Source organism: Uloborus diversus, chromosome 1 (assembly GCF_026930045.1).
Source record: "Uloborus diversus isolate 005 chromosome 1, Udiv.v.3.1, whole genome shotgun sequence".
Taxonomy (NCBI): domain Eukaryota; kingdom Metazoa; phylum Arthropoda; class Arachnida; order Araneae; family Uloboridae; genus Uloborus; species Uloborus diversus.
The window spans coordinates 16,812,865-16,884,953 of NC_072731.1; the positions used below are offsets into that span (position 1 = coordinate 16,812,865).

The 72,089-nt window shown below is 33.9% G+C and overlaps 1 protein-coding gene across 1 annotated transcript; it reads left to right on the forward strand.

Moving 5' to 3' along the window:
• Positions 1–8,059: 8,059 nt before the first annotated feature.
• On the forward strand, positions 8,060–53,366 carry LOC129228258 (ataxin-10-like). Its single transcript, XM_054862930.1, has 11 exons — positions 8,060–8,261; positions 17,535–17,708; positions 23,726–23,793; positions 25,895–26,003; positions 31,181–31,345; positions 33,770–33,847; positions 39,713–39,866; positions 42,882–42,990; positions 45,529–45,716; positions 46,620–46,683; positions 51,801–53,366. The coding sequence occupies exons 1-11, from the start codon at positions 8,146–8,148 to the stop codon at positions 51,977–51,979; spliced, it is 1,404 nt and encodes a 467-aa protein (XP_054718905.1). The 5' UTR covers positions 8,060–8,145; the 3' UTR covers positions 51,980–53,366.
• The last annotated feature ends 18,723 nt before the right edge of the window (positions 53,367–72,089 follow it).

The following is a 72,089-nucleotide window of genomic DNA, read 5'->3' on the forward strand; positions in this document are numbered from 1 at the left end:
CCAATCGAGATTTTCTTTTTGAACAAGTACTTTTAGTGTAGTTGGTCACTTTACGCCAGAAAATGCTACATACAGCATGATATCCATCAAAAATGTTGATCCACATACCTATTCCATCAAATAATAACAACTGTCTTAACAAAACATAAACAGTCTCAAGACATACATTTCTTTGAAATAAAATTTAGATGCAAAATTTAAAAAACATGTTAAACTATTTGAAGTGTAAAAAGAAAATAAATAAAATAAAATAGTACGGTCAAGCAATAGTTTCACTTAAAAAAGAAAAAAGCCTTACATTAACTTACATAATGCTTTTGAATTTGTTTTCAGCCAAGTGTGTTTGAAATTAGCCAAAGTCAAAGTGGCCAATATCAGCCAAACCTGGCAACCCTAAACAAGTTTAAAATTTTAAAGCGAGAAGAGACAAATTTTCATTGTTATGGTTGCAAATTGTCTGTCTGATACATCAACTCACAGTTTACTTCAAGGCTTAACTTAATTAGACTTTATATTAAAAATCTGTTTTTCGTAAAAAAATCGCGTTTTTACAGAAAAAATACTGATGTAGATGAACTTAGAATGCAAAACTACAATTTAATCCAAAATTTCATCCAAATCGTTAGAGCCGTTTTCGAGATACGAAATATATACATACCCACAAGAATTGCTCATTTAAAGATATAAGATATAATTATTTTTGAATTCAAATGTGATATATATTGCTCCTTAAAAAGATAACTTGAAAATTTTAGCTTTGCAGAAAAGAATGAATCCCGATTGAGTATTATATAAATAGGACATGTTCATGTTACTTCATGTTCATTTATCTTTTATTTTTGGTTTAATGGGGCAATGCCTGTATGTTACTTTTCAATTCATATAAATTGCAAAAGATGTACACATTGGATTCCTTTGTAATGCATAAAGAGTTTTTGTTTTAATATTCTCATCGTAAGTTGTAAACAGTCTTGAATTGTGTTATTGTAGGCCATACATTTACAAAAGATGTATTCTCTTTCTTACTAAAATGAGAGAATTCATAATTGTTTGTAATGTGTATATACTAGTTTAAATTTTGAAGTGTTGATTTCAGTTTAATTTTTAAGTTTGCTAAGTTCTCCTTTTCTAAAGTTTTTTATTTGTTCCAAATTATACCAGTATCATAAATTAAAATTCATTTTTGCATTCCTCTTAATTTAGTATATTGTAGTGTTTCTTTTTATGTTTTCCTATCTGTTTATGCAGCAATTTTAGTTAAATTGGATGCAGTTAGTTATTTTACGATTTTCAGGAAATATTCAAAATTGTATTCATAAATCCATATTTCAGCCTGATATTTTAAGCGAGTAACATAAAGCCATTTACTTTTGAATGTCTTGTTTTTCCTCTGTAATGGTGCCATGTCTTATCACATGTAACTTAATTTTTCATTTTGATCCTTTTTTTTTTTTTTTTTTTGTTATTTTATTTTTAATTTCAGAAAAAAAGGATACAGATACAGCTTTTTATACAGTAGCTTTTGTGTGATCAGATTTGTGCTTCAACATTTTCATCTTATACTACTGGAAATGGTTCTTTGTATTTTATTAGTTTGAATGTGCTTTTAATAAAAAAAAAAAAAAAAATGCTCCAATTTGCATCATCTTATGTTAAAAGCTTTATTATATTAATTTTTTCAAAATATTTTGTAATGATAAATTATTTAATGCTTGTTCATTTATGGGTCGTTTTCTACTTTCACATTGAAGCTCATATATTGTAAAAGGGAGTGGAAGCTACATTTGATAATAGTAACTGCGATCACAGTGTAGGGAAGCTACTGTATTTTCAAAGGTGACTTTGTTGTATTTCTGATGTTGTAGTTGAGCTTCATCTATTTGAAACTTAAATATTTTTGTTTGATTGTTAATAAAAAATAAATTTTCAAAAGTTTTTGTGTCATTGATATTTGAAAAAAAAAAATGCTTCAGTTCTATTAATCAAAGTACCGTTTTCGTTAGTTTTAGGTAAATCAATGTTGTAATTTTTAGTAAAACCAGCCAATCGCTTGTCTTGTTAAGTAGGATGCTAATTGCCCCCTTCCTTCAATCCTTTGTGTTTTCTGAAAGACCATGCTTAAAAACAGGATTTAATGACTTTTTTAATGATGTAACTAAGTTGAATATTTTTTAGAAATTATTTTAATCAATGCTCAGATTAAATTTTTTACGCTTCTGTGCTTGACATTACAAGTGATAAAATGCCATTATATGCCAGTGGTTAGGGAGTGAAAAAAAGCTAGATATTGCTTTAATCTATGCTGTATGGGTCAGAAATGACCATACTAAATTTTCCCCCATTCTACTTAGTTTTAGCTATTGCGCCCAAATTAATAACAAAAAATGCCTGTTTTTTCATTAATGTACCAATATCTCAAGAGTAACTCTTGCAAGGGCCATACATATGACCAGATTACTTGTAGAGATTAAAATTCTGAACAAAATGAGTACCTACAATGTATGTATATCTTTGTATATACTCATTATAAATACCCAGTGCACAACATAATTTCAATTTTTGACCAAAATCACTATTCAAGCCTGGACGTACCTTTCACTCTCCCTGGCTCTCCTAGAGACCCCGTGGAATAGAAGGCCGTGTTTTTTTCCTACCTACGGAAGCAGCTACACAGATACGTGATCATAAAGTTGACATAAAAGATGCTGCTGAAAACAATATATTTCATTACAATGTAACAAAAATTTTTCAAAAATCCCATCTTTATACAGAACTCATTTTATTTCTTACTAGTAGAACCCGCACGGCTTTGCCCGTAATAGAAAAATTAAAAGGTCTTTTGGTTCGCCTGTATATTTACAAATAATGTATGGTGAATTTTCTCGCCAATTGGCTTGTACCCACGTTACAGTTCCACGTTATGATAATTTCGTATTTTATCATAGTTTTTTTCTTAAAATTGGAATAGAAAAAGAACCACATCCAATTTTCGAAAAATCGCTTCGAGGTGCATACCCCCATGATACAAACTAACTTTGTGCCAAATTTCATGAAAATCGGTCCAACGGTCTAGGCGCTATGCGCGTCACAGACATCGAGACATCCTCCGGACAGAGAGACTTTCAGCTTTATTATTAGTAAAGAAAAAGAAACGCGAAAGTACTGTGTTAATTTCAAGTAAATACATTGTGTGATAATAGATGTTTTACTGTGAGACAGGTGAGATGCGGTTTTAAAAAATCTTAAGCAAAAAATATCACAAATTCAATGTTTTAAAGTAATGCAGATTAAAAGCCATAGATCAGTATTAAATTAAAAAAAAAAAAATACTTTGTATTACAAAAATTCAGTCAATCATCTGGACTTCAAAAAATTATGTCCCTAGTAACAGAGTAAAATAGCAAAAATTAAAACAAAAAATTAATGCACGTAGTTTTTCCTTAAGTTGTTTTAGTTTTCGAAGCATAGCAATAAAACTTTAAAAATTCAGGCAAACCATAAACTAATGAATTCGCAAAAATACTATAAAAGAACTCGATCGTTTTAATTTTTTATCCGATTATGTTCCTTTGACTTGAAAAATTCTGTGTTGATCATTATTTTCAATTTTACTGTTTTCAGACTATGAGGACTTATAAGTTTGTCTTCTTGTCACGCCCACTCGGAAATATCAATCCAAATTGATTCAAGCGAAAGCAATCTGTAAGAATTAATGTTGTTCACCAGTTTTTACTTTCTTCTGTATCCAATATATAGAAGAAAGTATTGGATTCTTGCAAATTTTCGAATTTTGACGGGGGATTCGAACGTTTTGAGGTGTGCTGAGTTCATTTCGACCATTTTTGGAAAATATCTGTGTGTAACTAGTTTCTTGTGGCCGCTCTACAGCAAAAAATACCGCATGAAATCGAACGAAATTTGGTACACATATGTGCCTTTGGTTTTTTGGCGCGCGTTCCTCCAAGGGGGGTTGAGCAATGGGACGTTTTTTGAGTTATGCGTGCCTGCTATTCCCCAAGAAGTAACTGGCGGAATCAAATAAAATTCGGTCCATATGTTGCCCCTAACAGGTACAGGTGCTGATTCAATTTTAGTGTCAATAGTTCAAATGGTGGTTGAGCTATAGAACATTTTTTGTCGTCAATTGTGACTGCTGTATCTCAAGAAATAATGAACGAAACAAAAATGTATCGACCAGTAGCTCTTAGAGGGTATAAGACATGATTCTATTTTGGCATCAACAGCTGAAAGGGGGGTGGTGCAATCGAACGATTTTTTTTTTCCATTGTGACTGCCATACCTCAAGAAGTAATGCTACGCTCAGGATGAAATTTGGAATTAATGTCAATCCATATGTAAACAGGCGTTGGTTCAATTTTGGCGCCAATCGCTCTATGGGGGGGGGGGAGGCTGATTTTTTGCGCAATCACGATTGCTTATTGTCTTCACTTGACCGTCTTTGATGTCCGGTTCCTTTTTCAGCTTGTACCAGGGGCATCTGCAGCACCATCTTCCTCTGCAGGCGCGGCTCCTCCGGTCCTGAGCTATCCGCTTCTCCTGGTCGGAGACGTCCATGTCCTACACACACGCATGCTCACACGATTTCACACACATGCACTCACACGTGCATACATACAGGTCTACGCTCACACACACAACTATGCACCCGTAACCGCCCAGGAGTAGAGGCGGGCTTGGAGGGGGGGACAGGTGCCGTTTCTAGAAACAATAACTCCAATGAGTAGAATCCTGTCGCAGTTCGTGACTGAGAAAAGCATAATTTGAATTCAAAATTTCAGAATTCAAATTTTTATTTATTTTTTCTTTTTTTTTTTTTTTTCTTTTTTCTTTTTTTTTTTTTTTTTTTTTTTGTGTGTGTGTGTGTGTGTGAATTAAAATAGCTTTATAATTGTAATAATAAGAAAGATAAATCGTAATAGACTGTCGTCAGCATATTTCGCGTGATTTTAATTGGTGGAAAATGACCAGAAAATCGCAATGATTTAAACTTTTTAACTGTTGCTATCTTGTGGTTGTTAACAAATAAATGTTTGTATCTATTTTAAGCATGGGTGCAAGACCTTCTGTCTTAGGACGGATTTTCGTCTTGGACAAAATTTCTGAGACGGAAAGAAATTCGATGACTTTCATTCATTTTTTACTTAAAAAAGAAAAATTGAGTGTTTGAAAAATATGCTTTAATATTACTGAACCGTTCCATAACCGCGAATTTACATCGACATTCTCTCGAATTTCCGCCATGGGCTTGTTTTGTTTACGTGCTTTTGAAGGAGTGGTTTTTAGACTCGCGCCGTTTGACTTTTTATTTTAGGTTGCTCTGTTATTTCCAACTGCAGACCGCGCAGTTGCTCGCTATTCTCCCTGATTTTTCGAATTAATCTTCTCTTATTTGAAAATTTAATCTTTTCTCTTGCATTTTTGATCATCTTTTCGTTTTTTCTTCATTTGCGTTTTTTTTTTTTTTTTTTTGCAAACTTTATATGCATTTATAGTGCTTAGAAAGAGTAGTGTGCCGATCGACGGGGAAAAAGTGAGGTCAGATTTGAGGAAAATCCAGATGGCGCTGCGTTCGAGGAGTACGTTATGCTCCTTAATCAGACTCGTTAAATCAGCGATTGCATGCTGATTTCGCAGTTTAAAAGCCCAATTTTTCGGATTGAACTTATTTCTGCGCATAAGACAAATTCTGTAATAAGTGCTAATTGTTACATGGGTGTTCATTTATTTTTTGAAGCATATAAAATTACCTTATGGTAATTTATCTTCAATGAAAATAGTAGACTATAAGGGGGGCCATTCATTAAATACGTAAGGGTTCCGAGGGGGAGGGGTCCCTAAGTCCCATTTTTTACCTTAACGTCGGCAAATAGGCTTTAAGACTATCAGCCGTCTCGTCGTAAGTTTCGTCTCGGGCGGAAAGCGGGTCAGGAATAAGCGTTTTCGCCGGTCGTAAAAAGGGAGGACTTTCCGACCGAAGCGGGAACTGCTAGTTTCGTGTCATGGGTATTGAGCTCTATGTTCATAGCAGGCGAAAAGATTATGACCGGATGGATTGCATTTTTTGGTCGAAAAAGAGAAACGAAACTCGCAAACGGTCGGATGCTTACGTGACGTCATGATTCGGAACCGCTTTCGCTTTCCGCCCAGACGAAACTTCGGCCGTTTAATTTCTAAAAATTTTAGAAGGCCTCCCCGAACCTTTCCTCTCCTTATCACCAGAGAGTCTGAAACTGCATTCCTGGGACTAAAATTTCAAAAAAATTTCAGGGGGGGGGAGGGGAGGTGATTTTGGACTGCAACCTATTCACGACTCCAATAAACTATAGGAGGCGTTGCAGCCAGTCTAATGACGGACGAAAAAGGTAAAATAAACACACGCGGCAACTTATAACTTAGGGCCGTGGTAGCCTGATCGGTAAGGCATTGGACTCGGGGCCGGAGGGCCTCGGGTTCGATCCTTGCTGGTCGAAGACCCACCGTCGTCATTAAAGGGGACTGGGCGACGTTAAATATGCTCGTGGTCTCAATGTCCTCCAAGTGAAACGATACCTCTGGGGGTGCTAGTACCAGGTAGCTATTAGCTCTTGGACTAGTTCTAAATTCTCATTAACTGCTCGATCCGGTGATGGTGCTGCCATCTATCGGTATACAAAATAATGGAGGTAAGGCACTCAGTATGCAGACCTCGACATAAATGCAGTTGAAGTCAGTTGTGACTCTGAATCGAATCGAATCGAACTTATAACTTGCTTTGACGCTTAGTGAATGACAGTAATTTTTCATCGTGTTTGCGGGAAGCTTTCTTTTCCATTCTTCTGAAATTACATTACATCACAAACTGTCTGAAGCCTGTAATTTACCCCAAAGAAAACACACGTGGAATGGAATGTTTTACCTTTTTCTTTAGTATTGTTAATCACCGTAAGGTGTAGCGTATTCGAGCTCTGGAGCTGCCAGGGCCGGATTTGGAAGTGTGGAGGCCCCGGGGCAACGAAGGAGTGGAGGCCATAATCAGGGTTCGAAATGATCATCATATTTTCGAAAATATCCGATACTTTGATATATATATCCGAATATTTTGATATCTTTACTAATAATAAAGCTGAAAATCTTTCTGTCTGTCAGGATTTCTGTCCGAATCTCTGTCTGTCAGGATCTCTGTGACGCGCATAGCGCCTAGACCGTTCGGCTGATTTTCATGAAATTTGGCACAAAGTTAGTTTGTAGCATGGGGGTGTGCACCTCGAAGCGTTTTCGGAAATTCGATGTGGTTCTTTTTCTATTCCAATTTTAAGAACAAAATTATCATAAGTTGGACAAGTAAATTACGAAATTATCATAACGTGGAACCGTAACATGGGCACAAGCCAATTGGCGAGAAAACTCAGCATACATTATTTGCAAATGTACAGGCAAACCAAAAGACCTTTTAAGTTTCTATTACGGGCAAAGCCGTGCGAGTACTACCAGTATATATCCGATATTTTTGACCCGTGAAAGTTAGGATATTTTTTAAAAATTTTACTGTGGGGGCCCCTTTGTTGTGAAGGCATCGGGGCAGTAGCCCCGCCTGCCCTCCCCTAAATCCGGTCCTGGGAGCTGCGAATTGCATTGGAAAGACTTTTTTAAGAGTGCCCTCCTGAAACAATTTTTTGATTGCGCCACTGTCCCAGGCTCGCGATTCATGCTCCTATGCAGCACCACCACTAAACTAGAACCTAGTGTTGGTTTTATTAAATTTGTCGTCCTTCGCCACTGGTCGCAGAGTGTTTAAAAAGTAGTTTGCCACCATTTTGAAATATTTTGTCCCCACGTTAAATTGTGTAATGAAAAAGAAACACTTTAGTACAGAAATTCTAGTAACTTGAATGTGTGCCAATGCGTGTAATATAATATAAAACACTTCTCAACTAAACTCGGAGGAAGAAAAGATTATTCTGGAAATTTGGTTGCCAAGGTGATAAGCGGAAGTTCGTGGAGCGTCGCCCAGTGGTGTCGATGCAACGTTGGTTGTGAATTAAGTAGAGTAAATAAAACACTGATTTTTTTTATAGTGCTGACTGCTGCGTGGCTTTGGGTTTGTAGTTTATAAGCTTGATGCCTTGATGTTAAATAACCGCTAAAATGATAGAAAATCAGATTTGCCAACTAGATAAACTGTTTGATTGTGGCTTACAAATCGAATCTCTTATACCAATATTGAAATCGCTTACGGAATTGATGAAAATTGATCACTTTAGGTAAATTTTCACTTATTGCTTTTTGCGTTTATTTGCCATAATTTGTCTGCACACTAATATAAACTTATAGTAGTTTATGTCTTATAAATGAAACCGCCATGGTCTTTTTTTACCAATTTAATTTTTTTTTTCAAGTTTTTGATCGTTGTTAATCATTATTGAATCTAAAAACACATGGCAGCATGTGTAATCAGATAACTTAAGATGTCCTAACAGATTCAATAAAAGGAACAAGTGTTATTAATTTCTTACAGTGTTCTTACAAATTATCTGCAATGGACTCTTTCTATCTAAACACTCTTTAATGTGAACACCCTGATATTTTGAACATATTTTCATGGTCCTGGGGAATACACGTATGCATTATCCCATCTCCCTCTGTAATGAACACCCTTATTATTTGAACTTATATTTCGTCCGATGTATATTTAGAAAAAAGAGAGCCTACTTTTAATTGCAATTTTCTCTTTTTACTTTCTTCTATATCTAATATATAGAAGAAAGTATTGGATTCGTGCAAATTTTCGAATTTCGAATTTTGACGGATTCAAACGTTATGAGGTGTAAGATAAATAAATACCTTTGTGCTGAATAGTAAAGTCAGACCAAACAACGTAAGTAGAAGCACAAATTTGTAAATTACAGCAGACACGTGTTTCGGCGTTACAGGGAACGCCTTTTTCAATGCAAAAAATAATGAGCTTATGGATGAAAAGACTTGGTCTGACTTTGTTATGAGGTGTGCTGAGTTCATTTCGACCATTTTTGGAAAATGTCTGTCTGTCTGTGTGTGTGTCACGTCTGTGTGTAACCAGTTTTTTATGGCCGCTCTACAGTAAAAACTACCGCATGAAATCGAACGAAATGTGCCCCTATGTGAACTTGTGCCTATTGGTTTTTGGCGCGAATTCCTCCAAGGGGGGTGGAGCAATGGGACGTTTTTTGAGTTATGTGTGCTTACTATTCCTCAGGAAGTAACTGGCGGAATCAAACAAAATTTGGTCTATATGTTGCTATTAACAGGAACAGGTGCTGATTCAATTTTGATGTCAGTAACTCAAACGGGGTGTGAGCTATAGAATGTTTTTTGTCATCAATTGTGACTGCTGTATCTCAAGAAATAATGAACGGAATCGAAGAAAAATTTATCGACAACTAGCCCCTAGAGGGTATAAGTGCCGACTCTATTTTTGTGTCAACAGCTGAAAAGGGGGTGGCGCAATCGAACATTCTTTTTTTTTTTTTGATTGTGAGTGCCGTATCTCAAGAAGTAATGCTACCTTCTGGATGAAATTTGGAATAAATGTCAATCCATATGTAAACAGACGTTGGTTCAATTTTTACGCCAATCGCTCCAAGAGGTGTTGATTTTTTTTTTTGCGAACAAAAATAGCTTTATTAATGCAATAAGAAAGATAAATCATAATAGGTTGTTGTCTGCATATTTCTCGTGATTTTAATTATATGGAAATGATCGGAAACATTATCTCAATGATTTAAAATTTTTAACTGTTGCCATCTTATGTTTGTTAACAAATAAAATATTTGTAAATAATTCAAGCAAGGTTTTTAAAATAACTTTCAATTTTTGCTCTTTGCTTTGCTTTTGCAATAATTCAGACATTGGATTGTCGTCAAGTTTTTGTATGTGTAATTTTGTTTTTGTTGGGAATATTGCTTCCTCGTCAAGCATGAGGAGGGATCAGAAAAAAAAAAGAAAAATATAGAAGAAAGTTTCGTGATGGCCACAACATACTAGTTTATAGTTTGTATGCACATGATTTTATCCTACTTTCTAATTATTTATTTTCTCATCATTTCTATTGGAAAATGTTCTTATTATCGAAAATCTTGAATCGGATTATATTCGTAGTACTAGCTGCTGTTGGTGGCTGCATTCACCCCCTTGTGAGGTAAGTACGCTGTGGTCTGTCAGTCGCCGTGTGCCGTACTATATACCTATGATTGTAATTAACATATAAGATGAAATTAAATTATCTTCTAAACATTACCAAACATTAGTATACAAAGCAGCATATATGATCATAATTGCTTTTTCATCTCTTAAATAAATTTTTTATGCACACTGTTGTTGTTTTATCTATAAATTAAATGTTTGTGAATAACTCACGCAATTAGTTCGCTTCTCTGCTGCTATCCTAACACTCTATTCATTAGATAATTGAGAGTTTTCCGTACATTATTCGTAAATCAAAGCTTATTCAAGAAAAATTTAAATTTTGCGAAGTCAGAGTTTGCATTAATTTAGGGAGAAAAATTAGAGAGAAATTTATCTTACACTATGCTGAAAAGATTTTTACAGCTCCTGTCTTACTGTTATCCTTATTTTTTTCTCCTAAGTGACGTCAATATAATGTTTTCAAGAAAAAATTAGCTTATATTTTTGTATATACAGTGGAATCCGCTTAATGGGACCACCGGTTAATACAGGGGTGCTTGTGTTCTGGTATTTTACCGAATTGCCGGTATTTTCGGACGTATTTCCGGTATTTTTATGTCCGAAAGTACCGGAATTGTTTTTTTTTTGTTTTGCTTTTATCTCCCTACCGCCGCAATTTTTTAAAATTACATAATACTCATCAAATATACCAGCAAGAACCTTAAAATGGACACCTATCCCTTAAGTTGTACGAATGTCAAGATAATTTGTATAACACCAGCTCAAAAGTAATTTTGTAACCCATTAAAAATTTAATCACATGTACACACAATATTTTGACTCAGAACTATTTAATACTATGGCAAAGGTGCACTTAAGTAATAAGGGTCAAAGATTCCCCCCCCCCCCCCCCCCCCCGATCTCGCTTTGAAACTTTCAGGTATTTTTTGATGAACTCACAATCACCCCTGTTAATAGGAACAACCGCTTATTCGGACCAAATACTAAAGACCCAAATCATTTCCTATTACATAAGCCTAAAATAATTCAATTATTGGGACCAAAAATCCACTTAATCGGACCAAAAAAACATGAGAAGAAATGAGAGAAAAGACTACAAATTGTGCGTTTAGAGCGAATTTGGTCAGCAAACTTAGTAAATATTTCATTAAAATTAATAGTTCTTGTAAATTTCAATAGAGTCCAGCGATTTATCAAGTAGATTCGTTTTATCAAATTTCAGCCAGATAGCACGCTATTTCAGCGAAGGTCAAAGTTCAGTGAAATTTTTCAACATTAGCTGAGAAAATTGATTTCTTAGATCAGATTCAGAATAAATCCACCAAAATTTAGTCAGTCTCAGTTGGCAAAAATCACCGGCTGAGATAAGACAACAATTGTACGATTAATGAAACAAGAGAAAGAGCTGCGAGAAGAATGGGCACTACGTGAAGAACGACGAGGATCTTCTCAAAAACGGAAGCGTGAAGGCAAGGATCCAGAAGTCAAAGAAGTCCTTAATGAATGGTTTGCCAATGTTACCGGACGCAATAAGCGAGTAAGTGGCCCAATGTTAAAGTGCAAAGCAGAAGAACTCGCCAAAAAGCTGGGTCACAATGATTTCAAAGCTACGGACGGTTGGCTATCTCGATGGAAAGTTAGATGTGACACAAAATTCAAGAGAAAGTAAGTGCTGACAGTGTTGGAGCTGAAGAATGGAAATCTACAAAACTACCCTAGCTTGCAAATAACCTCTACAATGCCGACGAAACCAGGCTGTATTATCATGCATCACCGGATGGCTCCTTAATTTACAAATATGTAGCACTATTGGGGTCTAAAACAGCAATGGATCGCGTAACTGTCTTGTGCTGTTCAAACATGTCAGGAACGGACAAGAAGAAGCTGTTGATTAAAGGAAAAAGCTCCAATCCTCGTTGCGTTAAGGGAATCAGAATTGACAGTTTGCCCGTTGTATATCGGGCAAACAGAAATGGATGGATGACATCTGCCCTTTTTCAAGAATGGCTGAAAGATTGGGACAGAGATTTGCAATGCCAGGCAAGAAAAGTGTTACTCCTTCTTGACAACTGTTCAGCACATTCCCATTTGGATTGCTTGAAGAACATCGAACTAGAATTTCTTCCTCCTAGGACCACAGCTTTAGTTCAGCCTATGGGCATGGGAATCATCAAAAATTTGAAGATCTTCTATCGTGCAAAATTAGTTAATCACATCGTTGAAGCTATTGAAGACGGTTTGCTGAGCTCATCAGCCAGAGAAGTCTGTACTAAGGTCAACATTCTACAAGCTATCACATTTGTGGCTGATAGCTGGAAAAAAGTGAATCCTGAGACCATTCAAAACTTTTTCTCACTGTGGTTTCAAGAGTTTGAGGATGAGTGTTGACATTGAATGTGAAAACATTGCAGAAAATTTGGGACTTCAACATGACGAAAATTGTGAAGAGTTTTTAAACATAGACAGCAAACTTCAATGCTCCGATGAAAATGAAGATTACGAAACAGTAATTGTTGATCGAATAGTATCAAAACACGTAACAGAAACGGAAAACCAGGAAAGCAACCATGATGTGTCTTACACGCTGGAGAAAGTAACAACCCAAGATGCAAGGAGATGTGTTGAAACTTTGCGTCACTATTTCATGCAAGATGAAAATGAAGGCAGTCCCATGGATGCGTTAGGCATTTGTGCTGATTTTGTTCAAGTGCAGTCCGACAAAAGAATGAAACAAATTACATTGGATAAATTTTTACACCACTGATTGACACATTTGGTAGGATTTTGAAAAATGTATAATTCATGTATATTATGTATTGTTCATCCACTGAGGGATGTTTTGTTAACTTATTTTAATTTTTTTTCAATGAATAAATTTTATACACAGCGCTATTACTTGTTTGATGACTGTTTTAAAACAGTATGCATATTACAATTTTAAAATATAATATGTAGCATGTTTGGTTTCACTACTGAGGTAACTTTGCTTAATCGGACCAGCCGGTTATTAGGACCAAAATGGCCCCGTCCCGATGTGGTCCAATTATCTGGAATCGACTGTATAAGGAAAACGACTGGAAGCAGTGCCAGATCTAAATGGGAAAAGAGCCTTGCCTTGAACTGCAACTTAAAAAGGGCGACGTGTTCTCTCGATGTTGGATGTTTTGTTTCATTGAAACTCTCAATATAAAACCTTGAAAAAAGAATTAGTATAGGCAACTTTTCAATATTTACTCTGATTCGGAAAAATTGTTGATCTGCCACTGAAAGAAGATTAAATTATTGTCTGCATTCAGGCCCTAGGGACCCATATTAATTAGTGCCATTGCAAACTTGCAGCAGTTAATATTTTTAATGGCTTTAATTGTTTTTGGCCCCATTTGATTCCCCCCAACCCTCCATACCTCTTAGACTTGTCATACGAGAACAACAAGTTTTAAACTTTCAACCAAGCTTTGCCACACACACACACACACATTATTTTCATCTCTCACAGTTATAATGGTATTTTTGGCTGCCAGTTTAGCGGGGTGAGTGGGGGGGGAGGGGCAAATGGTACATACACGAAATGCATATTATAAGAAGAAAGCAGCAAAACACATAGAAAATGTTTTTTCACAATGTGTTTGAAGTTTAAAGAGGGAGGGGGTTCATTAATTCCTCCTGACATAGGTGGATTTAGAACTGAGTTCCTGAGGGGGGGGGCAGCTTTTTATTTATTTTTTTTATTATTAGCATTATCAGTTGTATTGATTACAACTGGTTGGATTTAGACATAGCGTGCTTCTAAGCTATTTCAGGGTTTGGGTCTCTTTAGTAGTCTGGTCAACTTCTCTATCGGCGTCAAAAAAGGCCATTTTTTAAAGCTCCCCCCCCCCAATGCATTATACATAAAGTCTAATAAGGTGGAAAATGGAGTCCCTTTTAAGTAGGGGATAGAATATCTCCAATTTTAGGGAGTCCGGGGGTTTCTCCCCCGGAGGAATTTTTGTAAAATAGATATAAAATTCTGCATTTTGAAGCCTTAGAAGGCAGGGGCGTAGCTAAGGGGGGGGGGTTTTGGGGACAACCCCCCCCCCCGAAAAGTTAGTCTCAAAAAAAAAAGAGAAAGAAGAGAGAAGAGAAAGAAAAAAAAAGGAAGAAAAGGAAAAAATTCCAAGCGATTATACATACATATATATATATATATATTATATATATATATATTATATATATATATATATATATATATATATATATATATATAAAAGAAGTAACCCCCCCCCCCCGAAAGTCGGGTCTAGCTACGCCACTGTTAGAAGGGGTAATTGGAACTACTAAAATCTCGGAGACAAATGGCAAAACTCTTATGCAGATTATGATAATACAGAGTAAAAATTGTTTTCAGGTTGACAAATCAATTACAACAGTTCTCAGAGAGAAAAAGCGAAAAAGAATAGAAGATTATGCATTGTTATTTGCTTACTTTGGCTGTTGGCTCAATTCAATCCGTTTTTGATCACACCTCCAACCCACTGACAAATACAACAGTGAATTAAATACAAAATGATCAATAGTAAAAAAATGCTTTGAAAGAAATGGTGTATAGATTTAGAAAAAAGGCCCATTTGGACAGTTCATAATTTATACACTTGATAAGAAATAAAGTTGAAGCACACTTTGCTTAGGAATTTCAAACACTCATCTAATCCATTTCAAGGACTTGAGAACAGTTAAAATTATCTAAGGCACTTAAATTGGCCTTTCCAGTCTCTGAAATTTAGTACTTGATTGTACTGTTTTACAGTATTGTTCTAACTTTGTAAGAAACAACTATTTTAAGCTTGGGGCTTCGGTGGCCAAGCGGTATTGCTCAGCAACTGCTTGCATGCATAGAGGCACAGGTTCGATTCCCCCCTACTACCCTGGGTGTTCTTCTGATTTCCTTGTATTGTAATAAATCTGAATTGTGCTATCTGTCAAATGTGTCTGAGTAAAAGTCGGATGTCCACCTAAAATGGGGCTCAGTCAAACGGAAGCCACTCATATTAGCCTCAAAAGTGGATTAACGCCTCTGTTATTCATTGCCTTAGGTGCTCCAAGGGCTATCAGAAACAACAACAACATTTTAAGTTTAAAAGAAAAAAAAATATTGATTTCTCATTACAACAACTTTTTATTTTCAATTATAAGTAGTGAAAAAAAATAGAGGTAGTGTTTTTTTTCCTTTCTGGGCTGAACAGATTAACAATATGCAGAAGAAGTAAGATAAACGCAAGTTATACAAAATAATTTCCAAAATTACTGCATTCGGGATTAAATAAACAGCAATATATGAAACATGTGAGTCACAAAAATTTATCTCAAGTAAAATGCTACAGAAACGTGAGAACCATGATTTTTATATTTTTGATGCAGGATGTGGCAAGGAGCTAAACTTGACACATTTCGGCATTTCTCTCCCCCCCTCCCATCATTTGTTATAAATTTTTAAATTTATGGTTTGTATCCACACCTTTCCAAATTTTCAAGGTTTACAAGCACCTTAAAATGGAAATAATTTTTTCAAGTACTTTTCTTCTTTTTTTTATAGAAGAAATCATGAAATTTTCCGGAGTTGGGGGCCTTCAACAAAGCGGGTGCCCTCAACTATAGCTTGTTTAGTTTATAGGTAAATCCAGTTTTTTTTTTTTTTGAAATCTTTGTTTTAGTTTCCAATTTGTTGAAATAGTCGATTATTTTAAGTATAGCGGCTGATTACTTATATTTTCTCTCATATATTTGCTCTAATGGTTTTCAATTGAAAGTAGTCCTTTTCAACACATTTCAACAACCCGGTAACAGCTTCACTCTTAGTAATACAGTGAGTGGTGCCCCCCCCCTCCCCCATCAGAAAAGGACAGTTGCTATTCTCTTCATTTTCACTTTTGAACTTTTCAAAAAAAGAAAAAAAATCATGATTTTTTTCTTTTCACATTTTGTTACCATGTATAAAGTTCTCCCAAGGCTGGGGGGGCATTGACCCCCTCGCCCCCCATAAATCCGCCCATGCCTCCTGATCCCCCCACGTGGTGACCCTGGATCCTGACCCCCCCTCGAGGCAAAGGTCTAACTCAGCCCATGATTAGGGCTGGAGACAAAGGGTGGGAGAGGCAAATGCATAAGGGTCTTGGACTCACAGAGGTCGACGAAATTAAAAACATCCCAGTGCTTAAAATGTACGTTCGCTTATAAAAATTTAAATGACAGATTAAGTTAAAATGCTTTACAGCTGCTCTTTCTTAATGTGCAGAGAATGATTCGTTTCATTCTAAACCAATTGTAAATGCTGAGTGTGTGGCGCGGCTCAAAGAAATTTTCATGAACCTTGCCGCTGCTCGCTGATGTTCTCACGAACCCCATGCGGCGCGGGAGCAGTGATTCACTACCTTCCCCTTCCTTACTGCAGGTTTCAACCTGACTGAACAGTAAACAACCTGATACTAAGTTTATGTTTCCTTCAAGCTCGCATTTCAGTGCTGTTTTATGTTCTTGTGTGATTAGTTTTGTACCATTCTGTGTTGTTTTTAGAAGAAGATTAATTTAACTGATAACTTCTATTTACTAATTTTTCTTGTTTTTGCATTGCTAATGGCCCATACTTCTTAATTGCACTGGGGCCGAGTATCTTGTCACCGGGTCTGCCCATGATGACTACACCACCGAAATACTGTCTTTTTTTCGTATTATTCGTGGCAGTGTGTGATCCCCAGGTGGTGAAACTGAACAATCTAAAGAAAAAAAAATCTTAGTATAATCCACAGATAATACAATGTAAAAAAAAGGAAGCTTTTTGATTTTACAATTTGAGCAACTTAATCAAAAGCATATGAAGGAGTAATAATTTTTAAGGTATAATCAAAATTATTCTAAAACCTAATCCAGAGAATAAGGATTTGTTCTTGTCAGTAGTGGATTTTCAATTTTTTAGGCCCCCTCCAAAAATTATTTCTGTTCCCACCCCTGGTTCTTGTTCTTGAAATGGTGATTGTAAAATAAACAACCTTGCAGGCTGTGAAACTACCTTTATTGGTGAAATTAAGGTTCAGTTCACTGGCATTGATAAAAGAAAAAGCACAGATAACCCGCTCCTTATTAATTTTACTTTTTTTACAGATGATATGCAGAAAAATTCGGTAAATATATCTATTTACAGTTGAGAAGTTATTCATCCTGCAAAACTTAACCTACTGTACATTTAAAAAAAAAAAAAAAATCGGTTTTCAAAATTCCTATTAATGATTAAAATGATGATTTTTCACTTTTTTTTTAAATTATTTTTTTGTCATCACATTTTTGTTCATCATAATTTTATGAAATTTCTTCTATTGTAGATATGAAATCAATGATGTTCATTGGAAAACCATCTCAAAAGTTGCCAATCATGGTCTGGAAATTTTAAGAAATGGAGATTTTAAAGACATTGAATTAGATTTTCTAGCAGACTTGTTTAGGTTTCTGAGGAATTCATGTGCTGGTTCTGCAAGAAATCAAATGTATATATTCAGGTAAAATGTTTTCCTTTTTTTTGAGCGATTATGATTGCTTATTTTTTTCACTTGGCTGTAGTTGATGTTCCTTTGATTTTATATTTCTTTGCTCATAATACAAACTCCTCTAGTCCTTGGGGCCCCTGTGAGTGTGCCCCTTTTGCTGCGTGGTGGCATTTATGTCCCATAGAATAAACTTTGCACAGTCCTCTTTTACATGCCGTATTTTCGGGAATGAGCTCTGGGGCGCATACAAGAAAAAAAAGGAAAAAAATTGCCGGTGCAGTGTGGCACATAAAACAGGTGCGGCGGATACAGTGTCTTTTTTTTTTCAAGTTAAAAAAAAAGTGGAAAACGCTGCTAATAGACGGCACCACATCCCACATCGTCACCACATCCCACATCGTTGCGAAATCCTTAGACATTGGGCAACAAATAAAGGAAAGAGGGGGGAGGGAAGGTGAGTCGGCAATTGCACGTGTTTCACTGAGGAGAGAAATGCTGATCCAATTGGGCTAGCAAGCCCTATCCCGTGGGAGCGAAGGAGTCCGGAAATCCTTTGAACTTGGGCGGCAAGTGAAGCAAAGAGGGGGGAGGGAAGGTGAGTCAGTGATTGCACAGTGAGTCAGCGTTTCACTCAGGAGAGAAACTGATCCATGTGGGCGAGCAAAGCGTATCTCGTCGGAGCGAAGGGGTCAGGGAGAGGAGGCAGCAAAAGTACTAGTAAGTGAGGGGGATGGATTTCCAGTTTTGTAAAGGGAATTTACTACTGCCCTCACAAAAGTGGGTTGCTCGCTCAAGCAATCTTATTGAAAACTTGTCTCCTAGCTCTAATTTTATTATTAACTCATATCTTCACATTGCTTCTTTTGCTGTCGTTCGTGCGTTCTTGGCTTTTCTTTTTTTACAGAATTCTTTCACAGGTAGCTTATGAAATGGCTCCTAAGCGATTGAAAAGTTATACTGCAGCCTTTAAGTTTAAGGAAAAAAGGCAGAAGCAATTGGAAATCGTCTTGCTGCCAGAGAGTTTGGCATTGATGAGAGATGCGTTTGCCGTTGAAAATCGGACCTATTAACCATCGAAAGTGATGCCGAGGCAAATGGGCCAAGGGATGCTGAAGGCAAAAAGTGCAAAATGGGGATTTAAAAAAATATTTCATAATTGTTAGTTAAAAATAATAATGAGAAAAAAAAATTGTTGGACTTGCCCGCTATGGTGGATAAAAGACCTAAAGTTCTAGGAACTAAAAATGGGTCGGTGCAAGTAAACCGAACGATTGTGAAATGGTATGTCAGGGGAAAAGAATTACAGATACTCATTTGTCTAAATAGATAACTATTTATTAATAAAACAGAGTAGAATGTGTAAACAGGAAAAATACATTTCACATGGGTAAAATAACAAATTTCATGCACCCAAAATAATTTAGACTGTAAGCCCCCCAAACATATTGATTTAAAAAGTTCGTTCCAATTCATAAAAGTTAACACGTCCACTCTCTTGAAAAATACCATAATAGAAAAAGTCCCGGTAAAAGAAACCAAAGTTCATCATACCAAGGTAAATGCATTTTTAGAAAAACTGGTGTCATACAAATTGGAGATTCATAAATTAGAAGAAAACTTTAAACATCGTCGACACTTTTAGTAGACGTAAAGAAAACATGCACCATCCATAGGCTGTCCTCCGAATCGCTCCGCTGATGAACCCATCTGCACAGGCATCCAGTCCGGCCAGCTCATAAGGAATAGGCTTGGTTGGGTCTAGACGAAGTCTCCATGCTTTGCATCAACCATGGGAAATCCAAGTCGGACATAGGAAACAGCAAAGTCGACCGAAGACACATCATCATAGACATAACACCTTCTTAAATTACATTGGAGATTTTTATGCTTTACTGAAGCACGTGGACAAAATCGTCTAACAATTAGGGTTGAAATATTTTATGAACATCCCTGCTCTTCTAGCAGGGTGAACAAAAGCACTCAACTCATAATAAATTCTATCCACTTCCTCTCAGTTTGAAAATAAATTAAGAGCCCATGACTGGCTCATCAGGTGCAAAATGTCAGCACCAAAACTAATACCAACCTACTGCAATGGCGGTCAAGACCAAAAAGAGAGAGAGAGCGAGTGAAAGAACACTTTTTTTATGGACAGTTAAACATATGTAACTACACAAAACACACCATATTTTGCATGATCTGATCTAAAATTACATCTTAACTTTCAGAGATTTTCCACCTTGAAAACTTTTAAAACTATTTTCCACATCAGCATAAGCAGCCTGTTACTCAACATTTACGCTGTGACGTCATACGGCTTCCGCCAGTAAACATGCGAGTTACGGTTTATTATTTGAGACTGAGGGGTAAACATTCGCATATGCCGGTTTAGGAGAGTGGGATAATTTACCAAGCTATGATACAAAAACAAGTTCTATAATTCAAAAACACTTCTTAGCTTTCTAGGAATTCCTCCAAGAACCAAGGGCGCCCATATAGGGGGGCAAGGGAGGGGCTTGAGCCCCCTTAGAAATTAGAACTTCCTTGCTTTTAGTACTTTTTTCTTTGTAAAAATGTAAAAACATTTCTAAACTACCCATTAATGAATAAGTTATTAAAAATGTCAAATTTTAATGACTCTAATCTGTCCTGAAATCTGCATCCATGGGGAAAATATCCTGTTAAGCCATGGTTAAAATATCTGAGCTCCCCCCCCCTGACAATTTTGCTTATGGGCACCCATGCCAAGAACTAAAATGGAGGCATTTTTCTAACAAAAATACTTTTTATTTACATTTAATCCAGCTTTCTTTACTACTGATTGTGCTTTTAAGTTGTTTAATGTTTAGTGCGTGTATGTAGAAAGTGCGGAGCTTACACCGGGTGCAGCGCATACATTAAAATTTTTTAAATTTAAGAATATATTACGTTGCAGCGCTTACACCGGGTGCGGCGCTTATTCCCGAAAATATGGTAATCATCCAGCATCCAGCCCCCGGCATTCATTTGAATTTTGTTGTCTTGAATCCAAAATATGTTTTTTGTAATAATAATTGTGATAGGACACTAGCGCAGTCAGAAATACCTTCTGGAGGGGGTTTTTGATCAAAAAAATCTTCTGAAGGTTTTTTTTTTGATCAAGAACACCTTCTGGAGGTTTTTTTTATTAAAAATACCTCCTAATGAAGGTTTAAAAAAAAAAAAAATCAAAACATCACTTTCGTATGCATGAACTACTGTATTGGAATTTGCATTTATGATAAAACCAATGCCTCTGGGGGGGGGGGGGTTCACTCCCCCCCTTTGCTGCGCCACTGTGATAGGAGCCTCATGCAGAAATAAGAAACGTAACTAGTAGGGTCCTATCCCAATTTGTAACTGCTTAAATTGTAATTTGAATTCAAATCATCAAAATTCAAATGAATGTCAGACTAGATGCTACCTTTTTTTCTATAAGATGCTCATGTATGGTCCTTCAAAGATTAAATTGTAGGTTGTTGAGAACTTGTCAAAATTTTGTGTATCAATATGATTGTTGCTCAACTTGAGGATGGATTACAGAAAGAAAAAAAATCCACCCCTCTCATTTTTTCTCACTTCTCCAGCTCCAAACTGATATACTTCCACTTAACTTTGAGACCACTGCAGTAGTAAATATAATGCATTTTCCATGAAGGTTTTCCCCCCTTTTTGTTTTAGTCAGGGAGCAAAACAAGATGTCTTCTATTCATCTGAATTTGTTGCAATTCGGGTTGCAAATTTAGATTTTTGTTTCACTTGGACAGGATCAAAAAGTTTTTTTATTTCTTTTTTAATCTTAGAAAGGTTAATTGGTGAGTTTATTTTTCTTTTGTTGATTTAAGTCCTTTTGCATCTTGTAAATATTTTAATGTTTTGGCCTATTAGCACTTATTTTAATACATACTGCTGAAAATTGGATAATTTTATTCCTTTTTTAAAAATAAATCAGGAAATATAATTTACTTTTGGAAACACATACCAAAGTCAACAATGAATGCTTACTTTTCACAAATTTGCTTCTTCTGTTTGAGATTTAAATCCTTTTGCATGCATTAATTATTATAGTATTTTGATAGTTGATAGTTATTTTAATGTGTGATACCTTAGATTAGCTCATTTTTTATTTTAATAATTAATTATTTTTACATATATATATGTACAATGGTCTGGCCAGAGGAAATTTGTGTCTGTTAATGGACCCTTCACAAAAATCCGATAAACTAAAACGGATCTTTCACCAAATCCCAATCAACCAAAACGGATCCTTCACAAAATTCTGACGAACAAAAACGGATCTTTCACAAATTGTATATTGAAAGAGCAAATCTCAAATCAAAATAACAGAGTATATTTTTGTACATAAAAGTGATAATGTTTGGAACCTTTTTTAAAGTTAAATTAGAGGGATCAACTTATATAAAATTTACTAATTTTGCAAAAGAAAAAAAAACAGCACTCTTGTGATGCTTCTGCAAGCGATGAATACCATACCATAATAAATAACTACCACTACCAAATAAATATAATGCTTGTTGTTGATTTCTTTGAAAGAAATTAACAGCTGAAAGTCAGTTTGGTTTATAATTTTGCTTGTTTGTTTTATGCAGTGGTGTTGTAAACTTCTCTGAAAACACAATCTTTTTACATCTGATATGAGAATCATATTTTATTCTTTTTCGCACTAACTTTGCTTTATTAGGATGCAGATAAATGAAAAGTCTCTTTATTTTTGTAACAACAAGTTTTTAAAGCAGAATTCCAATTTCTTTTATGAGTCGCAAATTAAAATGTGAATCAATGGTTTATTTTTTATTTTATTTATTTAATTATTTATTTTAATTCAACTGTGTCCAGATATTAATGATATATTTAACATGGGACTCTAAAATGCAATTCTGGCATAATTTTATCAAAAATATTTATTTTACAAGCCGTTTTTTTACTTTTGATGCCTTCACTTTGAGGATAGCGATCTCTTTGCATCCGCTATGGGAATCTGATTTTTCAATGTTTGGTACGCTTTCTTCAGAGATAAACAAAATATTTTTTTAAATATTTATTAATCACAGAGTTTATAAGTTTTAAATAAAATTCTGTGCACTTTGAGGGTCTTGGGTCGAAAAGTTAAATGCTGAACCCCTGCTTGAATTTCTTTGTTACAATTATTTTAAATACTATACATATGACATTTCTAGAAAATTTAACATAATGTAGAATGGTAAATAAGTATTGATACTTGAGGGGTACCCATCTCCCAGAGAGCAATGCCGCCCCCCTCCCCCCAGAATACTCGAAAAATACTTAAGAATGATATTCTCAACAGAAAAGAGGGAAAACACTCAACTTTAAGTGTCAATGATGCAGTTTGCGCCATCTCAAAGTTCTAAAATTTTGTTTTTATAAAAAAAATTTTTTTGCAGAATTATTTGGTTTTTTACGAAATTGTTTTTTTACAGAATTATTTGATTTTTCACAAAAGATCCCGTGAAAAATCCTGGACAGACCCCTGATGTATTATTTTGTTAATATACTTTTTGTGAATTTTCAGTTCTTTGCTTAGGTTTGAGCTTGATCTGTATTTTGAAAAAAGACTGTTGCAGACTGCAGAATAGTTAATTTTCTGTTACTAATTTTAAAAATAAATAAAATCTTAATTTCCTGCAATTGTTTTGTGTAGTATTTTTACTATCTTTAAACTACATACTTAAGGAATGTTATTTTAATTTATAGTTCTCCCTCCCTCCTCATGATAGTAGAGGTTTAAGATGGGAGGGGGGGGGGGTAGATAAACCTTGCTAAATAGAAAACTAACATAGATACTTGAAACTATACATCTTTTTTATTAATACTATCCATTACTGTCTGAAAAAGATTGACAACTCTGATAATATTTCCCCCTTCCCCACTTAGTTGCATGTACTTACTACATTCTGAATGTTGAATAAATAGTATGTAGTAATTTTACGTATCACTTTTATACCTAATATTTTTTTTTTTGCTTCCAATAGCTCAGATATCATTCTTAACTGTGCAAAGACAGCTTTAGATCATTTTAAAGAAAAAAACTCAGAAAAAGGTTAGTGGTGCTGTTATTTATTTATTCATTTTTCTTTTGTTTGGGAATGCACATCTATACATAGTATAAAATGAAGTCTCCAAAAAAGCGTCTGTTTATGTGAAAGCGCAAAACTCGAGAACTACCTGACAGATTTCGCTGAAATTTTCACAATATCTTTATTTTAGCCCCAGAAAAGTTTGCAGACCAGTTCGGAAAAAAATTTGACGCATAGTTATTTTTTATTTCAATATATTAGGCCCAATTTCCACATAAATTCTCGATAATGGGGATTAAAAAGTACTTGCACATATTAATATTGTGTATCGTGAGAAAGAGTAGAATTTTCTGCGTTCTACGCAATTTGTTTCAATACCATGACTTAATTACAGCAGGAGTTATTTGTAGGAGTTTTTAGCTCGAATTTTTTAGGCTTAACTGAAATTTAGGCACTACTTTCTTCATTAAATAAATCAATAAACACTGAAGGAATTGTCCCACACTTTTCTTTTTGACACCATTGGAAAAAGCGGCACCTTTTACTCCAGATCTATCTCAACCTATGGTCAAAAAACTAAGCTTCTATCTCCAAAGGAAAAAAGTTACAAGATTTTAAATAAAGTTCAAAAAATCTCATCTCCATTCAATTTGCAAGCCATTTTATTTTCGCGTTTCCATGATTTCGTTTTTTCAATCCATTGTTTATTTCCATCTTTCTCATTTTCACATCTTTAACTTATTTTATGATATGGTCAGTAGGGAACAGATTTTTGGACATCATCATAATGAAATTTTTGAACTTTTCCAAAGAAAATTTTTTCTATTTTTGAATTCTGCAATGAAAAATTGAGGATTTATGAAGTACATGAATGACTTTATATACTAATCTTTAAATAATAAAATTTTGATATGGTTTCGTAGAATTAAAAAAAAAAAAAAAAAATTTTGCCAGCGCAGGTGATAAAGTCGCCAAAATCGACGCTGTTGGCAAAAACCGGAATTCCTCACTGGCAACCCTTTGCTCATCGTACGCTGTGAGTTGTCGCCAATCGGGGTTTGCTTGGCGATTTTTGCTGCCTATTTGTTTACTTAAATGCGATCGTTATGATCAAAACTTGTGTTTCTACTGTTATTTATGTAATGTTCAATGCATAACGTATTAATTGTGCAAAATACCAATGGATTAAAGAAATTAACATCATACTAGGCTTTTTTCATTAAGGTTACAAGACAGAAGACAATTTATAATATTGAATAAATGGACACAATTATTGGTGTCTAGATTTTAATGCAATTTGGACATCTCACATATATGTTTAAGAAAAATGATTTTGCTTCAAAGATACTGCATAAAAACATATGAAACACTTTAAAAGAATTAAAAATTGATTTTGAGGACGAAAAATACCTTTAAAACATATAAATCATATATTTAGTTCTCAAATAATAGCATTGTCCAGATTGTAACTTTTGGACATTCATCAAACTTCTAACCTCTTTTTTTTTCTAAACTCTTTTACAAAACAAATAATATGCATTTCCTTTTGTAATTTGTGGAAAATATTATCAAAAAATTTATTTTGATGCTTTTTTTATGGTTCATTTGCTCAGTTAACGTTTTTAATGTCCAAAAGAGCATTTTTTCCATAATTTATGTCAATTCTTGTCTCCATACAGTATTATAATTTAAGTCAAAAATTTTTGAGCTAATTAAAATGAAAGTTATTTGATGTTCAAGCTTCAAAGTTGAGGTCTGTGTTTGCTCTCACCTTTTGAAAACTGCCCTATTATGATATTTAAAATATTGTAACGTAATTTTGCTGTCAAATAAACTTCGCCAGCAGAGTTTTCAACATGCCGAAATAAGCTTGTTGTGTGTGCTATCTGGTGGCCACAACTCAGTCTCCAAACACATTCCTTATTTTTTAATTAACAACCAATATATTCACTAGAAATAATTTATATAGCAGAACAAAGTTTGCTAGGTCCACACTTGTAAGTAAATTAAAAAAAAAAAAGAGGTCTGCTTATGTGTCAAAATGTTTATTTATTTATTTACTTATTTTTTGTCAGTGATGTATACTTATATGTTTTTTTTTATTTCAATCTTTTTCTTTTTCAGAAGTACTTGTGCTTAGGTGCTGTTTGCAGTTTTATGGAAACTTAGTTTGTTCTGGGACTGATTTTAAACTTCTAGTGTGGAATTTATATATCCAAAGAAAGATGTTTAGGTACTTTTTTTTTCTTGTATGTTTCTGGGTGATGTGTTTTTTTCCAAAAGAAAATGAACATTATATTGATGAAAACTATACAATTAAGGGAACACCATACATTAAAAATGGTTTTAGAAATTCAGACAAGATAAATGTTGTTCTAGTCAGGCTTGGCATCTGTTCTTGTTGAAACCAACCAAAAGAAATTCAACCAAAGCATAGGAAAAGCAGATAAAACTTCAATGTCAATGAGGGATGTAAAATTTTCGGAAATTTTGAAGCGGCTAGAAAAAAGCCATTGTTTTACTGAAAAAAATGGTTAAAATGTATATAATAGCTTTATTTTCTAAGAAAATATAAAAATGTTCAGTATTTCTAGATATATACAATCCATGTTTTTTTTCTTTGTAACAAAAATATGAAAGGGTCTGTCTATAAATGATGTCACACTTTTAAAAAACAATTGCCCCCCCCCCCCTGCAGGCTATATAGCTGCCAGTGCTAATATGTCAACTTTAAAATTCTTTTAATGGTCGCTGTGGCTGTATTTGCACTTTTTTAACCAACACACTACAAACGATTAAAGTTTAAGGAATTACAATATTTTCAAATCTTTACTGGTAATTAATCTGTATTACTTCAACTGGAATTTAAACTTTCGTAAGTTGCTGACTTAGCAGCTTTCAAAAGCTCTTTCAAACACTTCTTCAAAATTAAAGGGTTTCAAAATTAAAGTTTTTAGTAATTAAAATATTCTCCTGGTCTATCAGACAGTGAACAAACATACATAAAAGACACCGCCAACTCGGTCATTCCAGCCGAGGACTGCAGTTTTGTGCTTATTAGCACTCATCAGCCTGACTTAGGAATTGATTGAGCTGGAGATGGAAAACCTCAAAGGAAGCCAAGAGTGCCAAACAAACTGGTAGCACACATAGAATTAGCACTCTTGGCTTCCTTATGAGGTTTTCCAGCTCCAGCTCAGTCAATTCCTAAGCCAGGCTGATGAGTGCTAATAAGCACAAAACTGCTGTTCTCGGCTGGAGTGACTGAGTTGACAGTGTCTTTTATGTATTTCTGCCTTAACCCTGGCTATTGGGCGGTAACTTACTGAAAAATGAACCGACAGTATAATCAGACAGTGAACTGCACAACTCTGTTCTCGTCCTTCTGAGGCATTAAATATTCTGTCGCCCAATAATTTTCTATATGCGATCTCATAAGTGAAGACCTAAGAAGAATGTCTATTCTGTGTTTTGTAATTTGAACAGAAATAATAGAACCAAAATGTTTAAGTCTTTAGAATAGGTTCCCGGATAACTAATTCTGTCAATTAAGCAGCTTTGGATAAGCAGCTGATGACCACTTTCCCTTATTGTTCAGGGCCAGAGATAGAGTGAGGCGGGAAGCTTGTCAGTTTCTGAAAATGAATTCAGTTTCCACCATAGATATAAATGTACCATATCTAATCTGGTTCCCACGTTATGACACAAAATAGCATTCATAGTACAATACTTTGTTACAGCTCTTCACATATTGTATGCTTAATTTTATCTTTATGTCCACTTTTTTGATGTATTATCATCAACATACCACACTGTTAGAAAATGCTAAACTCAACTTCATCTTTTGAATTTGAGCATTGCTCTTGAAAAGCAGGGCTGCGGAGTCGGAAGGAAAATGGCCGACTCCGACCCCGACTCCGACTCCTGGATTTTGAAACGCCCGACTCCAACTCCGACTCCGGATTTTTTAAAATTTTTTTAATTGTATTTTTTAAACTCCCTCTCTCCATTCAAGGGAAGGGGGAAAACCTCTTAACAGAGATTGAAATATTAATTCCTTTTTATGAAAATTTAGCATTTTGTTTTTTATTGTAAACCCAAGACGTCATACAACGTTAGAAATTCAATTTAAAAATCAAACTTTCCAATAGTTACGAGTTAAAAAGTGAGATGACTTAAAAATCCCTTTTAAAAATTTTGAAAATGATTATGTGTAATTTGCCCCCCCTTTAATGTTTAACAAATATATATTGATCAAATCGTGTGCTTTCAATTTTTGAAAGCTGTAACTTGAGAGAAAAGAAACTTTTTTTCTAAATCCAAGTTCTTGAGAGGGAGTGGTTTGCCCCTGGTGACATCCATCTAGTAGATGACACCCAAAGTTAATTTCAGAGTTTATAAAAAATATAAATACTTTAATTCTAAAAATTTTCACGAATATATTTTAAATTATATTTCATCAATAAAATTTCAACGAAAATAGGGCACATATGCGTCAGGAGCTAATTTTACACAAAACGCGGCGGTATACAAATTTGTACGAATAGCTTTTACTATACCTATATTTCTTCTTCGCTAAATTTTTAATTTAAATTTTATTGGCTGCTTTAGAATTAACCTAAATATGAAGATTTTAAGATTAACTGCAATTCTTGAGTGTTGTAATTAAGAAATTTTTTACACTTATTTTGTTACATACTTTTTAGTGAGAACCAAGCTTACAGAAATAGTCTTAATAAAGAAAAAAACATTAGATTATTTCATCGAATCTTTTGGATTCGTGCTTTCAAGCCAGAACTTCTTTGAATTTGCCGATCACACTTAAACGTTTCAACCTTAGCTACAGGCGTCGACTTACTAATTTGTTACGTTTCTTTTACTATTTTAAACTGAGATAGAACAAAACACTATATTTCTATTTTTATTTGAAAGTGATTACTTGAAAATGTTATTCAACAAAACCGTTTGCTTAAAGTTGCTATTAGTTAAGTTAAAAAGCAAGCAAACTAGGGGACGGCTACAGAAAGTTCGGTAAGCATTCAAGCTAGCTGATTGCCATAATGGCAGTTATTTTCTCATTAGTATCTTTTTATACATGTAATTGAACCAATTGGTAATCAATTTTTAAAAAATGCAAGGAGAGTCAGTGAAAAGGAAAGAAAAAAAGAAGCCCGGAGTCGGAGTCGGAGTCAGCATGTTTTCCAACGACTCCGACTCCGACTCCTTTATTCTAAAATCAGTCCGACTCCGACTCTTCGACTCCGACTCCGACTCCACAGCCCTGTTGAAAAGATAATAAAAATGAATTGCTGTGACATTTTCATTAAATTTTCCAAAAACTGTTATGTTTTGTGACAGATGCTTATTAGGGTTGTTCCAAAAAAACTTTTTTTTTCAGTTAGATTCCAGAACCCCCCCCCTCCCCTTTTTTTACACTTACTAATAGTATTATGCTGTGCAACAGTTTTAGCCTCTGTCTCAAATTTTAAGAGGGTGCTCAATGGCCCCTTAATTTAACATTATCAGTAGCTTAGAAAATGCCACAAATTTAGAAACATTTAATTTCCCCAGCTGTTTTTTTTTTTTGCAAATAATTATTTTTTTGCAATGTATATGCATATTGCTAGTGTATATCAGCGGTTCCCAACCTTTTCCCTCTTACGAACCCCTTCCAAACTCCCAAAGAAGTTGGCGTACTCCTTGGGTACAAGCAAAAAAAAAAAAAAAGAGCGTACACACACACAGGCAATAAAAATTGTGAGATTTTTTTTAGTTTCATGCTGCTCCATAGTTTATAACAAGAACGAAAACGTAATTGCAGATTATAGAATTACAAATATTGCTACGAACTAAAATGGTCGCTAAAAATAAAAGAAAAATAAATTCACCAAACAGTAAACACAGTGATTATTCTGTGTTGAGCTTCAATCAACTTTGAAAAAATTTTGAGAATGAGATATATGTGGAACAAAGAGGTCAAAAAGATTGGCTGAAATTTTCTGACACAAGGGTATATTTATCAATATTATCACTAAATCAGAAGTCAATTAGAGGATGTAATTTAAAATACCTTTTCAGGAACTGTCTCAGATTAACTAAATGAACTTTTTTCTTACAGTAAAATGAGAAAGATCTCTAGATTTAAGTCTTCTTAAAAAGGACTATGAGCCTAGCTGTTTGATAAAGATATACTGCATACATTTATCGTTCGATTGTTGAAAAATTTTCTTGTAATTATGCTATGAGCAGGCATATATTGAAAATAATAGAAGCATCTATTTTCAGTATACACGTTTATTTTAATTTTTACATAAAAGGTAATTTTTAACGAAACAAATATTTTTAAGCTACTTATTACAAGAGAAATTTTCTACACAAATTTCATGAATTCCTTATTTACATATAGCGCTAATTAAATTGCATGGTTAAATTCCGTTAATTTTTTTTTACTGCGTAAACCTCGCACTGCCAAATTTCCACCCACGAAAATTTTCTATAGGAATTAATTTTTCATACTTCCTGTGGTATTTTTAGGTTGCTAGCCATTCTTTCCCTTTTTCAGCAATAAAGCTCGAAGTAAATTGTAATCTCACCTCTATGCATTTTTGACTCAACACAGAAGAAGAGGGATAGCTCTTTCTCGGACTCAAATGGTAAAGAAATACTTAACTTCAAAACAATTTTAGACACTCGCATATGGCCCATGCAATGTTTTCAAGTTTAATCAATCTTTCCAATACAACATTTCTGAAGAAATGAACGCTTTCAAATTCTTTCATCTGCGTACATTGTATTCATAAAGTAGAGCTTTTTCAGGATGGCTTCAAGGCTGTCATTCTCAATGGAAGCGATAAATCCCGTATTTCGCAATGACATACTAAATTACTTAAATGTAAAATATGTGAGGAAGTATGCAAATATTTTAATGCTAAGAGTATCAAATGTGCAATAGACAAATGAATAAAAAAGGAGCAGAATTTGCTTGAAACTGCTTGAGCATGAAACTTCATCAGAAACAGGCATGTTAAAACTCCGCCGTTACAATATTTTTTTCACAAACCCCCTGAAAACCTCTCGCGAACCCCCTGGTTGGGAACCTCTGGTGTATATCATAATGTGTAGCATTGTTTTTTCAGTTCAATGTATTTTGTTAACCACCCTCCGCATACTAATGAAGTTTGGGGGAGGGGGTTGATCACCCTCTTTCAGTTGAAATAGGAAGCTAAAATTCTTCCAGTATATTACTATCCGAATGTCGAAAAATATTTTAGTGTGTCCTGTTATCTAAGAGAAACTTTTTTTTTTACATGTATTTTTGAACCACACTAATGCTTATCTTCTCAAATGTTTTATTTCAGCTGTCAGAAACATATCTTATTGAGCGCTATGTTTTCTTTTTTACTGTTCTAGGGATCTTTTACAGCACAGAGATGCCAAAGTTCAAGAGTATAGCATGATGGTTTTACACAATTGCATGATTGATGAGCACATCAGTTACATCATCAGCACCAAAGATGGACATGACATTTTAGTTACTTTAATGAATATTTTGTGTGACAACTTAATTGATTGGGGGTAAGAAAATGTTTTGCTCATTTAAGTGGGTTACAGTAGTTTTATCTGTCTCATATTATTCTTCCTTTGTATGTAAGATGTATCAGAATAGAATAGAATGCTGTGCATATTCTTTTGCAGGTTGAAGTGTTGATGCAGAGCTCGTGTGAACATGTGATGATTTAGACTGATCTAAAAAAGTCATCTCTATGATAAAAAAATAATGAAATGAATACAATTACAACAACAGAAGTTGTGTTCCAAAAAAGGCCTTTTTTTGGTCCAAAAGCTACACCATCATTCACAAAAATTGTACTTTTGGAAGTATTTACTTGGTAACAATTCTGATTTGAACATTACTCCTGAATAATGTTGTGAGATTCCGGGCTGTTGTGCCGTGGTCTGAGTGTTATTTCCCCAAATGTTTCAACCGCATCTGAGGAGGTTATCTTCAGTGTTTACGTGGTCGAAGCTTTCAGGGAAGCAACTTCCTAGTAACTGATGCAGATTTCGAAGTGTTTATTTATGTGGAAAGAGCTAGCTCTCCCTTCGTTTTGGGCCATGGTTGGTTGAGGAACGTTCGTCCTAGTTTCTGGTTGGCTGAAACTTGAGCTGTCTTCATTTTGGTTGGGGATTAGCTGCTGGACGTCTGTCGCTGTTTCTGGTTGGCTAAAAGTATCTCTCAGGATAATCTAAGTACAGCATGCCAGAGTTTATCTTAATTCCTTCTTTCTTTTTGTTGAAATTGTTGGGATGTTTGAAAATTTCGATTGCTTCTCTGTTTAATCTGGCGTAATAGTGGGAAGTCCTTGAAAGTTTTTTGGTTTCTTTGAATTTAAGGTCATGGGTTTCTTTGGTGTTCTTTTATTCTTGTTTTAACACTTCTTTTTTGTTGTTCCAATGTAGACCAGTCTGCAGGAACAGGGGATCTTGTAAACTCCTGCAGCGGACAAAGGGTCTCTCGCATCTTTCACTGATCATAGTAAGTGCTAATTCAATGGGTAGGCTTGAAAACAGTCTTGATGTTGTGTTTGTGCAGAAGTCTGTCGGTGACGTCCTCAGCGTAAGAGAGGTAGGCTGTAGATTTAACCGGTTCTTCAGGTTAGTGCCTTATAACTTTGGGGTGGAACACTTTTTTAGTTTCTTGCTTCGAAAAGCCGTTGGCTTGGAAGACATTTGTGAGGTGGGAAAGTTCCCTCTCAATAACAGTTGGTTCGCAGATTCTGTTGGACTTGCGAAAGTTTTCAGGACACACCTCTTCTGTCGAGGATGGGGATTGGAGTCCTTGTGCAGTTAGCGATCGGTATGTGTAGGCTTGTGATAAATACAATGGCCTAGGATTCCGTCAACTCTGCGGTTGACCATGACATCCAGGAAAGGCAACTTCCCGTCATTTTCAGTTTCCATAGTAAATTGAATATTCCTATGTTGGCTGTTTATGCGAGTCAAAATCGATCTAGTTCGTATTTTCCGTGGTTCCATATCACAAAGGTGTCATTGACGTGTCAACTTTTATGTGGAGAAATTTGAAAAAGTGGCTCTCGGCACCTCAGAACAGCAACTGATATGCTGGCTCAGATAGGTCAATGACACCTTCGTGATGTGGACTAGTTTTCACCCTAGAAAATAGAGAATCAATGAAATAGAACATTGTACCTTGAGACTCTGTAGCACTAGACTTTGAAGCAATAGAAATATTTCTTGTTTTGAGTAGTGCAAAGTTTTTCCAAGTAAAATCCTACATGAGCATGAAAATCATACATATTCAAATATAATTTTGTTGATTAAATGTTATTTAATTTTTAATACAGAACCTAGCCCTGTAGTTATGGTGTTTATTTAAAAAACCTGTACCTCAGAACCAGACTGACATAAGCTAAAAAATTATGCAATTTTCTGTTTATTATTGCATTATGTGAAGGAGCCTATTCCACATTGAGCCTTGCAAATGTAATTCTCTTTAAAAAATTCTTTTCAATTTTTTGCCAGGCGTAAAAACCAGGCCAGGCGCACGTCCCATCCTTTCCATGCGCCAGAAAAAAGTTTTCCCCTCTCTTCCGTAAAATTACCATAATTTGACTTAAGTCCTTCTGGCTCTGAGGTACAGAAATTTATCTTTCATGGTGTATTCAGGTTTAGTATTTAAGAATGAATATTTTATCGAATTTAATGTTTTTTAAATATATGTTCATACTACTTATATGGCTCTGCTTTTCCCTTAGTGAGATTTGGAGATATGAATTTTATTGAAACTATATCGTGTTCTGAAATAATTTTTGTGGAATGTTACTTGAAGTTGTTTTGTGTTTAACAGTGCATCTTTTCTATAAGGAATGTCAAGTTCTATTTATTTGTCAGTCTCATTTTATTTTTAAAAATAATTTTTGTCAATTTATTTTTATAAGAGTTTTGTTAATAATTGCTTGCATTTGTTTTGATCAACAGAATATTGTTTTTGGAACTGTTGTTGAAGCAGGAAAGTTTTATGCAGAACTGCTATGAAGTTCTTCCTGGCAGAAACAAGTAAGATTAAGCTGTTTGCAAAATTCATTTTTTTAAATACAATTTAAAGTTACATTGAATACAATTTAAAATTAATTAATAAGAAACAACTCTCTAAAACTTGAACTTTGTGGTTCATATCAGGGGAGCTGGAACCCAAAACTTAAAATCTTGGGAGGGTGGAAATACTCAATTTACCGAATGAAATTTCAAACTTTGCTGAATGGTTAATTGTGAGCAAGAAGGTAAATCAACATGAAAAGAAGAGACAATATGTATCTTCAAAAAAATTCTGTGTTGCAATACTGTTTCCATATTTGCCAAATTGTGTGACAAAATGTGTTGAATAAGAAAAATTTTGGGATATCGAAGCAACCTCCCATTCAGACGCACTTTGTTCATATCGTTGCCTTAGAGCAACAGTAAGATATCTTAGTGTTATTTCTGGGATTAGATATCTTACTGTTGCTCTAAGGCAACGATGTATGTACATTAATAAAGGTTTGTTGTTTGTTGCATGTATTACTAAGGAATTCTTTGTATATGGGTCATTCTTCAAAAAGTAATTTTTCTGTCACATGCCTTTTACCATTGAAAACTTTTAGGAACAATTCATTTAACATTGATTTGTAATTTCATCAAAAATATATCCATTTCAACCTGCCACCAATGTTTGAATAATAATTTTTAATTTAGTACATTTTTGGTTCACAACATGTGAATTCTCTCTTCAACATGTGAAGACATGCACTTCCGTGGCATGTCACACACCTTGTGTGGCTGTTTATGTTGCTTAATAACTTGTTTAATTAAAAGTATATACTTATTTATTGATTATTCCTTTCACGAGTGTCTCAAATACTAATTGTTTAAGTATATTTAATTTTTTAATATTGTGTTTTAGTTTGTTTTAGTAAGACAAGAAGCCATATGTCACACAATAAATTCTCACCTCCATTACCTAAACACAAAATGCCATTCCTCCTTAACACATGGCAGTTACGGCATCAAATTTTATTTTCCATGGTACAAGGGAGCCCCCTTGTTTATTTTCAGCTATAGTTGAAGTTGTGAGATTTTTGTCAAAAAACAAAAAGATAGATTTTGCTTCAAAAACTCAGTATGGTTACTCTAACTTCTCACCTCCGTGAACTTGAATTTCAGAAAAGATAAAAATTAATTAATTCAGGAATAATAATTTCAGAATCGAGTAAATTCTTAATTTCCTGCTTGGCAAAATTCTTTGCAATGCTAGGAATCGGATATGGCTTAGATAGAATTGGAAAATTATGCAATAAATTAAATTTGGGAGTGACAGCATTAGTCGAACCAAGAGTTTGGTATGACTTTGAAAATACTCTACTGTTTTCCATAAGCATATTGAGTACTTTACTTCTATCGGGTTCATTAAGGTGTTTAACTTTGAAGTCGGATTCATTAAGCTCCTTTTTTCTTAATTCAATTACTTCTTTCATGGTTGGGCTATTTACTTGATAATCACCTTTCTTGGTAAAAGTAAAAATAATGCTATTGTCAACAACTTCAAGTTTCCCAATGTTTGTCTTTTTATTTACAACAATGGTTTTATCTGAATTATTTTCAAATGTTGTAATTATTTTCCCATCATTAACAGTATGAAGAGATTCTGACATTGTGTAATTCTATTTGTTTTTACAAGGATTTAAGATGAGATGAGTCTTCTGCGACAAAGATTTTGGATCAGAAAGAGATAAAATTTGAGATAAATTTGGTTCCAAAGTAATGTTTTCAAAATTTTTTGCAACAACTTCCTCAGTGGGAGTTTTTGAAATGTTATTGCAAGTCTTACTATTATTTGGAGATTCTTCGAGAAAGTCAAATTTGTCATTACCCATTATTAATTGTTTATTTGGAATGTCCAAAAGAACTTTGTTGGCTTTGATAAAATCATATCCAAGTATAATTTTGTATTTATATTTCCAATTATTTTGAGTGACAAAAAAAAAAAAAAAATTACTAAACCATTTGTTGTTGATTTGAATTTTGAGGAAATAGCAGATAAATATGGTACTGAAATATTGTCGATGGTGTGAATTTTGACAGATCTTGAAGTATAACTAACTTTTGCATGGTTCTTTATTAAAGTTAGTGTACTAGGTTCCACCATGGACAAGTTAGCACCTGTGTAGATAAGAGCAGGTACAACAAAATTTCCAAAATTAAGATTGATAATAGGCAATGAATCAGAGTTTGACCCCTCACATGACATTATGTGTTTCTCAATCACCTCATTTTGAGTTTGTGAGCAGTTTTGTGTCACAATGTTATCACCTATTTGGGAATGGTCATCGAATTCAGTTTGTTTACAAAAATCTTGGGTGGAAAAATTATCTGTTTGGGTCCTTGTAAAAGAATTTTCTCTATATAAATCACAAGAACCCCTGTCTAGTTTAAAGAACTAGAATTGCTTCTATGAAAATTACCCCTCGTATAACTAGAATTGTACCATCTTTTCCCCCTGTTGTTCCTATTTTTTGCTTTGAAAGAATTTTGATTTCTTTTGTTTGGTTTTGCTGGTTTATTTACATACAACAATCAGCAGTACTGTATTTTTTATCGCAGATCCCACAAGAAATTCTGTCCATATGCGATCTTTGTCTGCTTCCCTGCCTGAAATATTGGCGACCCCTTGAAAATGATCCCTGAGCATTATTTAAATTTCTGCTCTGAGATTCTTCCTATTTTTTTTGTTAACTCCTAAAATGCTTTGTTTACAATTTGATTTTTTAGAATTAAATCAATTTCATAATTTTTTGCAACATTGGTGCAAACTAAATCAGTGTTGTTAAGGGCAGTCTCAATGTTTTTTGCAGCCTTAGCAACATCATCAAATTTTTTTTTTGTCCTGATTTAATCATATCAAATTTGATATCAGGTCTGAAGGCATCGATTAATTTTTGCGACTTTAATTTTTCAGCCAAAATTATGATCTCAAGTGGAGAGTCTTCTTTCAAATCAAAATATTGTGTAATTGTTGATATCTCATCAACTAGGTAGAGACGAACTGGTTGGGCTTTTGATGCGAATTGGAAAATTTTGTTAAAATTTCAGAAAAGTTTGTTGTTTTTGAAAATTTGTTCTTCAGTGCCTTTGTGAGAATTTCAAAATTACCTAACTTTATGTTTTTTGAGGCATTACTAATGAATTAAAGTGCTTTTTCAGTTAAATTAAGCTTTAGGATGAGAAATTTTCTTTCTGACGACCAATTCTCGAGATGTGAAACTTGTTCGATAATTTCTAAAAAGAATTCTAAATTTTCTACCTTCTTCACTCGAAAAATTTTTAATGTTGCATGCTAGCTTTGTTACATTACTTCTATTCCCGCTTTTGTTTGCCATGATGGAAATACAGGGAACAAAACCAATCTAATAAGAAATCATACACGAAAAACATTAACAAATCCCCCAAAATATATTGCATAACACATACATACAATAAATGATTTTTTTTCACCAAATTTACCATCGATTAATATTGTGAAATATCACTCAATGCTTGAAAATTTTCAAAACAAATATTTGGAACACCCATATTTCCATGATATACCCCTACAGTTTGCATACATAAATGTAAGAAATTTTATTTTAACGCAGCATGGGAAAAAATTTTTTGTTCAGGATGATTGAAAAAACCTGAGTTTTGGATTTGACATTCTGTTACTAAATAAATTCAACCCTAAAAATTTACAACACTAAATGGCAATCCAAGACTGAAAAATTTGTTAAAATTAAACAATAATCCAGTACGAAACCAAACAGCACCAATGATAAGGTGGTGAGGGGGTACTAAAGATAAGCTGCAGAAGGGTTTTGAATAATGATAAAGAGAGGGTTAAGAAACATAAATGCTGGTTTATTTACATTATATAAACATTTGTATGCATGATTTAATAGTTTAGTGGTACAAGTACATAATATTCTATAATGGCCGTTTTTAAGAAATATTAATTAAAACACCTTACTGATCAGCAAATAGATTGAAGTGAGGTGATACATTTGTGTAATATAGTGTGTAATCAAAATTTCAATTTACAATTTCTGGACAAAATATTAATGCAATAGTGATGGAACATTACAGAGAAAAACATACGACCTTTTTATGCTCAGAAGCACGTTGATCAGCGAATCACAATTTTGAAGACACCTACATCATTATTTATAAAAATCATAAATTGCCCAGCACATAATTTATTAATTTGTTGGTGATGCGTTTTATCACTAGATTACAAATCACTTTTAGGATGCATCGGGATTTCACATCTTGGTAGTCATGCTCATCAGATGCACAAGGGTTTACCAAGAGCTGTAGATCTCCTTATTCTCAGTTTGGCGTCCCCATCTCTAGGACATCTGCATTCGTAGATTGAAGAAATTTGCCTTCCTACTTGTTTTAGCAGAAAGATCAAAACACAAAAAAAAAAAAATTTGAAGATCACATCAGCAGGTGATACGGCTAGCAGAAAAACTTGAAAGAGTCAACAATTTGTGTGCTTGATCCACGCACACTAAAAAGTGCTCGGGAGTCGAGGAAAATCTTGCAAACTACATTCTTGCACAAATTCCACAAACTCTTTTTGAATGAAAAATCAAGCAATGCCAGAATGTGTAGGTTAACTGTAAGGTTGCAGTTACGAGTGGTCGAAACAGTGAGAGGTAGAAAAAGCGGCCGCTGGATAGAGGTACCTTTTGAATTGAGGGTGAAACGCAGTAGAAGGCAGGTGTGGTAAATCATGATTGTCACACCCACCTGGGGGGGGGGGGTCATGGCGCAGGACTGTGGAGTTGACTTTTTTGGGAGGGGGGGTTTGATGCATATTTTCGACTTATTTTTGAGGGGGGTCTCTTGTTTCTAGGAGGGCCATTCTTTGTGTTATTTAAGGGGGGGGGTGCACCATTGTTCTTGGGGAGAGGCACCTCTGTAGGAAAGTGGTGCCTCTCCCCAAGAACAATGACTCTTCCCTTTTTCTTCCCTGGTGGTGAATGGATAGCAACTCACATGATCCATTGCCATTGCTTGCAAAGTTTTTTCAAAGACTTGAATGGATCTTCAATGAATGATTTTTATCACCCATAATGAATGAAATTCATGAAAACTGAATTATTGAGAAAACAATTCTGTCTCCGGTAAAAAATATCATCTACTTTTTTGCATGTAAAATTATTTATTTATTTTTCTTTTTATTTTTTGGCAAGTTATTTCAGAGTGGATATTCTTTGTTCTTGTTATCTTATGTATTCATGTATGTTTTTTGAACATTATTTAATTTTAAGCGCTTAAATACAATAGTTATGAATGATTATTCTTTGAATAGTATTTAACTTAAGAATTTCACTACACCATCAACATTTTCACAAATTCATCCCAAGTTTTTTTTTTTTTAATTTTTATTTTGTCTGCTTTGATATCAGTTTTTTTTTAATGCTACAATTTTTTTGCAATATCTTTTACTTGACATTATAACTGTACACATTTTTTACTGAATGATTTTTTTTCTGATGATAACTCCATCTATTATGATGTAACTTTTAAAATATTATTATTTAAAAGTGTTCTTGTGAATATAAAAATCAGAAAAGATAGAATAATATTAAAACAGTATCATAAACTTGTAGAAACACGAAGTAATCAACTAATGAAACACAGAAATTTGAAAAAAAAAAGAAAAAAAATCAAGTGTGGAGAGGGGGAAAAAAAGGTTCAAAACCTGACTGTAATTCCTTATTTTGCAAGAACTTCAATTTTTCGGAAACAAGACCTTTTTCCTTTTGAAATAAACTGATTGATAAATGCATGCATAAATTGGTTTCATAATTTTATAGCTGAAAATTGTTTTATAAAATTTTTCAGGTTGTTAATATTGGATCTAATCACTCATCAGCTGAATAATTCCAATGACGGCCAAACCTTAATTCCTCCTTCAGCTCTTAATTTCGTGACACAGCGCTACCTGAACCTAGTAATGAATATAATGAAAGTCTGTAACACAGAGTTCTCTGAAATCGTAAGTACTATCAATAAAACCATTTACATATAAAGAAAATCATTCCGAGGTGTGGGGTGGAGAGGGAATGAGAACTTGTATGTCAATTTTTCCTATATGAAGAGTTGTCTAATTCATGTTGATTTTGTAGGGTTTTTTACATTCCTTCAAAACTTCATGTAAGCCCCTCACTTAGCAAATTGTTTTAAAAAGCCGTTCAAACTTTTGCTAGCTGGTTCAAAACTCCCTTTTCAGTTTCAGAATTTACAACTTTTCTCTTTGATAGCCATTTATGACATATTGGTTTTCCTGCTCTTTCAATTAAACAAATACTATTTTCGACTTTCCGTACTGTCATCAAAGTTGGGACTTGCCACCAAAATTGTGCACTTAATTTTTGGAAAGAGATCTACATTTTCTGATCTGGGGTCCTATGCAAGATCTTTGAGTCTGAAGGGTGTAAATTCGGGAAGCTTAATTTTTGCTCATGCCCTGAGCTTTTGTGCATTTTGTCCAGCCAGTTTGTTTTGAACTGCCTGTCTGAACCTGTCAATAAATCTAACGACCAAAGGGCTGACCTTGAGGGTCGCATATTTCACATATTTGGACAAAATTCTAGATATAGGTCCATTCCCACTAAATATGAGCCAAGGTAAAGAGATTTGACTGCATAAGCCCTAGTTTGGCAGCAATGAGGGTCCAAAATTGCTAGTTTGGCCACAGAAATGCAATGGGGTTTCCATTGGAATTTCAGACTTCAGCACTATGTTCAATCTTCCAACACATTTGGCATAACGAGTGGAAGGGAGAACACCTATTTATTCATAGGCATTTTTTAAGTTTCTTGAAAAGTTGAAAATATCTTGTATTTTCGTTCTCTTATGTGCCATGTGCAATAAATTAAAGCTTTTTCCCCTCCCCCATTTTTTGCTCATTGTTATGGAACATCTTTGATAGCAGACGATAAATATCCAGTAAATGTTTTATTTAGCAAACTATAAATACGTTTTACTAGCTGACGATTTATATATAACAAAAATAATTAGTTTTCTTTTTCAAATGATAAATGTCCTGTAACTACGTTGTTTCAGCATTCAAAATATTGAAATTAAAAGTAGTATCCAATTTAAATTTGAGAACTACTTATTAAAAATTAGTATTCGAAGTAATTGATTCAAAGGTAAGTGCATACAAGTGGCTCGTACTGCAGTACAATTGCAGAAAAAGTGGTAAAGATAGTAATTCTGGAGGAAATTCCATTGCATTTCTGGGCCCAAATTATCAACTTTGGACTCCCGTTGCAGACAAACTAAAACTAGGGCCTATGCAGTCAAACCGTGTTACCTGGGCTCAAACCTAGTGGGTGTTCTATGTCTAGAATGTTGACCAAATCCGTGACCCTCAAGGTCGTGCCTTTAGATACTAAGGTATTAACAGTAATCGGCTTACTCGCTTACACTAGACAAAATGATATTTTGACACGAGATTTTCGCATTCATGAAGTTATTGTTGTTTTCTACCTCTTTTCTGTGTAAATTTTGTCACATAGAAAACAAAATCTTATTGCATGTAAACTTTGATTAAAACGAGCTGATGTGTGCATCACATGACTTCCTTTTACTCCAATTTAATGTCATTTCCCCATTATTGGCAATTTTAATGTGATTCAATTGTTTACTCTCTAAATGTCACCAACAGTGGACAAATTAAAATCAAATTTAAAAAAAGAAAAGATAAAAATCGCCAAATTTGTCGCCAAGTTGGCGACAAAGCTTGGCGACCAAAAGATTGGAGATATATCGCCAAGGGTCCAACAAATTATAATACAACTTGAGTTTACGTCGAAATTAGCAATGATTTCCTCCCAAAAAGGGGCAAAAGACCCCCTTAGGATCATCCGAATTTCAAACAAATGGAAAGTTGCACAACTAGACCCCACTAGGAATCTACATACCAAATTTCAACTTTCTAGGACATACCGTTTTTGAGTTATGCGAGATACATACGCACATACATACATACATACATACATTTGGACGCCACGAGAAAATTCGTTGTAATTAACTCGGTTGTCGTCAAAATGGATATTTCGGGTGTCTATACGTTCCTAGGCATATATCCACGTGTGATCGGGTCAAAAAAAAATTCAAAATTCATTCGAGGGTGAGAAAAATGGAAATTAAGGCTGATTTTTGAGTGAAAATTTTTTTGCGAATACAATACTTCCTTTTTTGTAAAAGGAAGTAAAAAAACCCTTTGATCCTAAGTTCAATTTCGTCCTGTTCAGTTAGAGGTCATAGCAGTGAAAAGCAGCGGTGACAATACACTAGTGTGGAGCAGAGATTGTTGGCAGCATTTTTAACAGACGCATTAGCAAGGGGAGGGGAGGAGAAGCAATAGGGCCTTGATCTTAGACCCCCCCCCTTACCCCGGATATTGATGAGTTTATTTTTGTTCTGCATTTTTATAGTTATATATTTTTTGGAAAATATGAAAATACTATTAAATACTTTTTTCTCTCTTTCTTAAATGTCTTACAACGTTTCACTATTGTTAGTACAGAATCCAAAAACTGTTTAGTAAAAGATCCGAAACGTGTTTCTTAAAATATCTCAAATTCTGCAGATACTGCTCTCTATCTTCCCATGGCAGTACTGACTAATGAAGTTATGCAATTAATGGCTCCTTGAACCAGTGAATCGCTTTTTAAAATTTCTACTTTATGGTGTTATCAACTCCAATTATCTACAATGGAGAGTGGCAGCATTTTAAGTTACAAGGAAAGTGAAATTGTCCATATTATTTCGTAAGAGAACATTATGAAGTTTTTTACTACATTTGAACTAACATTACAATGAGCCTTCTGGTCTCTCATCACTCTGAGCATCAAACTGTATAAACTCATAAATGCCTAATTGTTTTCAAATTCTACATATTTTGTACATTGGCCTTGAATGTGTAATTTCCACAAAATCTATGCTTGTTTAAAATTTACAACATAATAATTGGTTATAAGATATCATATTTTTATTTTAGGATGCTTCAGAAATTGTGAAAATATTAACTCTTCTTTGTGCTGCATCTATTTCAGACCAGTACAGTCATTCATTGAAAAGCAGCAAAGAGCTGCTTGAGAAATCCTTAGGTAAGCTGAAGAACTTTGGTCTTGAATAATTTCTGCTATACAGTTCTTTTCAAAATTCTAACTCTTGTTAACAGAGCATGACAATCAGGGGCGCCCTGATGGGAAGTCAAGTGACCTTCCACACATTTCCTTATTCGGCAAATTTTGTTTGACGATTTCGCAAAATTATCATCACCGAGAAAAAAGGGAGTTCTGTTCGACAAAACTATCATCATTCAGCAAAAATAGCAATATTATCATCACTTATTGAAGTCTAGAGTTTTATTCTACAAATTCATAATTTCTGCCCACCCAAAAATTTAAGTTTGGGGCACCCCGGATCACTATCTTCATAATAATGCAAAAAAAGAAAAAGAAAGGAGCATGGCCATCCGTGATCTCATACTTACCAGTTGTGCCATTTGCTGAAAACCATAGAAATCTAATGAGCGCTATTCACCCTCATAAATTGGCATGTCATATTGCCATTTTGGAATTTGGATTTTAGTTAGTTTATTTTTTGAGTATTTTTCGTGTAAACTCATGCTGCTTGATGTAAATTTTATTTTAAAAATAATGAGGAATAGAGAGAAAATTTGTAATTCTCTGGGTTTTTTTGTCCACTTGATATACATAAAGAAACAGAACAAATTGACCACATGAAACAAAGTTTCTTTAAAATGTGTAGTTTGAAGGTTTGAAATAAATGTGTGTACATTAAAAAAATAATTGTTGATTTAATATGAAATAATTTATAGAAGAAATTTGTTTTGTTCGAAAAGATAATTCTATTATAGGGAAACAAAAAATATATTCAACTATCTTAATATATAAAAATCTTCTATGCGGACGTTTGTCATCATAAGGCTTTTAAACAGCTGGACCGATTTTGATCAAATTTTTTGTGGGTAATTAAGTTGTGGCAAGCATAGTTTTGAAGTGCAATGGATTGAATCGGAAACATTTTTATTAATTCGTTAATTAATTTAAACATTGGATGATTACATCTCCCAAATGATTAATATTTATTTTAACCTATTGTTGAGCGAGAACTGAAATAAATATTTAACCCGTTACCAAAAGGCAATAAGAAAGCCTGCTCTGCTTTTTGTAATGAAATTTCCTACTGTGATATGACAATTGAGAATAGATGAAACTTAGAGAGAGAGTGAAGCCTTCATTTCTTGAAAGCAGTGATTTTAGATCCCGTGATATAAAGTAAAGTTCTGGAAGGTTCAGGCAAAACGTGTGTTCTGTCGTCGTAGTTGAACCATGTGACCGCATCGGTGCTTTAGGTTTTCTTATCTAAATGATCAGAAAGTACCGAACCTAGCAACCTTTTTTTCTCGGCTGAAATCCATCTGAGTTTTGGCACCAATGTCAAGAATACTTTAAGGATTATCTAACTAATCAGTGCATTATTAAGGAAAAGATGATGGAATTAAAAGACGAAACAAATTTTATTTTCGTCCAGATAAATTACAACAGGGTAGTTCTGTACATAAAAGATCAGTGCAATGGAAGATCTTTATTTTTGGTGGAAAGAACAAACTAGGCAATATGTGAAGTTTAAAAAGTTTTCATTCAAAAGATCTAATCGGTCGCATTTGGCTTCGCTCACTGATCGGCTGGAATATAGTAACGTGGTGACTTGGCTACTTTGGCTATGAACAATAAAGTTGCTTGATCATTTGTTTACATTTTAAAGCTACTGTTAATGTAATTTATTGTACTTTTTGTTTATTTGGCGAAATATTTCAAATTGCAAAGAATTGTTTTTCTTTTTTAAAGCGTTTTTAATCATTTTAGTTGAAGAATGTGTTTATTTTACATCGGGAGGGGGTGGGGGGAGGGGGAGTGATTTTCGCTTATTCAGAGAACTGTTTTTACCTTTATCATTTTTCTAAACGATATCCTTTCAATTGTTTTATTCTTTTCCATATGGGGGATGTTGCAGTGGGATTTCCAGTTTCTTCTAGATGGGTAGTTAAATTTTTACACGCTATTGAGGACGCTATTGCTGAAGGAACAGACCATCAAGTACAGGAGAAAAAATAGTTAAAGAAACAACTGTTCAATGGGCATTAGATAAATCAAGTTGTAATAAATATACGCATTCTGACCCCATACAGCTTAAAACATTTTTTTACTTATTTTTTCAACAAAAAAGCTTTAGACTTTCTACACATGAATCTATGAAAATTATAGTTTAGAAAAATTCTATTGCACAAGTGTTTTTTCAAGATAACAGTACTGATATTGTAAAGTTTTAACAGGAAACAGTTCTACAAAATTTATGTTGCCAATGAAAAGGCTTAAATAATAATAGAAGTCTGTTTGCCATGCTTCTGATGCAGTTGAAGACAGATTTCTTTAGAATACAAGATTTGTAATTTTTAATTTTATCTTAAAGCTCAGTATTTATGGGTAAAATTTGCATGTTTAAGTAATTTTGGGATTTGTTTATTAATATCAAAACCATTGCATTGTAAAGTGTTCACATTGAAAAGTCTACTGCATTTAAAAAAATGTACTAAAGAGTGCTTTTGAAACATTTAGATGTACTGAAGAGCGTCCACTTGTTGGGAAAAAAGAGCTGCAATGCCTTCTCTTCCATCAGCAATCTGAATGCTTGCGATCAGTTCTCCAAAGAGGATATTGAAGCTCATCCTTCTTTCTGTTTCAAGAAGAATTTGATAAGGTTGATTGGAAACCTGTGCTATGGCTGTCGAGAAAACCAGGATTTGGTGAGATTTTTGACCTAGTATAAATTCGTGATAGTTAAGTGTGACCTTATGTACCGTTGCTACCAATGTATTCTTATTTTCTTGTGTGGGACAGATTTATAAAAAACTATAACCAAAAATGTTTTTAAAACTCATTTTCGGTGGCGAATGTTTCAAAAAAATTTTGCATGTGATATCCTACTGAACACCTTGCACCTAAAAAACAATTCAAATCCCTAGAACTCAATCTTTATCATAATTTTCCCCTTGGTTAGCTGTGAATTGCAGGGCTTTTATAGTTGTACCGAAACTAGATTTCTGATTAAAAATTTTTTTTTTGAAAGTTTAACAAAAATTAATTTTTTTTACTACACATACAATCGATAAAATAAGGAAAATAATTCAACTCTGTCATTTGTGAGAATTTTTGTACATTGGAAACTATTCTAGCACTAACAGACAATGAACAGTCGAAAAAATAAATAAAATAATAAAATAAACAAATGAATAAATAAAATAAATAAAATAATACGGAAGGACCTTTTAAAGAAAATGGTCAAGCTTTCATAGTCGACTCTGGAGCAACAAGAATTTTCTCTCGGCTCATTACAATCTTTTCATTTATACAAGTAAGGTATTAGGTTAGACAATATTGTTCAAAACCGAGGGCTCTGCTAAGAGGGTTCAGCACCCTCCCGTTGTATTTTGCACCCCTATACTGCTTCTCATTGAGGATGTGATATCAAAAAATTTAAGAATTCAATTTTGAAATATTATATTAAGATATGAATATTTATATAAAATATGTGTGCGTTTGAAAGAGAGAAAGTTCCCTTCCTTTCTCTTTATTTTTAGCTTTTTATTATTGTTTTGTTTCTATTTCTCAATTATACACATATGTGTGGTTTCTTTCTTCCGAATTAGGTTAGAAAGTTAGATGGCATTCCATTGTTGCTGGATTGCTCCAACTTAGACATCAGGAATCCATGTATCCTTTCCTGCTTAAATAATACTGTATTTTATAATGTGATTTGAATGTGTGTTTGAGAAAAAATTATCGAGAATGTATTTAAAGTTATTAATTTTTTGCGAGAATTACTACTTCAATGAGTAAACATGGTATGCAGTTGAATATTTATTATTATTATTTATTAATTATTATTATTATTATTTATTATTTATTTTATTTTATTTTATTTATTTATTTATTTATTTATTTTTTTGATGTGCTCAAATGTAGTGTGCAAATGTTAAGCCTTTAAAAGATGGAAATGTACATATTCTTTTTCCTGTTTAGAATTTTTGTTAAGACCATAATTTTATAATGCATGCTTTACTTAAAGCAGTGCTTAATTTCTAATTGAGTACAAGACCCCTACCCAGGTAGCACACTTTTCAAAACCTTTTAAAATGGTTGTCAGAATCAATGTTGTGGCAAATATTTAAAAACGTTTGTGACATTATGTGTGCTACTTGAGTTGTATCTCCGTGCTAAGCACAAAAGTTGTATTTGCACTTTTTATCGATTGGGTTACTGTCATCAGGTTGTTCTTTGCCACATATTTCACATAAATACTATGTTTTGTGGTCTTATATCAATGGAAATATTTTCAGAAAAGGATCTGAATCAAATACATGGAGGTGCAAAACTCTACTGAGAAGTTGTTTATCAGCATCACTAGTGGGCAATTAAATCCTTGCAGTATTTAATGCTCGTTCTTCTGCCTCTCATTAGCACTTAGCTGTACAAAATTTAATTTTGAACTGCTCTTTATAGTCCAGTCAATAGATACATTTTAACTTGCAAAAAATGGGGTCAAAGATTTTTTTTTTCTTAATTTGTACATATTGGTGACGAGATGAAAAAACTAAGTTATCCAACACGAAAGACTCCGGGAGAACTTTTGGTGGCCGAAAAACCACAAAAATTTATGACATTTTTTGTTTTTTCCAAAATATCTCTGAAATGGTTAAAATTAGCAAAAAGTATCAAATATAAAGTTTAAAGAACATTAAATTTCCTACAACTTTTATATTTACAACAACTTTTTTGTGGCACAAATAGAAAGCTTGCTATAGCTCTTTGAAAAAAGGCAGTTTTCCTCTACTCCGAAAAAAAAAAAGCATTGACACCGGAAATAAGGCGTCACAATTATTAGAACTTGAGTAGAACCCTTAGTTTCAGAGTTTATCGCCAGTTTGGGTTTCTTGCTCCCCTCCCCCCACCTGACACAGAGTAGCAATTCTGGCTGACAGATTAGTTCCCACTAGACTCCAAAAACAGACGATCGCGATGTATTGTAAAACTGAAATACATATATACACATTCATTTAAAGCACATAATTCGTGCATTCTACTTAGATTGCTATTGAAAAAATGCAATATTTGTGTATAAATGTAAGTGAATTAATATTAGGTTGCTAATAAGCAAATAATTAACATAATTATGCTTAAAAGACGATACAACAATAATAAACCCTTCATCACTGCTCACGGACTAACATTTCTGGTTTGACAGAGGTAGTCTTCATCAGACTCCAATAACAGATCATATATTGCAGTTTGTAACTTTATTACGCAATATACATATTTATTTGAGGCACATAATTTGTACGCTTTAGTCTAATTAATACAAACAAAGATGCAACTTTTAAATATAAATGTGAAGGAATGAATATTAGGCAGCTAATAAGCAAACACAATTAACACAATCATGCGTCCTATGTTGATACAATAATAACAATAAACCCTCTTCTACTGCTCACGAACTAATATTTTTGGTCTGACAGAGGTAGTCTTCATCAGACTCCAATAACATATGATTTATATTGCAGTTTGTAATTAAATTACATAATCTACACATTCATTTAAAGCACATAATTCGTACCATCTATTCTAACTATTACTAGTGAAGATGGGATATTTGAATATAAATGTGAATGAATAAATATTAGGGTGCCAATAGGCAAACAATAGACACAATAATGCATAAATGAAGGTACAATAGTAATACGTAATGAACACTTTGAAAAAATTCTGCAGACTGCTTACAGTGACGTTTTGAGACATGAAAAACCCCAAAGAATTATCTTTCAAAATAAAAATCCAACTGTAGAAACTTAATACGCATCACACGTAAATTAAGGGAGATTCATTCGACTTTATATCAAATAGAGAAAGGACGACAAAATACATAGTTCATCGTTTTCGAAGCCGTTTTAAAGGGTTCAGATTTCTCCTGGTTCAGAATCTGTAGGGGGTAGAAATAAGCTGTCGTCCTTGAACTGTTCATCTAATTGTTGCGGTAATTCCAAAAGCTCCTGGAACAAACCATCTTCTTCTGCAGTCCCATCTAAAGATGAAATTTGTGCAACATTTTCACAATTCGTGCCACTGCAGTGTTTGCACATACTGGAACATTTTAAACTTGCCTTGCGACAAGAAGACTCTAGTACAATTTTTCTTGCAAGTACAAGATACAATCTTCAAAAGAGTCTGAGGAACTGAATCTCTTTTCGTGTCAACAGGCATTAGGCCTTACGTTCTGCGTTCCCAACCCCATTTCTCTGGATCAATTATGTTGCCCAACCAACTTTGAATTTGGTGGTAACACCAATAAGAGTGATAATGTTCAGCAGTGGGAGGTAGCCGTGCAAGATGTTATTTTAGCCCTGTATACTAGTTTTATAAAAATATTAAATCGCAAAGTATCCAAAGATCGGTTTAAATACTTTACGTCATTTGTGTATAATATTTTCAAAATATTTTCTCCAGCTGCAGTACGGCATTATGATGAATGATTGGATCCATAAATACTTCAATAGCTTCCTTAATTTCAGGAGTTTTTTTGACTATGTTGCACAATTTAATCTTGCTTTGGCCAAAAATTGCCGATGTCGTATCACACCCACTAAATGCATGAATGAACAGAATATTGGTGGGGTCAAGTATTTAGTGGGAAAAAAACAATTCACCAGCATTCCCTCTTCCAGGTTTTAAAAAGAACAAGTTGCTGAAAGGCTGTCCTAAAGCTGTCTTCAGCACTAACAGATCCATATCCTCGCCCACTATGACAACCTTTTCAATATTCCTCGCCTTTGAAAGAGTATTGTTGACAACAAGTCGGCATCTTCTTGATTCTGCCTGACTTGAATGTCAGAATCTTCAAAAATTGTCTTAAGAAGTTGGTTAGGTTCAACCATTACTTCAAGGGAAAAGTGCACCCTCATTCGCCGTAATCGTTCAAAACTTTTTGTGATAGTATGTGCAGGATATCTATCAAATACAACCATAACTTGAAGGCCATATTTTTTTTATTTTATTTCAGAAATGCAGAATGATTCTGAGATATGATAGTAAAGGAAGCATTGGTCTGGCATAATCATTTCTAGAAACAAAATCGTAATACAGAACACACAGATTGATAAAACATACGCTCGCTCGAACTTTGAAGTGACCAATATGCATAGTTGTTCAGTCAATGCATCGCATTCGAAGAAAAAAAGGAGATAGAACGGGGGTGTTTTATGATAAAGGGAACGAAGACATTTACTCTCAGCTACGAAAGACAAATCATTTCCAGGGTCACACAGCCGGAATTTCTGCTCTTTTTCTCCGTTATCCGATGCGCCTTCACGCACTTTGTTGAGAGATTCAGAAAAAGTGTGACTTTCAAGAAGTTGTAACTCGCTTGCTTTTCATGCTACAAAAATGTTGTAATGACAAAAGTTGAAGGAAATTTAATCTTCTTTAACATTTGTATTCGAAGTTTTTTTCTAATTTTAACCATTTCTGAGATATTTTGAAAAAACTATAAAAAGTCATAAATTTTTGTGGTTTTTCGGCCCCCAAAAGTTCTTCCGAGGTCTTTCGTGTTGGATAACTTGGTTTTTTCACATTGGCACTAGTATGTCCAAATTAAAAGAAAAAAATCTTTGACCCCATTTTTTGTAAGGTAAGCCCATTTTATCCTACCTATTGACTGGACCATTAGTAATGCTTATATATAAATAGCCTATTACTTTAAAAACGCAATATTAAGTTTGATAACCATGCATGAAATAGCTGTAATTTATTTTTCATAAATATTTTCTATAAGGTGTATGGAAATTTCTGGCTACTATCCGAGACACTGCACCTTCCGCATTGTTATATGCCAATTTTCATTCATGCAGTCCTCAAAATGAGGTGGTTGCAAAAAATTTGACACCCATCAGATTCAGGTTCCTTGATGTATACAAAAACTATGTTTCAATGCTTTTTTTTTGGAATAACAAGTCTTTACCATCTCTCGTTAAGGTGGAAGAGTTAATCTACTGCTTCTTTCTTTCTCTTCCTTATTTTTTTTTCTTTCTTTTGCACAAAATATGCTGGACTGCAAATTTCTAACTAATATGCTTCCATTTCTATTACTTTGAAACTGAAATTTGTCCTCATGACCTCATACGACATTGATTGCTACAAAAATTTTGCAGCAATTTTTGGCTGCAGTCTTGCTTTATACAAATGGATTTTTTCAGTATGAACTAAATGAATTGTTCCCAAATTATTTTTATTTCTGATGGCTCTCATCGTCTGCAATTGAAGTTGATGAACTTTAAATCAACCTAAACTAAATTAATTTGATTTAAACTAATTCAGTCAATTAACTAATCACTTTAAAATTTTTGATCCAGACTAGGAGCCAGACAACCTCTGATTCAGTACTGCCAGCTCGAATGGTTCAAGCAGGGACCGATTATAACTTTTGAGCATACTGGGGCATGAACTAGATTTGCCCCTCCCTCCCCCTGTTTATTCTATCTTCAGAAGCTCTCAATATTTTGGCTTTAGACTTTGAAAAAGAGGTTAATACTTTAATCACAATCATTTTTAGACTTAATATATACATTTTACATCTTGATTTTGTGCAGTATGAAATTACTCCATTTTTTAAAAACTTTAGCTATAGATGTGGTTCCCTGGGCTTGTACTCCATGTGCTTATGCCTTGACCTGACCCTGAGTTTAAGTCACAACAACAGTGTAACATGTATATAATTCTTTAATGTGTGATATTTTTTAAAATTTAAATATTCAAGTTTGTTATTTTCTTAACTCTGGAAGTTATTATGCAATGGTGTATTTTAGCAATCAGAAATGTTTTAGAAAATAATCAAGAAAATCAAGCTGTTTTAGCTGGAATGTCAGTGTCTGGGGACCTGGTAGAATCTGCACTGATCAAAGAGCTCGGCTTTCAAGTATGTAAGGAAGACGGAAAATTTGTTTTGAAATCAAGCAAGTAAAAGACATTGGAATGTAAAACGGGACATATTTTCAGCCCATTTAAATTCTTCCTTATGTCTTCCTTAGTCAAAAGAAAACTGCTCAGCAAACAGCTGAAGATAAAAAGAAAATATTTAAATAAGTTCTGCATTTATATAAATTATTTTTATAAGTCGACAGCTAGTAGGGAAAAACCAATAAGCAAATTGGATGACTTCCATTCCTGATAAATTAGTAAAATCATATCGGCCAATTAAACACAGATAATTTTTATATTGATTATAATTTTTAATGCGTCCCTATCTCTTTTAAAAATTTTACTTTTCAGAATTAGTTTTTTAAACTACAGTGGACGCCGGTTAATTGAATCAGCCGCTTTAATGAATGAAATCGTCAGAAACAGAATAAAATCCAGCATTATTGAATTATCTGCTTTATTGAATCAGCTGCTTTATGGAATCAAAACTGTTAAGAAAAAACGTGACTCATATGAGCGGCGGTCACTGTATCAAAAAATTTTATCATCTGAAGAAATTCAAGCATTTTTCTTGAAATACTAAATAGAAATTTATCCTTAGAGCTATAAGATAAGGGATATTTCGAATATGTTTCTATTTTTTTTTCTGGCTGCAGGAAATGAAAAAGAAGTTATATAAATATCGAAATACACTTCTTCATAATTAAATTTTTATGAAAGAGATATTTTGATTACTTCAGTAAGTCCTAAGCTTTTGATTTTTCACTCCAAAATATAGACATTGTAAACGATTATATTTTTAACTAAATGATTTATTGAAACTTCTTCATTCTAAGTTTTTATAACAAATGTGCCATTAGTTTGTGATTTGAAAGAAAAATCACTAAAAGAATTATAAAACTAGCAGGCTTTGTAGAGCGCTGTACGAAAATTATTTTGATTTTAGATTTTTATTTATTTTGTACATGTTCAGATTTGAAATTGTTTTCTGGAAGAAACTAGTGATACTGAAAAAAAAAACCCCCTCATGTTCTACTTTTTGTTTTCTTGGCTTGATTGTGTAAGTGCACAATATGTTGAAGAAAAATGTCTGCAAGTTTTTATCTGCAACTTTATCATATTTTTATCTAAACTTTAGTTTCAACCATATCATATAACTAATATTTTGAAGCTATAGAGATGTTTTATTCTGTCGCACATTTATCCATTACAGCCAATTTTTATATCATATATATATATATATTGTATGTAAGAGATGGTTTGTTGCCGGAATGCACCAGAATGCCATTCAGGCACTGCTTTTCTGGAAAAATGAAGTTCCTTTTCATGTTGATATGGTCCTATTGGTTCAATTGGCATTCTGATACTGGAAAATTTACAAAATCACCCTGATTCATATGCGTGATATATAATATATATATATATATATATATATATATATACACTCTCAAGAGCTGTTTTTGACCCTCCACTTGGCTATAAGAGAAAGATGGTTGAATAAAATAAAAAAAAAATACTACCAAAAATATTGTACAATAAAGCTTACTTCTCTGCACAATCACCTTGAGGATTGAAGCATTTGTTATATCTGTCAACAAGCATTGGAGTAACCTATTCATAAAATATGTTGCTGCCAATGATTCATATTTGAAGTGAGTTTTGTCGGTTTCTTTGAGCTCTTGGTCACATTGGAAGAACCTCCAAAACTCTTTTGTCGTCAATGTTTCATTTATGGTAAACCTTCCACTTTTTTAACCTTGGGTACCTCAAGGTCAACTCCTTGAACAAGGTTCTCTGCAGGGGTGTCCACCTATGGACGGTCATGGTGCAGAGTGGGGGGAAACATTAAATTTCATTACTCTGAATATTCAATTGTTCTGCAGTACCATAAATTAAATTGATATCAATAAAATATTTGGAAGCTAAGTATTTCTTGTATTGTGCATCAAATTGTATTGTGTTTTGAAATGATGGTGACTTTGTTCGTCTTGGGGAACTGTCTACAAATGATGTCACACTTTGAGAGTGGGGAAGAGAGGTTCGCAGTTTGTGACAAGAGGGTGGGACGGGACATCAAGATGCATGACATAACGCATTTTTTTGATAGCAAAATGCTAATGAAAAACAGTGTAACATGTGACCGGGGGGGGGGGGGGAGAAGTAGGTCTTTTTTTTGAAGAAGAAGAAAAGTGACATCATTTATGGACAGCCCCTTGTGAATTCTCTCTTTTAATGTTTTCAAATTTTATAATCCTTTGTAAATATAAAATTAATTGTTGTAAAATAAATTATTTTTTTTACTTTAACAGATGTGGTTTCTTTACCTAATTTTATAATACTCACAGAACGTAATCATAGTCCTCCTCAAGTGAAAGAAAAATTAAACAACGTAAAGGCGCAAATGTTTGCATACACGTGTTTCGGCTTTGTGAGGAATTTCTTTTTCAATTCAAAAGAAGGGAACTTATGGACTAAAATAATTCTTTTTTTTAATTTGAAATGAGACTTGATCAAGAGTGTTCATTGAACTTCCTTTCTTTCTTGGCCAACAATGACATTGTAACCAATCGTGTAAATAAAGGCTTAGAATCAGGGCTCATTAGTCCTCCTATATCTCCTATATTTCCACAATATGTCAGATATTCTCCAAAATTTCCTACATTTTCTCACGAACTCCTATATTTTTTTTTTCGGATGTTAAATGCTACCCAAAAATACAAAAACCTTTGATCCATTTTTTTTTCTTTTTCCACTGCTCTGTGCACTCTTACATCTTTAATGTTGGCATATGTACTAAACTTCTGTTTTTAGCCTACTTTCCCAGTAAAAATCAGAGAAAGAAGAAAAAAGCATGAAAGAAGGCTTAATACATCTTAAAAAGATCCCGAAAAACAAAAAAAAAGTCAAAAATAAATAAAATAGTTAGATAAATATTGAAAAATTAAAAATTGGAAAGTAGGGTATTGAGATGGGGAAAAATGTCTGTCGGTCTGCCTGTCGGTCTGTCTGTCTGTCTGTCCCCCCCTAATAACTTTTGAATGAATAGTCCGATTCGAACAATTTTTTTTTGTTAGAAAGATCTCGGCGAGGACATCTCATTCCCATAATTCATTTTTTGATTTGAACAATTTTTCGTTCAATTTTGAACAGTTCAAAAAAACTTAACATTAGCGCCTACGGGGAAATTCAAATCAAAAATAAATCTTGAACTTAGAAGTGAAATGGCTTCAAACAAACTTTGTAGGGAAAAACTTTTGATAAAAAAAAATGTATCGAAAATATCTTTTTGATTTGAACAAGTTTTCCTTCAATTTTGAACAGTTCAAATCTCTTAACGTTAGCACCTAAGGGGAAACTGAAAGTCAATATAGATTCCGAACTTAAAGGCGGATTCACTTCAAACAAACTTAGTTGGAAATAGTTCTTGACGACCTACTCCCGACTCCGACTCCGAGAATTTAGGGGCACCTGACACCGACTCTGACTCCTGTTCCCGACAATTAATCGGACTCCGACTCCCCGACTTCGACTCTGACTTCGTAGCTTTGGCAAACATTTATACACGGAGGACAAATGACTGACTCCAATTCTTAAATATTCGACTCCGACTCTTTTATCCCAAAATGAGATTGACTCCGACTCCGCTGCTGTGGTTTTAACTGTGAAATAATTATTGTTGATATGATTTGTTTTTATTTTCACGCTAAAGTTTTAATTTAGGTATTTAGTTTTCGGTGAATAAACTCGAAAAATATGCGCAGACGATTTTTTTTTTTTTTTTTTGACAATGAAAATTATTTCTTTAAGTTGACATTTTATTGTTTTTTTTTTATTTTGGTAAGTTTAATTCGTGCATTAATTCCCTGTTGCCAAAAATTATTTTTGGCAACAGGGGAAAAAGAAACTATTTTTTTTTATGATGTATTTATTTTAATGAACTTATTATTATTATTATTTCGTTTTGAAAGCTGTTAAAAAAAATTTTTAATGGAAAGAAGTGTATTAGCTGCTTTGTTTAAAAGGTGCTGCTATTTTATTTGTTCGTTTTTTTGAAGAAAAGTAAGGAATTCAGCTTAGAATATTTAAAAAAAATATGTTTGAAAAAATTTGCGATTTTAGCTATTTTTGAGAATATTGATCAGGTACTAGAAAGTAGTATGGGTATACGGGAAAGTAGGCTCGTCTAGTTCTAGACGGAACTTCTTGTTTATTTGAATCAAACATGCCGCCTAAATAAATCAAGCACATGAGACTGACCATTGCTCCCGCAAATGTGATGCATTACTGCAGTCTTTTTTTCTTTGGCTTCATTGAGTAAAAAAATCCCCCCCCCCCCCCCCCGTAAATAGTGAAATGAAGGTGAGGCAGAGTGTTGCGCGCTTTTTGTAATAGTTTTCTGAGGTTTCAACAGAGAGAGACATAGAGTTGATGGGACTACTGTGTTCTCAACTTTCTCATTGTTAGTGTTAGCATTGAAGCAATGAGGTACCAATGCCGAGGACTAAGGGTAGATTTATGACTTTAAAAAAAGAATGCCCAAAATAATTATTACCTAGTTGTAGCAATCAATAAGTGATACATTTTTTGTAGCATGTAAGTTAAAATTTGAATTTTGTAATTACTTTTACATACTGTTTTGCTATAACTTTTTTTTAAATAATCAGCAAATGGATATTTTGAATGAATAGTATATTTTTAATGATATCTAGTTTGACTAAAAATTTAATAAAGTTCTCTTAAATCGCATGTAGAATTCCACGTTAAACTAGTATGTTGTGGCCATCACGAAACTTTCTTCTATATTTTTCTTTTTTTTTTTTTTCTGATCCCTCCCTATGCTTGACGAGGAAGCAATATTCCCAACAAAAATGAAATTACACATGCAAAAACTTGACGACCATCCCAATGTCTGAATTATTGCAAAAGCAAAGCAAAGAGCGAAAATTGAAAGTTATTTTAAAAGCCTTGCTTGAATTAATTACAAATATTTTATTTGTTAACAAATATAAGATGGCAACAGTTAAAAATTTTAAATCATTGAGATAATATTTCCGATGGCCGTGGTAGCCTGATCGGTAAGGCATTGGACTCGGGGCCGGAGGGTCTCGGGTTCGATCCCCGCTGGTCGAAGACCCACCGTCGTCATTAAAGGGGACTGGGCGACGCTAAATATGCTCGTGGTCTCAATGTCCTCCAAGTGAAACGATACCTCTGGGGGTGCTAGCACCAGGTAGCTATTAGCTCTTGGACTAGTTCTAAATTCTCAACTGTTCGATCCGGTGATGGTGCTGCCATCTATCGGTATATAGAAATAATGGAGGCAAGGCACTTAGTATGCAGTCCTCGACATAAATACAGTTGTAGTCAGTTGTGACTCTGAATAGAAATAGAAATAGAAATATTTCCGATCATTTCCATACAATTAAAATCACGAGAAATACGCAGACGACAATCTGTTACGATTTATCTTTCTTATTGTTGCATTAATAAAACTATTTTTATTCGCTAAAAAATAATGATAATAAAAATAAATCAGCACCTCTTGGCGCGATTGGCGCCAAAATTGAACCAAAGCCTGTTTACATATGGATTTACATATATTCCAAATTTCAACCAGAACGTAGCATTACTTCTTGAGATAGGGCACTCACAATGGAAAAAAAGAACGGGCGATTGCGCTACCCCCTTTTTAGCTGTTGACACCAAAATAAAATCAGCTCTTATATTCACTAAGGGCTACTTGCCGATAAATTTTTCTTTCATTCCGTTCATTATTTCTTGAGATACAGCAGTCACAATTGACGACAAAAAACGTTCTATAGCTCAACCCCCGTTTGAGTTATTGACACCAAAATTGAATCAGCACCTGTTCCTGTTAATGGCAACATATGGACCAAATTTTGTTTGATTCCGCCAGTTACTTCCTGAGGAATAGCAATCACGCGTGACTCAAAAAACGTCCCATTGCTCCACCCCCTTTGGAGGAATTCGCGCCAAAAACCAATGGGCACAAGTTCACATAGGGGCACATATGTGTACCAAGTTTCGTTCGATTTCATGCGGTAGTTTTTGCTGTAGAGCGGACACAAAAAACTGGTCACACACACACACATACACACACACACACACACACACACACACACACACACACAGACATTTTCCAAAAATAGTCGAAATGGACTCAGCACACCTCAAAACGTTCGAATCCGTCAAAATTCGAAATTCGAAAATTTGCACGAATCCAATACTTTCTTCTATATATTAGATATAGTAGAAGAAAGTAAAAAACGCACACACAATTATATTTAATTGAATCAAAATTGTTTTAAACAAACATGATTTATACAAGCGGCCGTGGGTATGAAAATTCATTTGCTCTCACATCTGTGACTCTTCAAATTGCTATGACTTCATGCATTATAGCATTGTATTGACAATGGCGGTCAGTTTTTCTGTACAGTGCTTCAAGCAACTCGATCCTATACTTTTTCGAAATTCCTATATATTTTTCTACCATACACACTACACACACTACTCCTATATATATTTTTCCTTTCAAACTTCTATATATTTTGCTACCAAACTCCTATATATATATATATATATTAGGGTGGTCCTTATTTATATATGGGGAAAAAAATCGGAATTCAACAAGTGACACGCCCCCTAGTTTTGTGACACTATGATAATAAAAAGTAACGTGTGCAAAATTTGAACTCGATCGGTCAATAATAACACGTGCCCCTAGGCCGTTGAACTTTCCCACAAATCTTCGAGTTTTTACTTCAGACCCAGTATATCGTTTCTCCTAGGTTTGTAAAATATTTTTACAGTGAGGTAGCACTAAATTAATCTTTTTAATTACTTTATATCATCCAAAGATTTTACGTTGAATAAGAATGAAATAATGCTTTAGAAACGTTCCTTAATCGTACGCTTTTCTCAATGTATCTCGATAGTGTGTATTTTTTCCCGATAGTCTTTTGGGCGGTCTGTAAAATAAATTGTTTTTGTGACTCATATTTGGTGAATTAGCTGTGAAATTCTTCGATTAATATTGTGCTCCTATTTCAGTTGTATCATTCACAATTTTCAGTATTTTAACGTTCTCTCTTCCCTTTAAATAGCTTTCTTCATTTTGCCGTGAATCAGGATCAAATAGGAAACAATCTTTTAGTATTTGTAACTTATCAAACAGTTTTATTGACTCGTAATTGATTCTATAAATAACAAGATCTTTACTAAGAAAGTATTCCAAATCATCTACTGTTATCTGAAATTTGTTAAACAGTCATCAGACACGTCTTCCTTATCACAAGCATTTTTTGGACTAGTTTTTTTTCTATCTTCAAAGATAATTTCTTCATCTAATGCGGACAAAGCTACTATTTTATCCCCTAAATATTATAAGTGATTTATGAATTTTCCAATCACTGCTTTTGCTGCATGTTTGTCGTCATTTTGTACGCTGCTAGTTTTTCAGACATACTGTATTATTCAAAGAAGCCTCGATTGGGTTGCTGTGAAAAACCATATCTTCATACAGCATTTAATTGTAAAACAGCTTTGTGAAACAGCATTGAAGGGCTTTCTTTTCATGTGAGGTCAATTTGAATTGTCTCCTAAATATAAAAATTTTCAAACAAAAATCCTTTTGCCATCCATTTGGCTCAGGGATAAGCTCCAGGTTGCCGAAAACATACCCCTGTAGGAGGAAATTCACCAGAAAATATTACAAGTTATGAGAATTCTCTGTAATCTTTCTCAATTCCGCTTTTTACGAAAAATAATATGTCATCAACTTCGTCTTTTAGAATTTAAGTAATATGTGTACTTGATTGAAATGTTATAAGTTCTGAATGATGGAGATATTTCCACAAAATTTTGAAGCGCTTAAATAATTGAATATCTGATCTAGAACTAATAGAGGCAAAAACTTTTTTAAGGATACACTCTGCAGTACGATTTCAAGTGCATGATGATGGCAATCAAAATTTAATGTATCACCGTTCAGTTTTTGCTCTAAAAAATTGCATGCTCAATTTACATGGTTGATATTGCAAGTCGTTGTATCAAACACTACATTAACAATAAAAAGCTATCATCTAAGATATCATATACAACTGAAGAAATATTTAAGGAATTCCGATGAGCTGTTCATTATTAGGACCTGGAGCTACGAGTGTTACGGTAATCCTATCGGCGGTTTTTTTTCCCAGTTACATCTGGATGTAACTTTGTATCCCAGTGAATAACTACAAAATCTAAATTTAAATTCATGAAATTTAATTTTACCTCTCGAAGATTTTCTTCTGCTCTCTTAAGGAATGTACGATTGATCACTAGGTCATTTGGATTTAAATTTACTGCATCTACGTAGGCTGTAAATAAATGAACAACATCTTTATCCCTAATATGACATTTGTCTAACAGTGATGAAAGGCGAGCAGATATTAATAGTTGTCAAGCTTTTTTGCATTGTGGTAGATCAGCTGTAGAAAACAAAAGTTCAACAGGTTAGGATAGATACCCATTTCGGTTTCTAAATCTTGTGAATCGCAAGAATTTGATGATAATAAAGGACTATGTACTGAAATAGAAGAAAATTAATTTAAAGTATAGATTTCTACATTGTTCCGATCTGGATATATTTTTAATTTTATATTTTAGCTATGGAAAATACAGTATATTTTTATGTTAGCAGTAATCGAGGATTTTTCGAAATTTATATTTTAAAAATTGAAAACTGCATAAGCATTTAGGTATGTTTATAACTAAAGAACAGCGAATTAAAATATAATTGGAATTACTTATATTTATAGCATTGAAACCTATCGACTCGATTTGCCACATCTATTACGTACACAGGGAATTTTGCAAATCAACACCCCCAAAGCCTGGAGGAGGCAATTTGTTGTTGTCAAATATCATTCATTAATGGCCTATAGAATCCCTTGTGTCCATCTTGGTGGAAAGAAACGTTCCCCTGCCGCTTGGTTGGAACTAGTGCAGAAGAGCGGTACGCTTGACCCAAGGCCATTGGTGTACATGTACCCTCTGTAACATGTTAAATTTTATAGAATGAAAGTGAGAGAATGGTCGGTCTGGAAGTAGCAGCACCTATTAAGGTTCAAAATTACTTTAAATATAAAACGTTAGAATATTTTTACATAAAAATGAGAAAATCCGCAATTTTTTTTTTCGAAACTCATAGAAGGGGGCCCTAGGGGCACGTGTTAATGTTTCATGGATTGACTTAAAATTTTGCAAGGATCATTTATTTGTATAATGGAACAAATTGAGGGGGCGTCGCATAAAATATCTGCAACTTCAAAAATAAGGACCCCATCCTAATATATATATTTCCTTTTAAACTCCTATATATTTTTCCCACTTGCTATGAGCCCTGTAGATTGTACTTGGAATCCTCTAGGAAAGGTTATGTAATTCTAGTTCTATGTAACTTGAAAGTTCCAACCGAATTCCAACAAACGCAAAAAATTCTTTCTTTCTTTTGGTACTGATATTTTAAATGTGTAAGTATGTTTTTAATGCTAAAACGTAAAATATAACTCTTAATTTTTCATGTTTTTAATTAATATTTTCGATAACTTAAGTCATACCAAGACAAGATCTAGCTTAGAACCTTCTCAATCACATCTTCTTTTGGACAACAGTTTAGGAGCTACGTTGTGACACGCGTCAAATTAACCCCCTTGTTGCGTGGTGGTTAATATCAATAAATGATAGTAGAAATATTATCAAAAGGACAGAAATAAGAGGCGAAAAACTGTTATTAAACTCCTCAGCGGTACCTAACAATGATATTGATTTAACTGTTTTGAATAGATTGCAGAATTGTTTGAAAATAGTTAGGTATCAATAATTTAGACTTCCAAAAAAATAAAAAAAAAAAAAAAAATAAAATGTTCTCTTTTCTAATTTCTTAGTAAATTTAATAAATATTAGTTTTCAAGTTAAAAAATGAGGTATTAGCATTCACAAAAATCATTTTTTAACATACTTCAAAAAAGAGGCGGTTATGAGTTCACACCGTATGTTTTTTTTTTTTTAATGGATAGGGGATGGCTCAACTTAGGTCCCATTATTTTGACCATATTTGTTCTTTGGAAAAAAAGCTATGGGCAAAAAGCACTAAATTTCATGCATTTTCCCTATTAAATGATTAAATATAAAACCCATTGTTATAAAAGTTAGGTGCCATACAACAGTAACATTAATAGTAATTGCAATGATAATTTTGAATGAAGACTTCTCAGAAGCAAGCATCAAGTTTCTTCAGTGTCATTGCCCCATAGTGGGGGTAAACCTAACCTGGAAGCGAGGTGATGTAGTGATTAGGGATCTGCTTAGCCTTCACAATGCTACCAGGTTAGGTTTGCCTCAACTTTTGTAGTATTTTTATCGTTATCATCTATGCCAATTACAGATGATCAGGGCTAAGTAAGGAGATACAGGATTGCATCACAAGCAACATGGATGCTGTGAAATGTAAATTAGTTAGAGAAAACGTAATATTTAAATGGTTATGCTGCCGTGTGCAGGTAAACGGCAGTATCTACAAAAATGAGTTTTTGAGATATTTGAAGAAACGCATTTTTGATTTTCCACAAACATCAATAAAATATTTAAATTTGATTCTAGGTGATTCTATATGTTTATATCGAAATATTTTTTGGGTAGTCTGTTTCATTTTGATTTTGCAATCAGAATTTTAATCAAAGCAGATACTGCCATTTACCTGCTCTTCGCCCTAGTAATTTTCATACATTTTTGACTGGCAATTAGCAGTAACTGCACAATATGCTATTGAATGACCAATAATTACAAATTCTACAGAGTAAATACGTTATTACGAAGTACATTTATTGCAAAGTGAATAATAATATTTCATTTTAAAACATATATAAATACCGTGTATACACTTGACATAAATTTAATATAAAGAAATTAAATAAAACTTTGAAAAAAGTAAAATGAAAATTTTATTTTTTTACACAAATGTAAAAAAAATACCAGAATATATACATGGTGTATGTACAGCATTTACAGACTTTCAGGGCAAATAGAGTACACCTAGATGATGGGAAATCACAGAGCAATGCATGGTTGGAAACTTTCCTGACGCAATAGTGACGACAGAAAGCACAAGAAAGACAAGACACGAATAAGAGGAGAAATCATGTTTATTATTTTTAATACAGAAAAAATGCAGGTAAGTTTTTGTCAGGTGTACACGTTTGATGTCGATACGTAAACTGAGGCATCAGTTGACGGTGCATGCGCACATGCGATTTTTGTCGCCGCGCTCGCTTTGACGTTCGATCTTCAATGCGCCGGAGATGTGAGGTATGCATCACAACCCGAGGTTGTAATTTCGAACACCTACTTTGATGACGATTGTTGCCTCTTTCGTGTTCTTTTTTCTCAGTTTTTGCTGTACTAAGATAATAAACATGTTTTCTTCTCTTAGTCGTGTCTTGTCTTTTTGGTGATTTATGTCGTCATTACCGCACCAGGAAAGCGTTTCCGACCATGCATTGCTATGTGGTTTCCCATCATCTAGGTGTACTCTATCTGCCCTGAAAGTCTGTAAACGCTGTACTGATACACCCTGTACATATATATGTTGATTATAAATTTATTATTAAATGCGATATAACTTAAATATGTATCAAACGAAATGACTTACATCCTCTTGATATAAATTTATTGCAATAACATTTACGTACCTAGCCAGATACAGAAATATTGCTGATTTAAACAGTCCTTGCTACAACAAAACTCATTTTTTGTAGTTTATATTTTTTGACTTTAATAAAACATTGAATAGTAAAAAACTTCAGAATTTTTTTTTTCCACGCATCTTGAGCTATGCGTTGAGCCTGTTCTACGTCGAATTTTTGTAAGTTGTCTTCGACAAGGGACAGCATAATTTACTGTCTCCGCTGGAAGAACTTTAGCATTCTGCATCTAATTTCGAGTAGTAGATGGATTGGATGAGTTCTCTAGCTCCGATTCCTCTGACAAGGAATAGTCGACAAGGCATATGTTTTGATTTTACAGCATTATCGAAAACTCTTTTATGTTCTTGTGTTTGTCATTTGGTAACTGGAAGATTCTTTAGGCATTTTTAAAAATTACCACAAATCGCTTAATAGTCCGCACTTTACAATCTTATACATATAAAATCTGAGTATCTATCTATCTATCTATCTATGTCCAAGCTTCTTCTCCCGAACGACAGTGAACTGACCATCGAACCAGGTATCGATGGATTCGTCATCTTTCCGTCTTCATGTTTGGCTATTTAACATAATCCTCCGATAATAATTAGCGGAGATATCAATTAAAAACTATTAATTATGACTCTTAGATTTCAAAATCAAATCCCTATTTTTCGAAGGCTTTCCTCCATTCAAATTATTATTCAGTGCTTCTTCTCAACTTTCCATAACAATGCTTTTATTAAAATGTATAGCGGGTGAAGAAAATCATTGAGATGAAAGATCTGTTGCCATTTTTTTTCTCGAATATGAACAGGTAAAATTCTTGTTTTTATTTTGAGGCTTTACCTGTAATCAGGGGATTTAAAATGTTTACTTTTTGGGGTTTTCCGCAATCTGCCGCAAAATTTCAGTGACTTTTTTTTTTTTTTGGTTCAAGTCTGATTGTTAAATACGCGTCACATGACATAACTTTCATTTTCGAGGAGGACCGTGCACGTCGTAAAGTAAATGAGTGATTTACAAGTTATTTGAGTTCTTTGAGGGTTTGTACCTGGAAAACGGATTGATGTAATTCTTGTACGACCATGTGGATAGAATCCATCCAAATATTTATCTGAGTGGTATGTTGCATTAATAAACACCCGGGCAACGCCGGGTAGTAGACTATTTTATGTAAAAAGCGGATTGTTATTGTGCATAAATATTTCCGATATAGTCTATCAGATGTAATTCAGTTTAACGTGAGTAAAGATTATAGTTGATAATGCATATATTTTCCCCTTTTGTGCTGACTGAAAATGTACTCATAACTTGTATCATTGATAACGATTATTAACGTTGATGAGGTGTTTTGGCAAAAATATGTTTTACTGGTGTTTTGCAAACTTTGCTTTACGCGCATTTATTTATTCCTTAACGCGTTAGAAACTAGTGTCAGTGTACTACAAAAGCATCAACTGGACTGCTCTTACATTTTTTAGGTAGCCCGTGCAACGCCGGGCACGCAGCTAGTAAAGCAATAAATCTCTATGAAAATTTAGGCAAAAGAAATGCTTCTTGTGTTAATAATGGCTCTCATCGAACAACTGAAAGTGCAACAGCTTAGTATTGAAAAATATCGTCTGCGACAAAACAGAGCAAATGGAACAATATCGTTCTGTTGCTACACGTTTATTTATCGTCTGCCAAGTATTGCTTGTGTTTACTCGTTATCTTTTATAACTGTGTATTAGTAAGAACTGATTTTGTTTTTTTGTTTTTAGAAAACAAATATGAAGACTTGTGAAATTACAAAACGTTTTCTTTGACTTTATTTGAAATAAAGTCTAGTTATTTTCCCTAAATAATAGTTTTAAGTCCCTCTTGTGCTGAAGGACGTCCGAGGCGTTTTTTGAGAGGCGTTAATTCCCAATTTTGTCGAATAATAAAATATGACTTAACACGCATACCTACATCTAATGATAATCGACTAGGTATCATTTTAAAAAATGCAATATAGTCTCTAAATTTGTCGAATGAAGGGAGTTTTTGAGAGGTCACACAATGACCTACCATCGGGGCGTTATTGCTTGCCCTTAGTTGAGCTAAAAAAAATGTGAAAACGGTTTTTGCGTCTTAGTGTAAGTTTTGTCAGCGATTCATTTATGTTCCATTCTTCGGACAATGATTATGGGTAGGTATAGAGCTGTAAATACATACTGCTGATTACTTGCACAATGTAGCGATAATATCAGTTTTACTGCTAGTCACCAATTATTTTAAAAAAATGCTTTTATTTATCGGTAACGAAATAAACATGTTTGCACCATAAAACTGAAGTAATGTAGGTTTCAAAAAAGTAAAAAAAGATGAAAATGGAAAATTTTGCAGTTACTGCCGTTTACCCTGCCACGGCAGAACGGTGATGGGCAAAAATTTCAAAAAAAAAAAAAAAAAAAAATCAAAATAAAAAAATTGCAGTTATTGCCGTTTGCCTGCCCACAGGAGAAAGTTTCCGTTCAGCCGTGGGCAGGTAAAGAGCAGTAAGTTCATTCTGCCGATTTGCCGCACAATGTTGCGATAAAAGCAGTTACTGCTAATTACCATTGATTAAAAAATGTGTGTGTGTGTGCGTTTTTTTTTCCTGCGGCAACCAAATAAACATGTTTGTGCCATAAAACTACAGTAATATAGATTCCAAAAATGCAAAAAAAAAAAAAAAAAAAAATGAAAATCGGAAAATCTGCAGTTACTGCCGTTTACCTGCCCACGGCACTATAATTCCCAGCATTACTTTTAGATCCTTTCTTGAAGAGCGGCGTTATGTTAGCCAGTTTCCAGTCCTCTGGCACTGTCCCTGAGTTATAAGAAGCATTCGAAATATTTAAAATAACATCCACTAATTCCTTTACTCATTCAACTAAAATTTTTGGACACATAATATCTGGTCCCACAGCTTTAGTTGCTTTAATTTTTTCAAATGATACAGAACCTCCTCCCTGGAAAACACAAAATCCTCAAGCTGCAGAATAGCTTTTGTGTCTTGCTAGTGTCAACTGTTGAGATACAGTTATCTTTAAATACACTGGATAAAAGTTATTAAGAACATTTGCAATATTCCTATTGTTTTGGATTAAATTTTCATGCTCATAAATCAATGGCCCATTTTGACTATTTCGAGCTTTACCAGAATAAGGTTAAGCAAAAAACCTTCTGGGATTCCCATCAATGTTATCTGCTAGCCTTTGCTCTGATTCCCTTTTCTGAATTCGTACCAAATACTTAAAATTTCGTCCTGCTTTACAATACTGAAGCCTATCTGCACTCTGACCAGTTTCTTTAAATTGACGAAAAGCCGATTGCTTATAATTTAAAGCTTCTTTAATCTCCGTAGAGAACCACATGAGCCAAATTTTAGTACTAACACCTTTTCTCCTAAGTGGAACATAACCCCCAACCGTGTTTGTTAGTTTTTCCTTTAATTCCGTCCACTGTTGATCTACGTCGCTATTTTCCAATCCTGACAAAAAAAAAAAAAACTCATTCAAGCTCTGCCTAAGGGCAACAAAATCAGTGTTTCTGAAACTGGGCACAAACAAAAATTTTCAACTTTGTACACTTCAAATTGAATCCAAAACCTAATGCTGTTATGACCACTATCTCCAATATGATCCCCTACATACAACCCTTGAACAGAACTTCCTACATCACAGAAAACTAGATCCAAAATCGCCTCCTCTCGAGTCTCCTGAGTTACAACTTGATTTAAGAAACAGTCCCCAATAACTTTTAAAAATTCCTCTTCTCTGCCATTACTAGGATAAAAAATATTCCAATAAATAACCGGAAAATTGAAATACCCCATTATGATGATGGATCCCTTACTGGACATGGCACTAATGATACGATACATCTGTTCATCTTGTCCCTGGCCTGAAGGGGTGGCCTATAAATGTTTCCAAAGCGCAATTTTTTGCCCTTATTGCTTATTAACTCCAGCCAAACCATATCAATATCAGTAGGTTATCATTTATGACCAATTCATTGCAAATGAAATTGTCTCTAACATAAAATAAAACCCCACCACCTCTTTTGCCAACTGTATCTTGTCTAAATAAATTATACCCAGCAATATGTAATAAATCTATATAAAATTCGGTAGCCCACGTCTCTGTAATTCCAATAACATCCAACTTCTCATCTATAACTATGCTTTTCATCCTAACTTCTTACTATTTCTGAAATACCCACATTTACACTAAAAAGAATAAAATTAAAAAAAAAAAAACACTTCAAAATTGCTCTAAAAAGTTAAAATAATTTTATTCTTTAAACACCATCCATAATATTTTTAAACATAATTTTTGAAGTTGGCGCAAAAACGATAGATAAAATCATTCACAGTCATATAACTCAACTACAACTATAAATTTAACCAGTCCCAGTTTCTTCACTATCACATACATTATGCATTGATGAGAGCATATTTGAGTGACGATATAAATTTTTCATTCTTAACTTTGGATGATTTTCTGGAAAAAATATGAACGAGACGCATGGTTACATTGGATTTTACTTTTTGTTTTTGCTCCAACTTCACAAATTATGTTTAAAAGTATTATCGATTTTCACTTTTTAGAGCAATTTTGAAGTCGGTTCTATTTTTGAGCAATCATGATTGCTTATTGTTCTCACTTGACCGTCTTTAAGGTCCGGTTCCTTTTTCAGCTTGGACCAGGGGCCTCTGCAGCATTCCCTTCCAACGGCCTCAGCATCCGCGGCTCCTCTGGTCCTGAGCACTGTCCCCCGGAATCTGCTTTTTCTGGGCTGTGGCGTCCATGTCCTACACACATGCACGCTCACACACACAAGCCTACATGCATACACACAGGTGTACGCACGCACACAACTATACACATGTAACTGCCCAGGAGAAGGTGCAGGCTTGGGGAGACACGAACCGTTTCTAGAAACAGTAACTCCAATGAGTAGGGTCCTGTCGCAGCTCGTGATTGCGATAAACATAATTTGAATTCAAAATTTCAGAATTCAAATTAATTAAAAAAAATTTTACTTTAATTTTATTTATTTATTTTTTTTAAATTTTTTTTAAAGAAAATGCGTTAGCACACAAGTAAGATTAACTGTAATAGCATATTCATGTACGTTTTTGTTGATTCGTGTAATTGAGAGGAACCATATGAGCCTGGTGAACCAAAAGAGGAGGAGGAGGAGGAAGAGGGGAGCGGCGCTCTTGACTTTCTCAAAAAAAAAAAAAAAAAAAAAAAATCAGACCACAGCTTCAAACATAGGGACAAAAGGCCACCGCAAACTCTATCTTCGAATTCGAAGCAGGAACGTATATAGGAATTTATTTCGAAAGGGGCCTTAATCAAATATTCTGAGAAATTTTCAAATTTAAGTTTGAAAATATTAAAATCCTTTTTCAAAATGAGTGGTTTTGAACTCTTTTTGTTGCGAGTCCTTCGATTCCCCCCTTAAACTCACCCTTGTTACTGAATTCCATAAAAATAAACGAAAGATAGGGACTTAACTTAAATATTTATTTTATTCATCAATTAAAAAAATTAACGCAGACAAGTAAGAATCTTTAATACAAGGACCAGACCTATCCATATTCGGAACTCCAGCGCTCGAATACGCTACCTTGCGGTGATTTATAAAACTGCGAATGCAACTAAAACATTGCCACGTTGCGCTCCACGTGTATCTGTTGACGTAAACGCGGTCAGTTTGTTCTGAGTAACGCATTCAACATGTCTAAGAACGCCTTCAACAACAGAAATTAATTCGTCCCTTAGTAGTATTCTCGAGCTTCTCAAAATAATGTTAGTTTTCCTTATTTCTTTCAAAAAAGTATTAAATGGTGGAAGCGTAAACAAGAAAACTCTGGATTAACAAAATTGGATAACGTTATACCAGGTAAAATTTTTTATTGTTTTGTATGAATTTGTAAGAATAGGAGTTTTTTTTAATCTTAAATTAATTTAACTAATCATATTTTACAGCAGCATTTAGTTGGAATGGACAGTATGCAAAATACTTTCTTGAATTTATTATCGTAGAACAAAATGAAAAATGTTTAACCGAGAAAGAATTTACTTTATTCCTTTTATTCTCAGCTGAAAGGTTTCGCCAAATTTGTTTAGGGTTATAGTTTTGGAATTGTGCGAGTAAAGTAGCCTTGGCGAGATTTCGCGTTTTTAGTTAAACAATTTTTAATTTTTATCATGAGTGGAATAAAATGATAGTAAGATTACAGAATTCGATAAGTAAAAAGAAATAATGGTCAATCAACTGAAAAGAAAACTACCACCATATATAAACTGTGAGTACACATTTTATTTACTTTGTTCTGAGTGAATTTGAATAAATATCAGTTTTTCAATTCGATGAAGAAGAAAAAACGAACTTAACAACATTGACTGGACACTTTTCCTTAACCTAATTCCACATAAATGATTTAAATACCTTTGTTACTACAGTATCCTACTGAAATAGAAAGTATGCAAATAAATTTTCTTGAAAATATTTATCGCAGAACAGATTGAAAAATCCAGAAAGAACGTTAAGAATTTGAACAATAAAAAATAAAAGTTCGCCAAAAATCTGTTTATATAAGGTTATGGTTTTAAAATTGTGTGAAAGAATAATGTATCTTGACAAGATTTCGCATATCAGGTAAATCATTTCCATGACGAATGAATTAAATGCATGATTTCTTTAGATATCCAATCATATAGTCATAGAAATAAATTATCTAGTGTTAAATGTTACTCTTGACAGTCTACCACGTATGTGCACTATGTGACAAAAATGTCAACAAATGCCGGAAATGTCACGAAACTGAACTTAATATGTACTAATGTATAGAAAAAACGGTAAAAAAAAAGGAAAATGCCGTTCGAAACGATCTAAAAATTTATGAATTCCGAATTCAACATCGTGAAAATGGCTGCTTCAGAACAACTTACTGTGTGTTCTGCATTAATTGTTTACTTTCGTAATACTTTTTGGTTTCTAATCTCTTTCTATATGGGTCAGAATAACCAAAAGACTTTGAAAAATCTTTTCAAATGAATAAAGCGAAAAAATCACAACACTTTTAGCATTTTCTTCGTTACCACATGCGTTTGTTTTAGTTTTTAATTCCGCCATTAGACAGTGACTGCAGTGCCCCCTATAGTTCGTTGGAGTTGCGAATTGTCCTATTACTTTTAAAAGCAGGGCTGTGCCGACATCATAAACTAGTAATTCTTAATAAAAATAATTAAATTCTGTAAAAGTTTTTTCTCTGTCAGTGTGGTGTCAACGCAAGGAAAAAAACATTCCTTGGCTGCAGTGACGGTTTGCGCGGTTTACAAATTTTCAAGGTTAGTACTTGATTCCTTTTTTTTTGTAAACTTATCGTCTGTTGTATTTTACATTTAACGCCTACCTTTTTTTTTAATCATCTGCAATGTTTTTATTTCTTTGTATTATTTAATTCATTTATCGTCTGCGTTATTGTTTTTTTTTTTTTTTCAATGGCAACAACAAAGGAAATAAGATCGAATCTGTTCAAATCATAGACTAATAATAAGAGTAGACCGAGCTATGGCAACCCTTTTGCTGCTCATAAACCAAACCATGTGACTGGTGGATATCCTAGCAACAGCGGGCGTTAATCGTAGCAGACGATCAACGCCAGCGCGAAATAAAATAAATAGAATTTATGGAATACGGAAGAATGATCTTTTATGGAGTCCGATTTGTAAATTTGTTATTCTAAGTTGTAAATATTTTGTTAATATAGTGAGTTTTTCGTTTAGATAGTATTGTGCATTTTCTTTAGTCAATTTCAATAACTCTCTAAGCAATAAAAGATGCAAGCGACCAAGAAGAATTGGCAAACGGTAAGATTTTTACCTACAATTTCAGTTTAAGATACCGATTAGTTCATTTTTGCGTTAACGCAAAACGTTTACGCTATTTCGTTCACGCCAACGCTGACAGCTCCAAATGAAATCAAAGTTACTGAAAATTGATCAAAAACTATTACTAATGTCAAAATAATGCATAACTAAAAGAAAAACAGTTCAATTTCTGCACCTGGAAGTTTTTTTTAATGAAAACACATTGTCTTAAAATACATGTCGAGTGCCAAACTATAGATAATGCTGCCATCTAGCAACCATGCTGCCAAAGTCTTCGCCAAGCCCTTCCACTAGTCACGTGATACATCTATGAACCAATTTTCTTCATCAGCAAGAATGAGAAAGCTCGGTCTACTCTTATTATTAGTCTATGGTTCAAATCACAGACTAATAATAAGAGTAGACCGAGCTTTCTCATTCTTGCTGATGAAGAAAATTGGTTCATAGATGTATCATGTGACTAGTGGAAGGGCTTGGCGAAGACTTT

Bases quoted from the DNA above. Each gene is read 5' to 3' on its own strand.
- LOC129228258 (XM_054862930.1), top strand. From the start codon at position 8,146: ATGATAGAAAATCAGATTTGCCAACTAGATAAACTGTTTGATTGTGGC. The intron at 8,262-17,534 runs GTAAATTTTCAC...CTTCTATTGTAG, and splicing joins ATGAAAATTGATCACTTTAG to ATATGAAATCAATGATGTTC. The intron at 23,794-25,894 runs GTTAGTGGTGCT...TTTCTTTTTCAG, and splicing joins AGAAAAAAACTCAGAAAAAG to AAGTACTTGTGCTTAGGTGC.